Raw genomic sequence first — 72,089 nt, 5'->3', positions numbered from 1 at the left:
GGTGGAATGTGCTTTCGGACGTCTCAAGGGGAGATGGCGGAGCTTACTGACTCACTCGGACATCAGCGAAAAGAATATCCCCGTAGTTATTGCTGCTTGCTGTGTGCTCCACAATGTCTGTGAGAGCAAGGGCGAGACCTTTTTGGCCGGATGGGAGGTTGAGGCAAAACGCCTGGCTGCTGTTTACACTCAGCCAGACACCCGTGCCGAAAAACTATCCCAGCGGGAAGCGCTGTGTATCCGGGAGGCTTTGAAAGCAAGTTTCCTCGGAGAGCAGGGTAACCGATGATTCTACACTTGATTTTAAGAGAAGCTGATCCTGGGCCTGTGTCTCTATGTGTTGAGTGAGATCTGCGGTTACATACCCCGTTCTCCAAGTTTCCCCCACTTCCAAAACACGTTTTTAAACAAATTAAATGGAACAGTTATTTTTAATAAATCTTTCCTTTACTTTGCATTTCTGTTCAGGGTTTGAAACATGGACGCATACTGTGCTGGGTACGGTGTGCACTGATGTACAGACCGCTTGTACAATACAGGACGGACAGCCTCCTGCTCCTACATAGGTCTCTGGGGTGGGGGACGGTTTCAAGTGGTTGTGCATGTAGGGGTGGGTTTGCAGGAAGGGGCGAGTGGTGCCGTCTTTGCATAGGGATTTGGATGCAGGCTCTGGGCTGTGGGTTTGGGCGTAGGAAGGGGTGAGGGGTGTGGGGGAAGAGTGAGTATCTGTCCGTGGATGAGGGCTCTTGTTGGGGCTCAGGGCAGCGGAGAGGATCGCGCCTACGGTGGAAGTGCATGGTAAGGGCAGCATGCCTTAACATTAGGGGGTGGCAGGCGCTAGGACCGTGGACAAGCGTACACATCACAGAATGACCCGGGGCAGCATACACCACACAGAGGGACCCTGGTGACTACTGAATGCAGTCTGTGTGTGCCCTGCAGTTGATCCTGCCCCCGATAGTCTGTACCCTGCTAATGTAGGCTATCCCGTGCAATTATAAATCCCCTGCCCCCACCCCCCCTACATACACAGTCTTCTGACACGAAAGATGTGACGGAAAGAGTGAACAACAGCAAACAGCTTTTATTAATCTACTACATAGTGGGGTGATGAAACTTGGATTTGGGACTGGGTGATCCTATAAGGGAAGCGCTTCTAAACAGTTATAGCGTCAGAGGTGTGTGGAACATTAGCGCTCAGCTGTGGTGCAGTGACAGTTCTCACGGCCCCTACCGCCCCTCCGTCTTGTAATTTTCGGTGAGGGGGGGACAGGACTTCTTGGCGTTGGAGGGTGGTTGCAGATACAGTGCAGGGGGGCTCTCTCCTCCTGCCTGCGGTCCTGCAGCACATCAACAAGGTGCCGGAGCGTGTCCGTTTGCTTCCTCATTAGCCCAAGCAGCGTTTGAGTCGCCTGATGGTCTTCCTGCCGCCACCTATCCTCCCGTTCGATGTGTGTGCGATGCTGTTGACATAGGCTCTCCCTCCACTGTCTCTGCTCTGCCGCCTCGGCTCTGGAACAGGCCATCAGTTCCGCGAACATCTCTTCCCGAGTCTTTTTCTTTCGCCGCCTAATCTGAGCCAGCCTCTGCGAGGGGGATGCCGGGGCAGTCCGGGAAAGAGCAGAAGCTGTGTGATGGGAAACAGTAAATGATTTCCTTGAACAGATACATGTTTGCGAACAGTGAACACAGTCTAGTCAGTTTCTCTGAACAAGACCATACAGGGCACCAAGTCTCACGAGATCTCAGGAAAAGTTCGAGATTTCGGAATACGCTCTCATTGGCGGCGCCATTGCACAGGAGAGCGGACAAGCGGGGAGATACAGCATAATCCGTCTTGCAGACAGTCCTGGTAAGCCTTAAAGTAGATCATGCTTATCAGTTAGTGGATAGCTGTGCTCTCCTGCTAAAGGCAATCTGGAAAGCAGAAAGGCTGAGCCTTTTCCAGCCCCTCCCGCCAGTGCACGGGAAAGATCAATGTCTGCTTGTTCTCTGTGGCCTCCAGCACGTGGCTGTTAAGCGAGGGTCGTTGTTATGCAACCTAATTGTAAACCGTTAACAATAGTAACAATACACTAATTGCCCGACTTAGATGCAGCCTGTCCAGACCAACATCACCCTGAGGCAGGTCACTCGCAGTCAGAGAGAGTGGATGCTACTGGAAGCCCTGCACAGACCAGGACCATATGCAGCAATGCTGGTGGAGGCGATGATTCCTCTCTACATTAGGATCTCCTGGTGCGGAAGAGTGTGCTTCCATGGAGCGCCGAATAAGGCACCTCTCCCCAGGAACCTCCTGCGGAGGCTTTTCGAGCTGCTCTCTGAGAGCTTTGTTGAACTGTCCCAAGAGGATTATTGTTCAATCCCTATATGTGTGGACCTACTATTTATATAGTTTGACATGTAAAATTTTGTATATAGTATTTCTATTTTTTCTATACCCGTTTTTTAAAAAATAAAAGTTTCCATGTTTATAGCACTTACCGCCTGATCCTTCCCCTGATTCTGAGTCCGGGTTAACGGGCGGGGAGGGTTGGTAGGGGATCTCTGTGAGGGTGATGAAGAGATCCTGGCTGTCAGGGCAAGCGGTATTGTGTTCGCTGTCGCCTGCGCCGTCCTCCACAAACCCTTCCTCATCTTCCCCATCGGCGAACATCGCTGAGGAACTGTCCAGGTTCACTATGCCATCCTCAGAGTCCACGGTCACTGGTGGGGCAGTGGTGGCAGACCCACCGAGAATGGCATGCAGTGCCTCGTAGAAGCGGCATGTCTGGGGCTGTGCTCCGGAGCGTCCGTTTGCCGCTCTGACTTTTTGGTAACCTTGTCTCAGGTCCTTGACTTTCACGCGGCACTGCATCGCATCCCGGCTGTATCCTTTCTCTATCATTGCTTTAGAGACCTTCTCGAAGGTCTTTGCATTCCGCTTGTTGGAGCGCAGCTCCGAGAGCACAGACTCCTCGCCCCACACAGCAATCAGATCCAGGACTTCCCGGTCTGTCCATGCTGGGGACCTCTTTCTATTCTTGGATTGGCCGGACTCCTCTGCTGGAGAGCTCTGCATCGTTGCAGGTGCTGCGGAGCTCGCCCCGATGTCCAGCCAGGACGTCAGATTCAAAGTGCCCAGACAGGAAAAGGAATTCAAATTTTCCCGGGTCATTTCCTGTGTGGCTGGTCAGAGAATCCAAGCTCGGACTGCTGTCCAGAGCGTCAACAGAGTGGTGCACTGTGGGATAGCTCCCGGAGCTACTAAGTTCGATTTGCATCCACACCTAGCCTAATTCGAGCTAGCCATGTCGAATTTAGCGTTACTCCACCTGCCGGGGTGGAGTACCAAATTCGAACTAAAGAGCCCTCTAGTTCGAATTAAATGGCTTCCTGGTGTGGACGGTTGAGCGGTTAGTTCGAATTAACGCTGCTAAATTCGAATTAAAGTCCTAGTGTAGACCTGGCCTAAGATTAAGTTTTGATCAACTAACTTCTTCCCTGGCTGGAAGAAGGAAGGAGGTGTGGTCAGCATGCTCAGCAATGGAAGTGATATAGGCCACAATACAGCAAAGCACTAAGCATACGAATAATTCCATCTGTGTTCAGTAAAGCACTTAAATATGTGCTTAACATCCACTGACCTATCAACCCTAATGGAAAAAAAAATCAGGTCATTTGGTGAACCTTTCAGAGTTCTCAGGTTCTGATTTGTTTTAAATTGGGTACAGGTTATCTGTTTTGCCTTACACTGCAAAGTGGTAAGAAACATCATTGCTCAAAAACGTGTTTTTTTTTAAATAAAACTAATGCTCCCCATGAAATGCAACCAAGAAAAATGTTGCAATATATACAAGAAGCAGACAACACAAACAGTTTGGGCTATGTAGCTTTCTCTGAGGCATAAACCACGGGGATTAGTAAACAAAATTAGCTTTCTTGATATTGAATCTTCAAAGCTGTAGAAACTGAAACTAGGCTTGCTATGTATGCTATGGAACACAGTTAGCAAACATTAGCCAATAGTAGTATTACAAAGTGACATCACACTTGTTGCCTGAGTCTCCTTACTCTCTTGATTTACAGTATGTAAGAAAAACAAGTATCCTAATTGGTAATGGATTTAGTGACTATAGTGAAATTGCTGCCATCCAATTATTTTCAATATATAAATAATGATAATAAAAAGAATTTTAAAAACCAACCAAAAGCTTAACCATGCAAAACTAAAAATGAATGAAAAATCAGACATTCACCAAGCTATCTATAAAAAACACAGTTCATGGCAAATGGGGTTACCTGCAGTCTGTGGGCCAGATTTTAAATCCCTTGCCTACATTGGTACAAACTTACTCACAAACTTACTCACTTGAGTAGTTTAATCGTAGCTAATGACACTACTCCCATGAATAACTGATCATTGTTTGAGAAAATCTGGCCTTAGATCTGAGTCCAGTTCTGATCCTCTTACTCATGCTGAGTACCTTACTCTGTAGCTAGCCCCATATAAGTGAATAGGGCTATTTACAAAATAAGGTACTAAATTTCATGAGTAAGGATGCAGAATCTGACCTTATATTTTCTGAGGTATATTGGAAGGCCTGATTATTTTACCCTTATTTATCATGAAGAGCATCTTACTCCTTGAGTAGTCCCATTGGTTTCATTGAGACTACTTGCAAGTACTGTATTACTCAAAATGAATCTGACCCCTCAATTATTGGTAACTGACCCCTGGTATAGGTGCAGATGTTTCAGGATAGTTTAAATAGCCTCATAAGAAAGGCTTATAAACATAAGAAACAAAGGAACAAACACTTCTCTGTTGATTCCCACAGCTCCAGTAATGACTTATTGTATAGATCAGGGATTGGCAACCTTTCAGAAGTGGTGTGCCGTGTCTTCATTTATTCACTCTAATTTAAGGTTTCGCATGCTGGTAATACTTCTTAACCTTTTTAGAAGGTCTCTTTCTATAAGTCTATAATATATAACTAAACTATTGTATGTAAAATAAATAAGGTTTTTAAAATGTTTTAAGAAGCTTCATTTAAAATTAAATTAAAATGCAGAGCCCCCTGGACCGGTGGCCAGGACCCAGGCAGTGTGAGTGCCACTGAAAATCAGCTCGCATGCCACCTTCGGCACGTGTGCCATAGGTTGCCTACCCCTCATATAGAGAGATGTAGAGCACTAGTGAAGAACATTCTAAAATTAATTATACTGGTCATTCATTTATTGGGCCTCAATAAAACAATGGCAAATTGTGTCTGGAGACACCATTATTTTGGTTTTTTTCTGACAATCTGTAACAACACAACATGCAATGGAGGGTTTCTTATGGTAAATGACTGCTCCTGAAGTTTAAAAACATCTAACTTTGTTTTAGATACCTTTTATCCCTTTGGATTTCCTTTCATTTTTGTATTTATTTTTGGTACAAGTGGGGATGCAAACCCTTTCTGTTGTGGGTATTTTACCATATTTAACGTTATTTTTACTATGCAGCATGTAAGAATATGATTTAGAATATCTAATTTTTAAAAGGCCTCAACAATATGGCTGAGTCTACATTAGAAAATACTGCTACGTTTCACAAATAGTATCAAATATGGCTGTTTCTACCTACTCAGACAGTGGTGAAAACAGTTTTCCTGTTGATGTAGACAGGATAAACTGAGTTCAACTCCTGTTTTGACAAAACATTTCTATTAGGTTAACCATGATTTCTTACAGTGGATGTTGAACTTGATTGATTCTTTTCTCACCAGTAATACAATTACAGTTCTGTCAACATTAATTGAAGGGGACTAGGACGTGAATAATGGGGAGTCATGTTTCACACCCATTACCAAATATGGTTAGATTTTGTAGTATAGACGCAGCCTTGAAATGTATCTTCCTTTCTTTTCTCATCATCATACCAAAATAAAAAAGGAACTTCTAAGATCTTGTTAAGATTGGGAGCAACACTATTCTAGCCTCAAACATATTTAAATGCAATTATTGCTAGGAGGGTATTAGCACAATTTCCCTGAAAAAAAACATTCCACCAGAAATTTTGTTCTGAGAACTGTTCTAGCCCAACTATAACATAGGCTACCTCCTTCTAAGTACTCTGTAGCATGATTTTATGAAATATTCTTACACAGTTAATCACCAAAATAGCCTTGGGAACACTGTTCAAAGAAACCACCTAGAATCCTTCAAGAACATGTGTGCTAACGCTGACATGATATTCTTAAAATTGACACTAAAAATACTATCAAAAGCAGGGCTAGATTTCCAGTTAGGCACAGTAAGCATGTGCCTAGGGGCACTGGCATTCTAGGGGCGCCTAAAAGTTAAAAGTAGGTTAAAAGTTAAAAAGTTAATACATATGCAGTTAAAAGTGACTTTTCCCTAGGAAAGAGATGCTCCCTTCATCTTGCTATGTCCCTTCATCCTGCCTTATAGTGGGGCACAGCTCCCCTGTGGGTGGCCAGGCTCCTGGTATGGGTTGGTGGCTGCCCAGCGTGTGGGGCTGGAGCAGGGTAAGCATCCGAGTCAGCCCGCCTGGGGGCACTGTGAGTCGCAGCCAGGTGGGGTGGCTGCTGAAGGTGCTAGGAGCGGCCCAGCCCTTTCCCAATCTCAGCCGCCCCGCTGCCTCCGCCCTGTGCTGGGGAGGTAGAGGGAGGGGCGTAGGCAGTGCACCATTCACTTGAAGAGGCAGAGCCGGAGCGCGGCTGCCGCCCCGGGCTTCAGGAGGGACAGAAGACACCTGTGGACCGCTCACCGTGGGGAGAGGTACAGTCTCCCCCTTGCACCTTGCCTAGGGCAGGAGGGTTGCACTCAGGCTGGGAGCACCGTATGTGGAAAAGGGTCTTGTGCCTTCCTGGGGAGGCTGTGCTCTGGCCACCCCGGCTGCCCTGGGGCTGCTCCGCCCGTGGAGAGGGGGGGCTAGGGGTGGGTATCCCTGCTTTGAGGGGCTGCTGCGGGGAGGAACAGAGCCAGTTCTGGAGCTGTTGGGGGGGGGAGGCAGAGACAGGGGAGAGTTTAATTTTTGATGGAAAACACAAAGGTTGCTGTAGGCCGGTTGGGTGCTGAAGATGCTGTGCCTAGGGGCGCGTAAGGTGTAAATCCGGCCCTGATCATAAGGTTGTATATTTCTAGTCCTTTAATGAGCCTATGTCAGTTTTGCTCACTTTACAAGCCAAATCACTTTTTGCTGACTGCCAGATCTGGAAGCTCTACCTGCAAACTTGGAAGTATCTTGAAAGTCAAGATGTAGTCTTGCTTGCTTGTGCATCATAACTACAGTACTAATAAAGATTCTTCAATTCTGTTGATGCAAGGGTGACAACAGTATCTAGCTCAGACTTTCGTAGCTGTTTAGGCTCTGCAAGACTAACCAAGCAAGTAGCAGGGCAAGCTTATTTTTGCCAGTGAAATAGGAAGACATAATTCAGAATACTCACCATGAGCCATTCTGCTGCATAAGATGTCGATTGTCTGATCATAGACAAACTGTAAACATGGTTGCTACTAATATGAGTCTGCTCCCAGTATGGACAGAGAGGGGTTTATTTTTTATATATCGGAGACAGCCAAAAGCAAAGAGTCATGCACCCTTTTGCTGTGCTGGGAGCATTCCAGCAGCATCTCTGTTTATTCACTGACAGTAACTTTATACATGAGCAACAAACAGTATATTTGCTATGAGCAATCACAGGGTGGCAGCATAAAGGTAAAAGCATTTAATGAATTTGAATGAAAATTTGAGGTCTTAAGTGGTACATAGTGGGGTGAATTTTACCCTTTGTAAGAACACGACAGAGAGGATTCTAGTTATCTTTGTGTTCATTATTTGTTGCATTGTTGCTCTAAACGTGAGCACTTTGAACATGACCATACTGAATGAGGTCCTGAGGATCCCCCACTGTTTTACCACCCACAACTCCTTTAAACCATATGCCTCCTCTGTGACTGCTGCTATAGCTATTCCCAGATCAACCAGTAGCATTTCAGCATTGCGCATGTGCATTCTTCTTGGAAAAATCAGCAAATGTCACATAAATATCAGCTATGAAAGTCAAAGCTGACCCAATGCAGCTCTGACTTATGCAATTTTCAAATTTGTACCATAACAGTAGCAACAGATACGCCTTACTTTCTCACAATTTGGGGAGGAACCTTAGGCCAGGGTTATATTGTATTATTTTTTTTTCAGTTATTAATAAAGGCCAATCTCAGGAAACAGGCGTGCTTGGACACTAATTCAGAGTCTCTGTTTTTTGTTGCGGATGGGATAGACAGGGTAATCTGCTGGCGGGCCGTGAGACGTTTTGTTTATATTGACTGTCCGCAGGCATGGCCCCCCGTGATTCGCCGTTCCCAGCCAATGGGAGCTGCGGGAAGAGGCGCGGGCTGCAGGACGTGCTGGCCGCCGCTTCCCACAGCTCCCATTGGAGCTATTCTATGAGTCTATGGGGATATACTGGGGATATTCTATGACACCCTGATGGGCCACGTGCCGAAGGTTGCTGACCCCTGGGATAGAGTATCAGCTCATTCACAACTAGTTTCCTAGCATTGGAAAAAGAAAGATTTACTTTAAAAAATGAATTAATTGTGGGACAATATTGAGTCCGGTGGTGTTATGTCAAGATTGGGGAAGACACAAGGTTTTGTGGGTTTTCCAGCTTTTAAATTTAGGAGTGGAGCATAATTGAGGGAGGTTGTGCAAGGGGCTATGTGTACCACTGTGTCTCATTCTCCATGCTGTAATGATGTATCTTTAGTTGCTGTGATGTCTCAGGACTCAAAATGGCATATTATTTTACTATTGCTCCACTGAAAGTGGCAGGGTCTAGCAATGAATTTCAAACCCTGTTTACTATTGTACTTCTATGTACATACAGCCTTATTAATTCATACTTGTGATTGGGGAACTCTATGAATTAGAGATATTTGTGAACAATCAAGTGACAGGGTAGGAATTGCAGGCCAAGGAGATAAGAGAGTAGCATTAGGTCTGTGCAGCTGAGGAGGTGATCAGGGAAGACAGAACTTCTGTCTTCTCCCTTGCAAGTCTGAGCAGCTTGTTGGAAAGCTTAAGGAACTTAGTAGAGCAACGGATGTGTATTCACCTATGTCAGCTATTTTGCTTATCTTGTTTGGCTCCGGGGGCCAAGTATATGTTGGCTCCCCAAGTATATACAGCTGTATTCCCATGTATGTCTCCAAGATATTTAGTACAAAGGGTCAACAGATGTACCTTGTTTCCCCTTCAGAATGACAAATGTATCCTCAACAGCTGTATGTATCTTGTAGCCCCCACAAAATGATATATGTATCCTGCGTACCCAATTATCCCCTAATAGATACATGTACAGGGTCTATAGGTCAGCCAAATGACGGAAAAAGACGTAAGCAAATTTGTTTGTTACCGGCTATAAAGGTAGGCCACTTGGCCATGAAAGGTGTGTCTCTTTCTCTGGCACTAGCCGAGAGGAGCACCCGCTCAGCTGATCGATCAATAAAGAGAGTGGTACTCATCTTCCTGTCTCCGTGCCTCCTTGGTGTAATTAGGTAAGCTCCGGGGGGAAACAAGCCCTATTTGGCTAACAAGCTGACACAGAAGGAACTCCATGTACAGAACAAAGAGCTCCACATAGGGTCCATAAGGATACCACATGACAGCCTGCAAAATTGCAGAGGTAGGGAGAAGAACTAATAGCCATTTTGGGACATCCCAATTGGCCAGGCTTATCTGTTACCTGTTACAACATTGCTAAAGGAATAAAAATATAATGGCATGCAGATACCTTCTGTCTCAACAAACACACACATGAATTCTGAGCACAGTGTCATTAAAACTTTGCTATTTAAATATTCTGTGAAATTTACTGGAGAGAAGATTGCATGAGGAATAAAGTGAAAAGAAAATTCTCTTCACATGTAGTTTTTCTCAGTTTGCATGATTAAGGGTATCATCAACTTCTTCTTCTTCTTCTTCTTCTTCGCCACTTCCCTATTTGGGGTCTGGGACTTTTATAGCCTTCTTCCAAAATTCACAATTTGAGTCTAGCTGTCCTGCATGTAGCATATGCAGCAAAATGTAACATAAACCTTGCATATTATTTTTTAGGCTCTTGCCACCTAAGGAAGCAATCACATTTGAAATTCCAGGCTGCACATAATTGATCATCTGTTTAAAGTATACAATTTTTTATACAATAGCAATGATAATGTCCAATGTACTAGATTCTCCTCAGCCAGCAGTTCTGACAAGGTCTTGAGCCCTTTTCTCACCTTCGCCTGGCTGCTAACGTTCCTATGTTGGCTGTCTTGAAACTCTAGCTGTTCTTGTTGCTTTTTTTTCTGCTTCTTCATGATATTACAGATTGCCTAATTACCAATAAGCTTTGTTAATAAAGTATTTTTCTCACAGACTAGAGAGAGCAGAATAAGAAAGAGAAAATAATTGTGACATCAGGACAAATTTAGGACTGAGACTTTATTGTAAATGTAGGTGAAATTATCTTTTGAGTGATATATGGCATGATTTACAACTCATAGTCTAGAAGCAGTTATGTTCCTGTATTTGGAATGTCCAGATTATATGCAATTATACACACATACATACACAAAGCTATGTTAAAAGAACATTATTAAGGCTACAAAGTCAAGTACTCAAAAATTAAGAAATGCCAGAGTTAAGGTTGCCTGTGCAACCTTACTTTGCTCCTCCCTTGCACACGTGTATTATGATACAGTCTTTAATTACATTATTACATATTGTTTTTTTTCCCTACAAATCACTACCTCATTCAGTGTGCAGAGTGGAGAGTGCTCACTTAATGATCAGCAGTCCAATATTTTGTTTTCTCCTAATTGGGCAGTATGTGGCCCAGTGCCTTATTTATTGTTCAAATGCTGCTCTGAAGACAGAATTATTAATTTACTTTATGGGCTTTGCTGTGATGCTCAGCACTATAGTATCTGATTGCTTTACAAATATTAATGCATTCATTTTCACAATGCCCCTGCAAGATTAGGGGAACTGAGATAGAGAAAGATTAAGGTCAAAAGTATCCACCTAATATTAGGTGCCCAATCTGAGATGTATAGGACCTGATTTTTCAGAGGATTTAGCATTAGTCCTTTATATGTTCAATCCACAGCTTCTGTTTACTTCACTTACAGCTGTGAACGCTCAGCCACTCCTGCCAATCAGACCCCAGTGTATCTTAGTCACGCCCCCAGGAAAATCAGGAATATTCAGTTAGTGACCACCTGTGAAAAGTTTGGATTAAGTGACTTTACTTGCATCATATAAGAAATCTGCCCTAGATTCTCTATTTAGGTGTTTAACTTCCATTGATTTCAGTTGAGTCAGATGCCTGTATACTTTTGAAGATCTGGGCCTTTGGAATTTTAGTTCAGAGTGAGTTATGATCAGAAAACTAATGGGGATTTCTAAAGAGTCCAATCACAGTCACTAAAGACAAGCAACTATGGAAATAAATATATTAAGATGAGATTCAGTTTTTTAAAAAATAGTCTGAATTTCAGTAAAATTTGATCACACATCCTCCCTACTCTCCAATGTATGCACACATACTAAGCATTTCTAATTTTAAATATTTTGGAATAAATATTCTATTGGCTTCATCAACATTTGTTTTAGAAAGACAAAATGCACATGGCACTGTGTAAATATTTAGCTGTATATACATGTTTTCTTGTAAACTAATAATAAAAAGGAAGGTGTTTTATTTTCAAAAGTTCCAGCAAAAGAACAGATTCCTGCTTTGCTGGTGTTGTGAAATATTCCTGGCTTTAAGACTGCATTTGAATCTATTTCCATTGTTCCTTTGATTTCAGTGATCACAAACTACACATTCTGTCTGGAGATCTCAGGCACATACAGAGTCAAACAGATCCCCAGAAGTTCTCCCCTATTGCAAATAATTGAGATTGCAGAGGAATAATACAAACAGCTGTAGATTAGCAAGGGAATTTATTCAGTCTTCTTTTGGGAACATATCCCTGCACCAAGGTTAATTTGTGAGTTGTAAAAATTTTGTATGTATTTTGATGGAATTAAACAATAACGGATGTTTCTAAATCCAAGACAAACTACTAAGGCCTGGTCTACACTAGGACTTTAATTCGAATTTAGCAGCGTTAATTCGAACTAACCGCTCAACCGTCCACACCAGGAAGCCATTTAATTCGAACTAGAGGGCTCTTTAGTTCGAATTTGGTACTCCACCTCGACAGGTGGAGTAGCGCTAAATTCGACATGGCTAGCTCGAATTAGGCTAGGTGTGGATGCTAATCGAACTTAGTAGCTCCGGGAGCTATCCCACAGTGCACCACTCTGTTGACGCTCTGGACAGCAGTCCGAGCTTGGATTCTCTGACCAGCCACACAGGAAATGACCCGGGAAAATTTGAATTCCTTTTCCTGTCTGGGCACTTTGAATCTGACGTCCTGGCTGGACATCGGGGCGAGCTCCGCAGCACCTGCAACGATGCAGAGCTCTCCAGCAGAGGAGTCCGGCCAATCCAAGAATAGAAAGAGGTCCCCAGCATGGACAGACCGGGAAGTCCTGGATCTGATCGGTGTGTGGGGCGAGGATTCTGTGCTCTCGGAGCTGCGCTCCAACAAGCGGAATGCAAAGACCTTCGAGAAGGTCTCTAAAGCAATGATAGAGAAAAGATACAGCCGGGATGCGATGCAGTGCCGCGTGAAAGTCAAGGACCTGAGACAAGGTTACCAAAAAGTCAGAGCGGCAAACGGATGCTCCGGAGCACAGCCCCAGACATGCCGCTTCTACGAGGCACTGCATGCCATTCTCGGTGGGTCTGCCACCACTGCCCCACCAGTGACCGTGGACTCTGAGGATGGCATAGTGTACCTGGACAGTTCCTCGGCGATGTTCACTGATGGGGAAGATGAGGAAGGGTTTGTGGAGGACGGCGCAGGCGACAGCGAACACAATACCGCTTGCCCTGACAGCCAGGATCTCTTCATCACCCTCACAGAGATCCCCTACCAACCCTCCCCGCCCGTTAACCCGGACTCAGAATCAGGGGAAGGATCAGGCGGTAAGTGCTATAAACATGGAAACTTTTATTTTTTAAAAAACGGGTATAGAAAAAATAGAAATACTATATACAAAATTTTACATGTCAAACTATATAAATAGTAGGTCCACACATATAGGGATTGAACAATAATCCTCTTGGGACAGTTCAACAAAGCTCTCAGAGAGCAGCTCGAAAAGCCTCCGCAGGAGGTTCCTGGGGAGAGGTGCCTTATTCTGTGCTCCATGGAAGCACACTCTTCCGCGCCAGGAGATCCTAATGTAGAGAGGAATCATCGCCTCCACCAGCATTGCTGCATATGGTCCTGGTCTGTGCAGGGCTTCCAGTAGCATCCGCTCTCTCTGACTGCGAGTGACCCGCCTCAGGGTGATGTCGGTCTGGACAGGCTGCATCTAAGTCAGGCAATTAGTGTATTGTTACTATTGTTAACGGTTTACAATTAGGTTGCATAACAACGACCCTCGCTTAACAGCCACGTGCTGGAGGCCACAGAGAACAAGCAGACATTGATCTTTCCCGTGCACTGGCGGGAGGGGCTGGAAAAGGCTCAGCCTTTCTGCTTTCCAGATTGCCTTTAGCAGGAGAGCACAGCTATCCACTAACTGATAAGCATGATCTACTTTAAGGCTTACCAGGACTGTCTGCAAGACGGATTATGCTGTATCTCCCCGCTTGTCCGCTCTCCTGTGCAATGGCGCCGCCAATGAGAGCGTATTCCGAAATCTCGAACTTTTCCTGAGATCTCGTGAGACTTGGTGCCCTGTATGGTCTTGTTCAGAGAAACTGACTAGACTGTGTTCACTGTTCGCAAACATGTATCTGTTCAAGGAAATCATTTACTGTTTCCCATCACACAGCTTCTGCTCTTTCCCGGACTGCCCTGGCATCCCCCTCGCAGAGGCTGGCTCAGATTAGGCGGCGAAAGAAAAAGACTCGGGAAGAGATGTTCGCGGAACTGATGGCCTGTTCCAGAGCCGAGGCGGCAGAGCAGAGACAGTGGAGGGAGAGCCTATGTCAACAGCATCGCACACACATCGAACGGGAGGATAGGTGGCGGCAGGAAGACCATCAGGCGACTCAAACGCTGCTTGGGCTAATGAGGGAGCAAACGGACACGCTCCGGCGCCTTGTTGATGTTCTGCAGGACCGCAGGCAGGAGGTGAGAGCCCCCCTGCACTGTATCTGCAACCACCCTCCAACGCCAAGAAGTCCTGTCCCCCCCTCACCGAAAATTACAAGACGGAGGGGCGGTAGGGGCCGTGAGAACTGTCACTGCACCACAGCTGAGCGCTAATGTTCCACACACCTCTGACGCTATAACTGTTTAGAAGCGCTTCCCTTATAGGATCACCCAGTCCCAAATCCAAGTTTCATCACCCCACTATGTAGTAGATTAATAAAAGCTGTTTGCTGTTGTTCACTCTTTCCGTCACGTCTTTCGTGTCAGAAGACTGTGTATGTAGGGGGGGGGCAGGGGATTTATAATTGCACGGGATAGCCTACATTAGCAGGGTACAGACTATCGGGGGCAGGATCAACTGCAGGGCACACACAGACTGCATTCAGTAGTCACCAGGGTCCCTCTGTGTGGTGTATGCTGCCCCGTGTCATTCTGTGATGTGTATGCTTGTCCACGGTCCTAGCGCCTGCCACCCCCTAATGTTAAGGCATGCTGCCCTTACCATGCACTTCCACCGTAGGCGCGATCCTCTCTGCTGCCCTGAGCCCCAACAAGAGCCCTCATCCACGGACAGATACTCACTCTTCCCCCACACCCCTCACCCCTTCCTACGCCCAAACCCACAGCCCAGAGCCTGCATCCAAATCCCTATGCAAAGACGGCACCACTCGCCCCTTCCTGCAAACCCACCCCTACATGCACAACCACTTGAAACCGTCCCCCACCCCAGAGACCTATGTAGGAGCAGGAGGCTGTCCGTCCTGTATTGTACAAGCGGTCTGTACATCAGTGCACACCGTACCCAGCACAGTATGCGTCCATGTTTCAAACCCTGAACAGAAATGCAAAGTAAAGGAAAGATTTATTAAAAATAACTGTTCCATTTAATTTGTTTAAAAACGTGTTTTGGAAGTGGGGGAAACTTGGAGAACGGGGTATGTAACCGCAGATCTCACTCAACACATAGAGACACAGGCCCAGGATCAGCTTCTCTTAAAATCAAGTGTAGAGTCATAGGTTACCCTGCTCTCCGAGGAAACTTGCTTTCAAAGCCTCCCGGATACACAGCACTTCCCGCTGGGATAGTTTTTCGGTACGGGTGTCTGGCTGAGCGTAAACAGCAGCCAGGCGATTTGCCTCAACCGCCCATCCGGCCAAAAAGGTCTCGCCCTTGCTCTCACAGACATTGTGGAGCACACAGCAAGCAGCAATAACTACGGGGATATTCTTTTCGCTGATGTCCGAGCGAGTCAGTAAGCTCCGCCACCTCCCCTGTATGGGGAGCTTAAATGTGTTTATCCTCACAACACCTCATGAGGTAGTAAAGTACTATTATTCCCATTTTCCTGACTGGAAACTAAGAGACTAAGTGATTTGCCCAAGTTACAAAGGAAGTCCATGACAGAGCCAGTTGAACCTGGGCCTCTTAAATTCTGAGCTAGCACTCTGTTGGATCATAAGAGCTACACATACGTGCTCCAAAAAGTATCATTCATGTGTATCTGCACAGTCCTTCCCCACCATCCAGCAGTGGCACCTTCTTACACAAAGTGAAATTCCAGGGATAAATTTCTAATTCCTTTCTTTTCTCCATTCATTGCATCTTTCTTTTAATTTTGCTCTTTGGGCCTGAATCTGTATTTGGATACACAGAGCTACTCCTTTTGTATCCCGGAGAGGAGTTCAGTAGCTGGAGGGGAATGGCCCAGCATGTTCGGGATGCTGAAAAGCATCCCATCCAGTTTAGTAATGGCATCAGCACTGCCAAAGTTTTGATCTGGCATCTGAATCCTGCAAAATCCTGGGACAAACCCCCGAAATTGTACCATCAAAATAGAAATAAGAGTTACTTCTCTTATTACATTAAAAAAAATCTGGTCTGGAACACATCTGATATACAAAATCTCTAATCTGGCACCAATATGCTTCTGAATCTATATAATTTTTGTATATATACCATCCATTTTTACCATCTAAAGTTAGTATATATGTAACTTCTCCCTGTCCACCAAAATAGTCTAGATACCACTGTATCATGGCGCAACAGTACCACAAAAACACATATCCAGCAACTGTATCCAGCTTGGCCCATCTGGGTTTTGGCACTGAACACCAAAATCATGCTGTTACTATACAATCATATGGGACTTAAAGTTGAAAAAGTGGGCACATGCTTATATTCTTTGCTGTATTGGGGCAAGAGTGCTCAAAACTTTGAAGAATTGATTAAAGAAAAAATGAGAACTCAACTCATAGCTGAAAGGCCTAATTTTGCAGCCTTTTCCCTAGAAAAAAACCTCTCATTGGCTTTAATGGAGGTTTTGCCTGAGCAAGAGCTGCAGGATTCCAAACCTTAGTTTGCATTGTATTCCAAAAAGAGGAACCTACAGTATATCACAAGGTACTGAGGAAAATCCTGCAAATTACACATACTCTATTTGTAAACATCTCAGTCAGGGCTGGTGAAAGGATGTTTCGCGCCCTAGGCGAAACTTCCACCTTGCGCCCTCCCCCGTCCTCAAGCCCCCGCCTTGAGGCGCTCTGCGCGGCAGCTCCCCCCCTCCGCCCTGAGGTGCCCCCCTTGCGGCAGCTCCCCCCCGAGCACGCCGTCGCTGCTTCACTTCTCCCGCTTCCCAGGCTTGCGGCGCCAATCAGCTTAGGTGCCGCAAGCCTGGGAGGCAGGAGAAGTGAAGCGGCCACGGCGTGCTCAGGGAGGAGGCGGGGCAGGGGTGAGCTGGGGCAGGGAGTTCCCCTGCGTGCCGCCCCCCCCCTTACTTGCTGCAGGCGGCCCTCCCCACACGCCCCTGCCCCAGCTCCCTCCGCCTAAAGGCCGGCGGCGACCAGGGCGGCCAAAGAGCCGGCCGCCGTGGTCGCTGCCGAAGAAAATGCTGACCCCCAAATCCTAGCGCCCTAGGTGACCGCCTAGGTCGCCTAAATGGTTGCACCGGCCCTGATCTCAGTATAAAGATACAATCTGTGCTTTTGGATTTTGCATGTAAATCCATTGTAATTTAGTAAAACAGAAAATGCAATATCATTGCTCTTCTGCAATGTCATTTTTAATATAGACTCAGACCAGAGAAACAACACATAAACTGATAGAAAAGGGCTGCAATGGAATTATTTGCTACATTTGTATCACTTTCCACATAAGCTAGTCTACTTTTTCCTAGTCTTTGTGCTGTCAACCCACAGAGAATGCTTAGACCAACAGAAGAAAACTACTGGATGTTTTCCATAGACTGCATTAAAGTAAGTGCTTGTGGGTTTGATATTACATTCACTAGTAAATGGCACTACTATTGAAAATAAATAATCAATATACTCTTATAGCAGCTTTTTGATTATTTCTTCTCCATTTCAGCTGTAGTTCTAACGTGCCTTATGTAGACTAATCAGAGGCATTATGTTAGGATATTGGATGTTATAGAGCTATTAGTCAGTTATCATGCTTTCACTTTTTTTCCTGGACAAAAGTCCCTACAGCAAAATGTGATCATGTAAGTACTGCAAGGGATACTGTTTTGCTCCCTGAGTCATGGTCTTCTTTGATATTTGGAAGGAGGCCAGCCCTCAGGCTATAGGAGTGCCTTTTCTTTGTCCCATGAAATTCCATTCTGCTTTTGCTGAGATATTAACCATTACAAATTTCAATTTTACCTTCCCTGTACTTGCCTTTTTCAGGAAAATGTTGGCAGCACCCAAATGTTCTAAGGCCGAACTCACAATACTGCTAAAGAAGCAGCAGCAGACACTGTCGTGAGAACACATGGGAACTACGAAAGCAGCTGTAGCAGTAAGGTAGGAAAGACACCTGGCATAGGTTCCCCATCCCCAAGCCATTGCACCTGGTCCCATTGAACCCTACCTTCAGGAGGCCCTGAATGAGACAGAAACCAGGCCAGGCTCTCTCCCATCTCCAAATCCTCCCCAGAACCGTTATCTGAACCCAGTAACCATTCCTCCCCCATGGGGTGTCATGACATCAAGCTTGCCATGAAGCTGTAGATGTGTAGAACCATAGTTACCCCAACTCTACTGTACAGAAGTGAAATGTGGGCACAGAGGAGGTCTGAAGAACATCAGATGGATGATTCTTGTCCTATTCATCAGCTGCTCCATATCAAGTGGCAGGACAGGATTAGAAATTAGGATATTCAAAACCGAACCCAGCAACTGCCTTCATGAGCACTGGTTTGGTTTTAGCCGTTTTCTTGGGATGGACATATTATTAGAATAACAGATCAGTGAATTTCAAAGCATGTGTACCAAGGAATGTGCCTACATGGTTGGCAATCATGTGGGTGTCAAAAGCTTTGGTGGTGTGAGAAAATTGCCAGTGATGGATATAAACTGAATATACAACTAGACCACCTTAAGCACTTTGCCAGAGATCAATCAAGGTGGTGCTCAATTTGCAAGGAGGCCACAACACTGAGATTTGCCCCTGAAGGTGATAAAACACGGGTCTTGTGGCAAAGCTGCCATAATTCACCCCCTGACCTCTTAGATTGTCCTTTTTTTTGAGTGTAGGAAAATTGTCTTTCTGTGTCTAATGTGAAGCATATGGCACATTTCTCAGTGCTATAAATAATTAATAAAAGGACACTACCAAACTTTTTAAAACAGGTCTTCTTGTTATTATTTTCCCATTTATTTTAGGGGATTTTTTTTATTGTGAGAAGAGCTACTTGCTTTTTACCAGTGGAAAAAATGCATATACAAAGAGTACATGATTCACAAAATGTACTGCTAGGAGACAGCTACTTCTGTCTGTTCTTGCATTTGGATGCTTCAAAAACAGAACCAAGCAGTATCCACTTCTGCATTTAATGCTTAATCCACATTTATATAGAAACTGAGTACTCCCTCACCCTGCCATTTCAAAAGATCCCAATTACTGGGACTTGAGTCTGGTGGTGCCTGCAGCCCTCCTCCCCAATTCCACTATTTCAACAGGGCCAATTTACAGGAACTTGGTTGATTGCGGTTTAATCTTTGCAATTCTTCCTCCCTCCATCTAACAATCAATTGTCCCTGTGTTTTTTCCCAAATAACAGAAGGCGAATAATTCTTTCTGCCTGTTTATTCAAATAACTGGCAGATCTCTTTTTTTTTTAAATTAATCCTCCTTCAAAAAGACCTTGAAGAATCAGATGGTGAAACCAAGGCTCTTTAAAGAAAAATAAGGGGGCGGAGAGGCGCCCGCCCGCTTTACTTCACACCCGTTCGTAGGGACGAGGACGGGAAATTGGACGTCACTGAATGGTTCGGTTGCTGCGCCCGCCCACCTCGCCGTGCTGCGTTGGGAGGGACGAGGGAGTCGGCCATCTTGGGTTCGCCCGGACTGTGAGCGAGCGAGCGGGGGAGGGACTGGCTGGTTGCGGAAGTGGCCGCGTTCGCTCGCCCGTAGTAGAGAGAGAGCGGCGAGAAGGAGAGTCCAGGGGCCCCCCCCGTTCCCCGGCCAGCACCGTCTCTAGCGAGGAGGATGGCAGGGCGGCTGCCGGCGTGCGTGGTGGACTGCGGCACGGGGTGAGCGCGGGGGCGGCGAGCCGGCGATGAATGGGCAGCGGGGAGGCAGCTGACAGTTTGGTACCAGGCACCGGGGCGCCCCCCTCCCGCGTGGGTGCCTCAGGCCGGTGCGGGGTGGGGCGGCTGCAGGGACGTGTCTTGCCCCACAATAGCCCCCCCCCCGGGGCGGTGGTGTCAGCGGGGAGAGGAGGCTGGAAAGCGGGGGGAGGGTTGAAGTGAGCACCCCTCCCCCGCTCCCCCCATTTCTCCCCACCACCCCCTCCCAGCGCAGCTCCTTCCCTCCTCCGCATACGGCTTTGTGGGGGCGGGCTCCCGCCCCAAGAGCACCCCCTCCCCCAGATCTGGGTGGGCGCGGGCTCCCACCCCGGCCTCAGCACCCGCTCCCCGTGGGAGCGGGCCTCTCCCCAAGTGGCACCATCTTCCACCACCCAGTTCATATTTGGCTGACTGTGCAAGATCTGCTCTAATCCTCCAAAATCAGTCTGACTCAAGGGGCAGGGGCACACCCTAAGGTGAGGATTCTCCCCTCGCCCTCTTGGGTTTTTTTTTGTAGGGTCTCCTCTCCACCCTAATCTCATTCATTCCGTTTGCTGCTCTAGAAATCTTCCTGACTCGGTCATTCAGGAAGCAGTGTTCCCAACCCTTGCCTGTGAATCTCCAAGACCAATCTTGCTGCCTGTGTCTTGCAGGAAGCAGGCTCCTGCTCAGGGGCTGGTGAGGTTAGGGTGGACCCTACTCATAATCCAGATAGGATAGCAAAATGATAAAAATATTATTTATATTGTTCAGTCGTGTAATTGTGTGCATTAAATATTCTGAGCTCACAGGTTATTGCTAAATACCATGATTTTTTTAATGTATAGATCAAATCATTTATTCAGTATTACTTCTCTATAGGGGAAACCCTCCCCCCTCTTCTAGTGAGCAAGCGCAGCGGAACTTCCTTAGTTTTGTCAAAGCCTCTTCCTGCTTTCAGGCTTTCATACCTTATAAGGCAGTTTTCAGTGTCAAACCTGAACCAAATCCTTTTTATAAACTATTTTGTATTTAGCAACTAGCCGATGAGGAGTAGAGAGAAAGTACCAGTGATAGCTAATGCAAATAGAAGGAAGGGACAGAGGTTCAGAATTCCTTTCAGTTGTTGCCTGTGTTTGCTGCTCCTAGTCTTGCCACTGTGTGCAAGACCCTGTAGGTAACAGTAGGAAGTAAAGACTGAGTTTGAACTTGGAAGGATTACGTTGTATCCTTAATGGAAATGCAGGATTTTTTTCCGTCCTGTGAGTTACTGATTAGAATGTGATTTTTACAGATGGAATGATTTATTTTTAAACATTCCAGAAGGCTTTATTGTAGAATCTATCAAGTTTTTTTGGTTGTGGTTCTAGCTCCTCCCTCTTTTCTACGGAAAGTAAATGTGTTAAGTGACTGTGCTATCTAAGCTGCTCTTATTTGTTTCACTTCCCATCCATTTTTTTATGTTTATAGAAAGTTTTGTTTTAAACTAAAATTATGAAAAATTCAATATTTGGCATATTGCAAACTCAGAGTAGATGCATATTTAACTTTTGGGGGGACTTGATCTTTCAGAATTTAAATTACATTTAAAAGTGCCAGTTTGGACTAACAGAGCATCAATAAATATTCACTTTTATAAACTGCACACTTGTATGTGTATAAAATGGTGGTGCAGTAATGGTAACTTAAGTAAGGCTGCATTTAGAGTTAGTGGGAATAAAAACCTTGAATTTATATGAAGTGTGAAGGTACTCTTTCCTTTTGTATTATCACATTTTATGTATTAGATAGGGAGTGCTTTGTCATATTCATTATTTTTTATCATGAAGTGTTTCAGTAAAGCACCTACTACAGGTGAGTACATGGCCCCTGCCCTGAAGGGTTTACAAGCCCAGAACCTGTAAAAAGAATTACTTATACTTGCAATGAATTTCCATTGTTTACAGTGGTCTTCGTACAGGAATAAAGGATCCCTTTTATTATTGGGGCTTACATTCAAATAGGGGAGTAAGAGACTATATAGAACAAGGATTACAGTAATGTGGTTACTCAGCAAAGACATGTACAGGTCTTGAGGGTTCTGTTTCTCTCTCTCTCTCTTTTTTTTTTGATACTTTGGTGTTTGTAGGCCCCACTAAAATGTACTTTAAAGAGAGTCTTGTACTGACATTCTAATTGAGACTCTTCCCACCAGTTTTCATTTATACCCACTAAACCAGTGGATCTCAACTTTTCCAGACTATATCATCCCTTTCAAGAGTCTGATTTGTCTTGCTTGCCCCAAGTTTCACCTCACTTAAAAACTACATGCCTACAAAATCAGACATAAAAATACCAAAGTGTCACAGCACGCTATTAATGAAAAATTGCTTACTTTCTGATTTTTACCATATAACTATAAAATAAATCATTTGAAATATAAATATTTTACTGACATTTCAGTGTATAGTATATAGAGTAGTATAAACAAGTCATTGTATGGGATTTTAGTTTGTACTGACTTCGCTAGTGCTTTTTATGGAGCCTGTTGTAAAACTAGACAAATATCTAGATGAGTTGATGTGCCCCCTGAAAGACCTCTGTGTACCCCCAAGGGTACTTGTACCCCTGGTTGAGAACTACTGCAATAAACTATCATAACTAAGTTATTCTAAATAATAATTAATTATAGTATCTTTTTTTAATAGTTAAGGTTACAATGAGACTTTCTTTATAACCCCAGTTTTCATATGCTTTGATATTAAAAATTCTCCTTTTGGGGCTAAATGTTCCGTGTTTAGAAGTGATCTTTTGTGTGGGGAACCGTGAGCAAAATCTCTTGAGCCACTCATTAATGGAAAAGGGAAAAATACCATTTCAGGATTTTAAGGGCTTTTTTTGCTTGCAAGTAACTGTGATGGGGGCAGAGGGGTGCCCTCTATGCTTCACATGTGAATAGGCTCTTTGCTAGATTTGGAGGTGGAGTTGAAAATTTTAAAATTCAAAAGTGATTTTCAATCTTACAACTTTTTAGCATGCACAGTTAGTAGCTGCATGGACTTTTAGAAGAGCCTAGTGAATCCTAGCCCACTTTGTGACATTAAAATGTACAGCTGGAGGAGCTGCTGACACAACTTATAAAAATGTCTCATTGAAATACACATCACGGTTCATCAAAAATAATATAATTTATACTTCTATCTGTCTGCTGCTGCTGCCATCGCAGATGCTTTTTCAGATCTGTAACTGTCATTTAAACCTCCTGTTACAGAAAAGTAATTGGAGAATCAAACTGATTCTAAAAAGAAGTCTGAATCACTTTTATATTGTCCATTGACCAGATGGGAAGCTTGCACAAAGATCAAGGGAGAATATGGCCCTGATAGTAGTAACTCCTCATTTAGTTGAGGCTCCTTGAGAAATATTAATGCAACGAGGGAAAAACTATGCAGGGTACTTTTCAGCTTCTGTTATGTTTTTTGGCCCTTTGCCCATGCTAGTACCTGAGTTGCCCACATCACACAGGTAATGTGGTAAATGTGCAGATGAGGTGCACATTTGGGCACGAAAATTAGTTGAAAATTTGGCTTTTAGGAGCACAGAACCAGTGGTCTTTCTAGTGCAGGGGTCAGCAACCTTTCAGAAGTGCTGTGCCGAGTCTTCATTTATTCACTCTAATTTAAGGTTTCGGGTGCCAGTAATACATTTTAATGTTTTTAGAAGGTCTTTCTATAAGTCTATAATATATAACTAAACTATTGTTGTATGTAAAGTAAATAAGGTTTTTAAAATGTTTAAGAAGCTTCATTTAAAATTTAAATTAAAATACAGAGCCCTCTGGGCTGGCGGTCAGAACCTGGGCAGTGTGAGTGCCACTGAAAATCAGCTCGCATGCTGCCTTTGGCACGCGTGCCATAGGTTGCCTACCCCTGGTCTAGTGCAATATTATGTGGGAAGTAGCTGGATGATTTAGAACAAGATGCAAGAAACCCAGCAATTGGCAGTTATGGACTTTTAACTCATGAGTCTATTTACAGCACCTCATCAATGCATTGGGATTGATAGGGTAGTGGCATGCTGTCAATTCAGAAAGACACTGCTACCTCAGTCCCAAACATGATCTGAATGCAAGTTTTCTTTTTCAGAACCATAAGGGCTAGAACCTAACTTCTTAACAAAATGAAAGCTTGAGAATCTAATCTGTCATGTGGGCTGGATCAATAGTTAGGTGGGACTGTGGGTCACCTGTCTGACACCACTGATTTAGTGTATGAGCAGTTTCCTTTTTATCAAAAGTAAAGAAAAAAAATCAAATGTAAAATTACCAGAATATATGAATGCCATACTAAGGCTACTTATTTAATCAAAAAAGGTCTGGGAATTCAAAAGTTATCTTTGGACAAGCTACCTTTTATAAACATTCCTAGTCTGAAAGTAGGCCTTGGCATGTGTACCAGATCAGGAATCTTTATGTAAACTACCAGGTGAAGCAAGTACTACTAGAATTTTAGGTGATATGCATGACATCTTGCCTAGATTGATTGATTGTTTTTGAGAAATAATTCAATAAGTCAAAGAAGATAATACCTCTAAATTGAAAATGTTATTGAACCAATTTCTGAACCTTTTTTTTATGCTGGAACACCATTCTATTTTTCTCTCATCTGAACATAGGTTCTCCATTTTGTTTGATTCTAAACTAGTGTTCAGGTGTGGGAAGTGTCTTATTCTGACACCTTTCTTGTGAGGCTCGTCATTGCATGGTCTTAGAACTTTACAACTGTGTAAAGTGGACTAACTGAGGCTTTGGCTACACTTACACTTCAAAGCGCTGCCGCAGCAGCGCTTTGAAGCGCTAAGTGTAGTCAAAGCGCCAGCGCTGGGAGAGAGCTCTCCCAGCGCTGTCCGTACTCCACCTCCCTGTGGGGAATAACGGACAGCGCTGGGAGCCGCGCTCCCAGCGCTGGGGCTTTGACCACACTGGCGCTTTGCAGCGCCGCAATTTGCAGCGCTGGAGAGGGTGTGTTTTCACACCCTGCTGCAGCGCTGCAAATTTGTAAGTGTAGCCAAGCCCTCAGACTGTGAGGAGTGAGACACAGTGCATGCTGTCACTGGACTTATTCGAGTTTTAATTCTTTGGATGATGCAATATCTCTGATTTATCTCAGGGGGAGGGGGGAGGGATAGCTCAGTGGTTTGAGCATTGGCCTGCTAAACCGAGGGTTGTGAGTTCAATACTTGAGGGGGCCATTTAGGGAACTGGGGTAAAAATCTGTCTGGGGATTGGTCCTGCTTTGAGCAGGGGGTTGGACTAGATGACCTTCTGAGGTCCCTTCCAACCCTAATCATCTATGATTCTATGATTTTTTTTCTGAGTATGTTGCATACGTACTAACATTGGGTTTTTTGTCATGAGTTGCCTTAGATTTATCTCCATGTTGTTCAGCATCTGCAAGAGATTTCAGAAATTTCACTGCTCTTGTATATTTACTGTAAGATTTGAGCCTATGTGGTTTAAAAAAAACTTAAATGAGACTAGCTTTTATTAAGACAAGATTTAATGGCATGTTTTTGTCTACAGTTCAGTAGGATACTTTTTCAGAAGACAACTGCTTCTAATTTAAACATTGTCCTGAAGTAGAAACATGTTGCAACATAACTATATAAACTGGTATTTTAATGCAAGTCTGCTCTTGACAGACAAACACCACTTGTTTATCTCCTTAAATTAATATGTTAAGAGGTTAAACTAACACAAATGTATATGATGCTCTGGACACTTTTATTCACTGTGCAGAATGTCTGCATCACATCTATATAGAATAAATGCTGTTAAACTGCTGTATATTTTACATACTTCCCCAAAAGATTGGGGAAAATCTATAGCAAGTCATGATTGATATGGGAAAAGTTTCTTAATTTCCCTTTGTGTACTGTTATGAAAGCAGAAGTCAGTGGGGGTGGTCTTGTGTGTTGTGGGGCCAACAGCAGAGTTTTCTTCAAGTAGAAGACTTGACTTTTTGGAAGTTGCTGTTTCTATCGGCCCAGCAGACTCCTAGCTAGTTGATTTCAGAGCTTAATAGATGATAAATCTTTTCTCTCAGGCTTCTTCTGATGGATGTCTGAAAGCTGTTGGCCTATTCTAGGGGATGGGCCTGATTTGTTGACTTTGTGTAGTGGTATGTTTGTATTTTTTCTTGATGATAGGAAATTTTATGCATACCTGTATACTAAAATCTCTTCCAAAATTCTAAGGCATTTTGTTTTATCCTTTAGTTGGACACACTTTCACATGTATTAGCTATAATATAAAGTGCAGTTTAATGTTTTTCTTTAGGGTAAATAGATTATGTGGAAGAATTTGAAAGTAATGACCAATTAGCAATGCAGCATATGTCCAGCTCAGTCTTGTGAGTTGAAATACAGAGGCATACTGTTAGGACACTCAAAAATGAATGTGCAGGTCCCAGAGGATGTGGTAGGAGAAAGGGAGCATTCTGTCAATGCCAACACAAATTACATTTGTAATACAAACATAACATTCAAAGCCATGTACCATTTCTTATTTTTGAGAACTGCATTCAAATAAAATACACCTTTTTATTTTTGGCATTGTTTAAATAATTACTTTAAATGAGTTTCACAAGTAGAAAGCAAATAGATTCAGAATTACAAGTTAGATCAGAGAGGTATGGTAATGTATAAGTGCTTGTATTAATGCTTGTATTTGGCTTTGTTAATCTGCTATGGTATAACATTTACAGATATAATCTTCTTTATATAGTGTACACTTCATAGATGGCTAAACCAGTGATTCTCAAACTTCTGTACTGGTGACCCCTTTCACACAGCAAGCCTCTGAGTGTGAACCCCCCCCTTATAACTTAAAACTTTTAAATATATTTAACACCATTATAAATGCTGAAGGCAAAGTGGGGTTTGGGGTGCAGGCTGACAGCTCGTGACCCCCCCATGTAATAACCTCACAACCCCCTGAGGGGTCCCAACCCCCAGTTTGAGAACCCCTGGGCTAAACAATAAATTGAGGAGATTGAGTAAGTTCCCATTTTGAGCAATGGTATATTTTTAAAGGGCATGTTATCATCAGATCTAACTTTTAAATATAACGATACAATTTCTAAAGAGTCAAGTCACTAGTGCAGTTATTTTACGAACCTTGAATACCTGTGAATTTAACTTAGTAGCAAATTATATTTTGGTACCCAAGCCAGTTTGAACATTTAGTAGACACCTTTCTGTATGCTTTCTAGTAGCTGCCATAGTGCTGGTGGCTGCTTGACGTGATCTTAAGGTAGGTGCTGAGGTGACATAGCATGAAAAACTTGATTTTAATTGGGCTTTCATTTGTATATCTTTATCCTAAATCTGAGTAAAAACTGATATAGCAATTGTGATCCTTTCATTGTTTGTGTTTTGTTCTTTCTCCCCCTTCTGGACAGATATTAAAATCTGTATTAGCAGCCATCACAACAGCAATATAACATAACATTCTTCTCAAACGGAACGACATTAGAAACTGTAAGCACATGGCTTCCTCCAATATTTCTGCTGAACTTCTTTAAGCACCAGAGAATTAAAACACCACATCTAGTTTGCTTTATCAAAATTGGCAGTTTTGTAGTATACCTTAATATTTGAAATATAAAATTAAGGAAATAACTAATTTTACCCAAACAGGATAAAAATGATTATCTTCCCCAAAAGCATATCCTGATTGACAGAGACACCCAAAGAATTGGATAGGTACAGTTTGTATGCACACAAATATCTACTTCAAAATATAGGTATCTTAATAGAGCTCTATCTTTCTTTCTCCTCCCCCCCCCCCCCCTGTTGCTAGAAAGGACTTTTCTAACTCCAAAGCCTCCTGGTTGCTTCAGGAGGAACAGGTCTCTCTTCTAGCCTCCATTTTTGTGTTGTCATCACCCACCAATAACCCCAGTGTGTGGCTCCTGCTGCTCTGGTTTTTCTATGCTGCACCATGAAATTGACATGATTCTTGAAATTTTTATTGCTACCTAGAGGGTTCTGAATGCAGCAGTGAAACTGACCAGTATGTTGTTAATTTCACTCTGCTGCTGCTTGACAAAGATATAAGTAGTACTACACATAAAACCTGTCTGCTGACTCAAAGATAAGTGTGATTGTTTTTTCCCAGTAAGAAACTTATTTTACCAACCATGACAGCCTGACATATTTGATAAGTTTTAATTTACTGAAAACTTAAGTATAGTAGACACTGATTAGCATTACTTTTCCCAAGAAAAACTTCCCTTTGGCCACTGGCAAATGAATTCCCAAAGCATTGTATTCCACCCACCTGTGGTATTCTGGTAACAGTTTTTAGATGTGTGTAGTGCTGCTAAATATGATATATTCTACAAGAAGAAAAGGTCAAACAGTGAATCACCATGACAATGAGGATTCCAACCGCAACGGCATAGACCAGGTGTGACCAAACTCACTGACCCTCTGAGCCACGTATGACAATCTGCACAAGTTTGAGAGCTGGGGTGCACCTACCAGGACTCCAGTGTAATAGCTGAAGCCCTGAGACACCCCCCTCTACACTGGGCAGAAGCCCCTAGCCCCACCACCCTGGTGCAAGGCAGAAGCCCCACGCTCTTCCCCCCCCTTTCCCAGTGTGCTAGACAGAGAATGCAGGGGGGCCCTCTGTGAGCTGCACTTCAACTGTGAAAGAGCCACATGCAATTCATGAGCCACAATTTGGCCACCCTTGGCATAGACTGTATTAGAGATCACGCCGTGTTTTGTCTTTTGGGAGAGTGTTATACCACCAAAACCAGTGTCAAGTGAGAAAAAACATTGTGGTATCTTAATTTTGTTCAGATCCTGTGGGCTGGATTTGTATTTGTTTGGACTTCATAGTGCCATAATGCATCCTCCACAGACTCCAGTCTCAAAACTCCCATCCTCTTCTGATATCATAGAGCTCCACAATTGTGGTCAGGACACTGTTCAATATCTGAATTTATTATAAAAAGGTTGGGCCTGGACAGGTTTATCATGCTGTTGTGGGTGCCAAGCAGCCTTAATAGTAACTATTCATAAGCTAGCTGCCAAACATAACTTGGTAGCAATAGACTCATTAGCTATGATTACTCTGGGAAAATTTGACCCAAAAGTCCCACAGGTTCTGCTGAATGTTTAAACTGGGAGCTGCAGTATAGACAAGGATCTGGTGGCCTGTGCTATTTTTAAAAAAAATTGCCATTTTTATTGAAAGTGTGATAAGATAGCTTTGGCCCCAGGAGATTTGCTTGCACTGCTGCTTGTAATGGTTTTAACAGTGGTTCAGTTGGTTCCCCTGGTTCAGCCGGTGTTGGTAGAATGAATGGGAATATTTTCTTGAACTTCCCCATATAGCGAATGCCTTAGAGTAGTTAGGAAGTTTCTGAATTTTGGATTTGTTTTGTGTTAAGAACCTATTTCATTTTTTACAGGTTTACTCAGATTCGGGAAAGAAAGACACAGACAACAGTAGAATTTGGATAAATCATAGTTCTGTTTATTAAATACAGGAAAAACAATAATATTTTGAAATATAAATCAGCGTTTTAGAAGTTTTTTTCCTTTCTTCTCCAAGATACCTAGACAGTTACTGTCAAAATAAATGGTAGCTTCCTTTGTCTTTACACAGCTGTAACTCCCTGGTTTTACTTTACATTTTATCATGATCTCATTTAATATTAATGTCTTAACGTGGGTAAGTATGTATTGTCACAGTGAAAATATTCACTGAAGTGAATTTACTCTTTAGGGGAGGAATTTTTTTTTTTTTAAGCTCCTACATCTGTTGACTAGCCTCTGTTCAACAGCATCCTCTCAAATATCCAGTGTTGCAGTAGTTGCCTGGTCCAGTGATCTGGTTTGCACTGCCCATAATATTCCATGTGTCTAAAAACACTTTTAGACTACCAACTCTGTTTTTCTAGTCTGCATCCTCACAGAGTATTTTGTCTGGGATAATTTGAAATTGCGTGTTTCTCCTTCAATTGCAATGTTACGTTTCTTTTTTTGACTAGTAGTAATTCAGTCCTGTTAGTTTAAAGTTATTTAAAGCCCAACGTTTATGATTAAAGTAGTTGCGAACAAAAAAAAATAATTCTTAAGATAAAGACCAGTCCCATACTAGCTAATAATTAGAATTTCACTAATACAGAAGTTTGGGACACTGGATTGAAGAAACAGTGCTCACTGAAAGTTTTCTTGTCAGCAAATAGTAATTTTAGTTTGCTGATCTCAGTTCTTGCCTAGACTTGTCATCCCATGTCTGATTCTTAAGAGCATTTGAGAAGATATATTAGACTAACTAATTTCTTCTATGCACAGCCCTTTCTTCCCATGTCGTTTCCCAGTAATTCAAGTATTGAAGGGATTCCAGAGGCTTCACTGCTTCCTGACCAACTTTTATCTGCTCCAGCTGTAGCACAAAATCTGTTCTACGGGAGAGGATTTTCAATTTCTTTTCCTTTTTTCTCCGTTTCAGGAGAAATGAAAAATACACTCTTCTTGGGCTCCCCAATTGTCCTGATCCTCCATATTGATTCAAATACAGCAACAATATAAAAGACTGAAATTAGTCCTCAACAGTCCCACAGCTTTGTCCACACTTCTTGTGGTCACTTCAACATACATATGCAAAGACTAAATATGTTCTCATTTTTTAGCAGTGATGTGCCAAGAGTTTTTGTGATGCTTTAAAAACAGCTGATCCCTGTGCACATCGTGCTTGCACTGTTGTAAATGTCCTCCTTAACTGTGGAAAGAACTCTGATATTGTTTTGAGTGCAGTATGAAAACCCTAATTGGAATACCACCAGGCACAACTAATGAAAAATTAGTACAAAATTTTCTACTGTAGATAAGACGTTACTGGACTGCAGATTTTCCAAGGTCTCCTTGCTGGAAGGGACCAGACATGGGCCATTTTTTGGATGACTTAATCCATCAAATCTTGTTGGTCATTGAACATCTTTGTAAACATTGAAACAAATGAAATGGTACATTAGCATATGTATTTTGTGCTGTTTAGTGTTGTAAAATCTGCTACTGAGAATGTACTTGAAAGGAAGTAAAAAGAAGCAGCATTAATCTGTGTGGACTAGATGAAATTTATTTGAGCATAATTGTTTCAGTTGTCGAATGCTCTTGTTTCATCCAGGGTGTGGTGATTCTGCCGTTTAATGATGAAAGACTGTAGAAATGTATAGTAGATTTTATTCACTGATTAATTGTGCATCACATGTTTTGTATATTTGCTATGTGGAAAAAGTAACAATGTAGAGCAATAAAGGAGTTAGTTTATAAACTTCCAGTTGGCTTGAATGTCATTACTAATTTTATCCATTTTACTTGTATACCCAGTCGTTGAGTGATTACGTAGATGTCCTTGTCTTAACATTTTGTACCTACCATCATTCTATGTAACACGTAAGTTTTCATTAATTAAAAGATTACAGGGGGGAAAAAAATTCTCTCTATTTTGTTTTGTGTATGAAAGCACTTTGTGAATAGTCAGTTTTATTATTTACTCTGCTACAGGTAATTATCTTATTTGTCTGGGTGTGTCAAACAGCAGCAAGGGAGATGTACATAAAGAAGGTACAATTTGGAAGGGGCATTCAGGTAGAGTAGTACTTGAAATTACTTTTACCTCATTTAAAAAAAATAATTATAGATAAAAATAATAAATTTTATTCTAGATATTATGGAATAAGTGAGTTTTGAAAAGGGATTTTAAATAGTGGATGTAATGGTCTGCATAATGTAATATTGACTCAGGACCTACAATTTATTTAAATAAAACAAACAAAACCCAAAACCTGTAATGAGGGGAGAAAGCAGCAATCCAAATAACTATGAAATATCTGAGTACTGCAGCATCACAAAAGGTGTTGCCCCACAGTTACATCCTACTCCACAGCTAGTGTGTGTGTGTGTGTGTGTGTGTGTAAGATACAAGAGGGAAAGTTTAGAAGACAGCAGCCAGGGCATATCAGTCAATGGCATATATATCAACAACATAAGATATGCCAGTGACCTACTTTACCCATCTCTTTCACAAGAGAAGAACTTGAGAACATGCTTATTGCTTATTCTTCTGCCAGCAAGAAAAAAGGAATGATGATGAACGTTAGAAAGACAAAAAGTATGCGAAGTAAACAGTAACACACAAGGTAGGCAACACCAATACCTCAATGCTCAAGTTAAGAACATAACATAAAAATGGCCCTACTGGGTCAGGCCAGTGGTCCATCTAGCACAGCATCTTTTCTTCTGACTGTGTCTGGTGCCAGATGCTTCGGAGGGAATAAAACAGAACAGAGCAATTATTAAGCGATCCATCCTGTCACCCAGTCCCAGTTTCTGGCAGTCACAGGCTTAGGGGCACCCAGAACATGAGGTTGCATCCCTGACCATCTTGGCTAAAGTTATTGATGGACCTTATCCTCCATGAAGTTATTTAATTCTTTTTTGTTTGCAGTTATACTTCTGGCCATCACATCATTGCCTGGCAACAAATTCCATGAGTTGACCGTATGAAGAAGTACTTCCTCAAGTCTGTTTTAAACCTGCTGCCTATTCATTTCATTAGGTGATCCCTGGTTTTTGGGGTTAAATAAATCTTCCTTACTTGCTTTCTTCATGCTAGTCATGATTTTATAGACCTCTCTCGTATTCTTCACCCCTCCTCCCCTCCTTAGTTGTCTCTTGTCCAAGATGAACAGTCTCATTCTTCTTAATATCTTGAATGGAAGCTTTTCCATACCCCAGCCACTTTCATTGCTTTTCTCTGTACCTTTTCCAATTCGAATGCATCTTTTTTTGAGATGGAGCGACCAGAACTGTACACACACCCACATCTTGAATACTATCATGGCTTTATATAGTAGCATTATGGTATTTTCTGTCTTATCTATCCCTTTACTAATGGTTTCTAACATTGTTAGCACTTTTTTTTCCTGCTGTTGCTGCACACTGAGTAAATGTTTTCAGAAGACTCCAAGATTATTCTTGAGTGCTAACCACTAACTGGACCGCATCATTTAGTATGTATAGTTTGGATTATGTTTTCCAGTCTTCATTTCTTTGCATTTATTAACATGGAATTTCGTCTATCATTTTGTTTCCCAGTCACCCAGTTTTGTGAGATCTTTTGTAATTGTCAGTCAATTTTGGACTTACCTATCTTGTGTAATTTTGTATCGTGCAAACTTTGCCACCTCACTGTTTACCCCTTTTTCCAGATTGTTTATGATTATGTTGAACAGTACTGGTCCAAGTACAGAACCTTGGGGGATCCTGCTATTTACCTCTCTCCACAATGAAAACTGTTTATTCCTAGCTTTCGTTTCCTGTCTTTTAATCAGTTACTGATCCATAAGACCTTCCCTCTTATCCTATGACTGCTTACTTTGCTTAAGAGCCTTTAGTGAGGGGCCTTGTCAGAGACTTTCTGAAAGCCCAAGTACACTATATTAACTGAAACACTCTTGTCCACATATTTGTTGACACCCTCAAAGAATTTTAATAGATTGGTTAAACATGATTTTTCTTCACAATAGCCATGTTGACTCTTCCCCAATGTATTGTTTCATGTGTGTGTCTGATAATTGTTTCAATCAGTTTGCCTGGTACTGAAGATATGCTTTTTGGCCTGCAATTGGATTGTCTCTAGAGTCTTTTTAAAAATTCAGCATCATATTAGCTATCTGCCAATCATCTGACAGAGACTGATTTAAGTCATAGGTTATATACAACAGTTAGTACTTTCTGTAATTTCAAATATGAGTTCCTTCAGAACTCTTGGGTGAATACCATCTGATCCCAGTGACTTATTACTGTTTAATTTATCAGTTTGTTCCAAAACCACCTCTGTTGACATCTCAATCCAGAACAGTTCCTCAGATTTGTTATCTAAAAAGAATGGCTCAAGTGTGGGAATCTCCCTCACATCATGTGCATTGAAGACCAATGCTAAGAATTCATTTAGCTTGTCTGCAGTGGCCTTGTCTTCCTTGAGTGCTCCTTTAGCACCACTATCATCCAGTAGCCCCACTGATTGTTTGGCAGGCTTCGTGCTTCGTTATTCTTGCTAGTTGCTCTTCAGATTCTTTTTTGGCCTGCTAATGACTTTTTTTGCATTTGATGTGCCAGAGTTTATGCTCATTTCTATTTTCCTCAGTAGGATATGACTTCTAAAAGATGCCTTTAGCTTCTAACTGCCTCTTTTACTGTGCTGTTTAGCCATGGAGACGTATTTTTGGTCCTCTGACTCTTTGGGGTATACATTTAGTTTGAGCCTCTATTATATGGTGGTTTTCAAATAGTTTCCATGCAGTGTGAAGGCATTTCATTCTTCTGATAGTTAAACGAAAGTTAAAAGGAACAAATTTCATCTTTTTTTGTAGGTCCCCTTTTTGAAGTTAAATGCTACTGTGGGGGTTTCTTTGGTATTTTCACTATTTACAAGGATGTTAAATGTAATTATATTATGACTGCTGTTATTGAGTGGTTCAGCTATATTCACCTCTTGGACCAGATCCTGTGCTCCACTTAGAACTAAATCAAGAATTGCGTCTCCTCTTTTGAGTTCCAGGACAAGCTGCTCCAAGAAGCAGCCATTAATATTGTCTAGAAATTCTCTGCATCCCATCCTGAGGTGACATGTACCCAGCCAATATGGGATCGTTGAAATCTTCATTAGTATTTGCTTTTCTGTTTTTGTAGCCTCTTTAATCTCCGTGAGCATTTCATAATCACAGTCTTCCTCATGGTCAGCTGGTTGGTAGTATATTCCTACTACTTATACCCTTATTCAGACACGGAATTTTTATCCATTGAAATTCTGATACAGTTTGAGATTTTTACTATATTTGACTTTCTGCTTTCTTTCACATAAATGCCACTTCTCCAGCAGCATGAGCTACTTTGTCATTCCTGTATATTTCGTTCATCTGGTATTATGTCCCGTTGGTTATCAATATCATCATTCCATCAAGTCTCTGTGATGCCTGTTATATCAATATCCTCATTTAATACCAAGTTCACTCATCATAGTACTTAGAATTCTAGCATTTGTATACAAGCACTTATAAAATTTGTCAGTATTTACTTGTCTGCTTTCATATGATGTAATTGAATGGCACTTTTTTTTTTCATTTTACTGTTTCTCTTCAGTTCCTACTTTGTTGTGGAACAAGTGAGTAGTTTCCCCTTCTTGGGGAGTCTAATAACATCAGACAGAAGATGTGATTAATATATATATATTTTCAGTAACATACAAGGACTTCTGTGTAGTCAAAAGTTAAAACTGCATATCCGCACTAGATTGCTGATGTGCTACATATGGTCACCCCTGCTGTACGGACGTGGAAGCTGGGCTCTTAAAAGACACAGATGCAACTCGGAGGTTTTGAGTTGCGGTGTTACAGAAGAACGTTAAAAATTAGTTGGGTCATCAAAATGACACATGATGAGAAGGATGAATTTAAAAAGAGCACAATTATTAGAGACCCCGTGTAAAAAGAATATTATCTTTTTGGACATATTGCTCGCTTATCACAGAGTGACTCAATTTCAGTACTCCTACTATCAGACAAGATTGCAGGCAAACCAGGAAGAGGAAGAAAGAGAACCGCCTACATTGGAAATGTTGCTAGGTGGACTGGTATCCAAAGGAGAGTGGAAGCTGTACAGCTGTGTCGTGACTGAGAAAAATGGAAGGTGGAAATTGATAACCTCTGTATTAGAGACATCACTTGAAGGGAAGAGAGAATGTTCTGCAGACCACAGTAATGAAGACAGTTCATGTGTAGGAGGCAGCAAGTTACACAGTATTATTCACCTTTCAGTGTTTCATGCAATTGTGAGGCATTGCTTCAGTTTTATTCTCTGTTCCTTTCCCTCCCGCGCTTAAATTTAATTATTCACTTACTGCATCACTTATGAGCAATTGGCTGTGTTGTGGTAAAACCTTGTGATTGCTAAGAGAAGTAAGTGGTGAAGGTTTGGGGTTTGTTATTCAGAGCAGGGCTTTGGAGTGGAGCCCGGAGCTTTAGCATGGAGCAGCTCCGGAGCAGTGGGGCCTGCAGGTTTTTGCCTGGAGCTGGAGCAGAGCCGGAGCACAGCTCCAAAGCCCTGATGTGAGACCTCTAGCATGCTTAATACCATGGCATTAATACCATTGAAAATCTTTTGAATATTTTAATAAAGATACAGACAAGAAGGAAAAACAGTTAAAGCATTTGAAATGTTAAGTTTGGTTGTCATTTTAACACCATCATTTTGTTCCCTTTCGCTCTAGCTGGAGAAAGCTTTTTAGAAAGAATCCCCTTGTTTGACGGCCTTAGATGATAACTGTCCTTTTTGGAGAAAAAGTTAGGTGAGATGGGCTGGAGCAGTTATTACTGCCATTTTAAAGTCCGATCCCATTTCCTGGATATGACATACGTAAGGGGAGAGAGTAGGGTGACCAGATATCCCGATTTTACAGGGACAGTCCTGATTTTTTTGGTCTTTTTCTTATATAGGCTCCTATTACCCCCTACCTCCCTCTCGATTTTTCACATTTGCTCTCTGGTCACCCTAGGGGAGAGAAGAACTACACATTAAAAAATGCACTTCTGTCTCTGGAGTTGACTTTCACTTGCAACCTCACTGTTGAAGAAATGCGGATGTGGCACATGGTCATATCTGCCACCCTGAGACCTGACAAACATTGCAGCATTTGGCTAAGAGTTTTGCTTTTAGATGATTCTTTGGTCACAGGCTTACAGCAGTGTTGCAGAATATACAGTCTTGGCTGGCTAAGCCAGACTTTTTTTTTTCCCCTTTAAAAAAAAAAAAAAGAGGAAGAAGAAATAAGGTGGAAAGGAAAAGACCCTGGATGAGGAAAACAGGACAAGACGACAGTCTCACATTCCAGACGAAGTTCAGGATTTAGCTAGAGCGAGTGGAGGTTGAAATGTCCTCTGGATCCCTCTTCTTGGACCAGTCTGACCAGGATGACACAGTCATAGTGGTGTCACAGTTGATCGCAGCGTCCCTGGAGATGGTGGAGGTGGCAGCCATTTTGCTGAAGCTCACTCCTCCTCCTTTTGCTCAGGCAGCATTGTGGTTTTCAGCTTCTTGTTCCTGATTTTCCCCAAAAGTCTTGTTCTTTTAAGGACTGTTTACCAGGCATGACCTTAGCAGTACTTAAGTTATATCAGCACGCCTTTTTGGTTTAGACTAATTCAGACTTTTTCTGTTTTCCTATTGCACCATTTCCCACCAACATTTATCATTATATGGAATTGGAACATTTAATAAACTATCTACTTTCTCACAGCTTGAGTTGCTAGTAAAGAGGCTATCACCAGTACTTGTCTTTGGGTGGAATTTTTCAATACTCTCTCTTCCATTTAGTCTGCAGAAGAGAAGAATGAGGGGGGATTTGATAGCTGCTTTCAACTATCTGAAAAGGGGTTCCAAAGAGGATGGATCTAGACTGTTCTCAGTGGTACCAGATGACAGAACAAGTTGTAATGGTCTCAAGCTGCAGTGGGGGAAGTTTAGGTTGGATATTGGGAAAAACTTTTTCACTAGAAGGGTGGTGAAGCACTGGAATGGGTTACCTAGGGAGGTGGTGGAATCTCCTTCCTTAGAGGTTTTTAAGGTCAGGCTTGACAAAGCCCTGGCTGGGATGATTTAGTTGGGGATTGGTCCTGCTTTGAGCAGGGGGTTGGACTAGATGACCTCCTGAGGTTCCTTCCAACCCCGATATTCTGATTCTTCTCTCTTGAGTTAAAGAAAAAGAACAGATCCAACTTGTATTCTTTTCAGAAACTCAGTGGCTCTTGGGACCCAATCTGATTTCAGTTTTTCTTCCAGAGTGTCTCCCCTCATCCATTCCCTCCTCTGATTGAAACTCCTTTTCTCAAAGCCTCCCTGGTTATGTCTTCACTACAGAGTTAGGTCAGGCTTTAGCCGAACCCTGTTTCCATCCATGCAGGAAAAACCTCGAGCTGGGGCTTGAGGGAGTCTCAAGCCCAGGCTAGCAAGCACAGTTAAGAGCATTGACTTGAGCTCAGTTTTTGCTTCAACCCAGGCTGGCAGCCCACCTATTCTGCAGTGAGAATGAAGAGGTAGGCTAATGAAACCCAGGTGCTGTTAGTCCTGCAATTGTAGTCTACAGTTCCACCGGAGCTGCACTTTGTCTGTCTCCCTTATTCTACACTGGAAATCATCTATGCTGCCTCAGCATTTAACCCAAGATTTGCCTGCTCCATTTCTGCTGTGCTTCCACAGCATTTGCACAGAGATGCCATAAATAGCTTCCAGGTAGCACGAGAATTTAACACAAATCATCTGCCGGTGTGATATCAGTAAGGCCAAACTTTTTCTGGGGAATACACCTAAAAGAACATTTTTTATGCTTAGTGGACAGGAAAGAAACTGAAAGGTAGATAAGTCAGTCGGGTGTGCCATAAATCACTTGGCTTGGAGACTGAAATCCTTAATGACATTCTCATTAAAAGTTCTTGTTGCCAAATGCTGTTTACTTTTATCTTTAGAATTGTCTGCATTAATAATGAGTAACTCCATTTGGAAGTCATGTACATGAAGTATTGTTCTCATGTCACTGCCGCAGACAGGAGCGCCATGCTAGGTGTGAGAGAGCACCCTGCAAATGAATTCACAGAGCAGCCCAGTTTCTTGCACCACTAAGAACTATCGGATATCCCATAGAAATCCATCCCTGCATACAGACTAGTACAGCACCATGCGATGCAGTTATGTAAGTCTGGCACAGGTAGGGGTTTTGCAGTGGGGATATTCCACCCAGACTATATTAGCTTGAGTTAACTGCAGTGGAGACAACACTCCCTGTTAGCGCAATAAAACACCTGCGGCTGCCCTGTGTCTGCTGGTTCAGGCTTGCAGAGCTGCATAGACATTTTGGCTTAGGCTGGAGACCAGGCTCTAAAAGTCTGCATTACAATTTTTAGCCCCATAGGCTCGAGTCAGCTGACATGGGCCAGCAGTGGGTGTTCTGTTGCATCGTAGACATACTTCCCAGTTTGCCTGAGCCCAGTTACCATTTGCTCAATGGCTTCTGTTACAGGGCCTAGCTGTGAAGTCTTCCTTTTGCCTTACTGGTTTTTTTTTTTCTTTTTTTCCCACTTGGCTAGTCAGGCCATTTGAGAGACTGCTGCTGTGATGTTTGCTTACTTATTTGGTAGTTAGATCCATTCAGCCTTCATGGTTTGCAATTACAAGTCTTGTGACTGAGGGGACATGTGCTAAAATTCTATGCTCTCCTTGACATTCCCATAATATCAGAAATCTTACACATAAAACATTTGGGGGGACAGATCAGTATTTATTACTAAGCACTCGCACATTGGTCATGGCATATAATAATGGTAACTTGTTTAGTAATTGTTAATGATTTTAAGTGTTGGTTCAGTAGTTCATCGACTAAAAGGAGGATACTGTCTTCCGTTTACTTTCAATTATAGTTTGGAATTGGGTAATACTTTGGAGTGAAATCTATATTAATGGCATGGGGATTTATTTCTGATAATACCTTAGAAGATCAAATATTTGATCTGTAGTTACTCATGTTAGTATCTGCACCCTGCGGCTTTGCTTAATATTTGTATATAGTATGCCAAGAACATTTTTACTCCATTTGCCTGGCCAGATTTACATAATCATACCCAGGAGTAGTGATGGCTGAATTATTATTTTGTAAATAGTAGCTCCCTACTGAATTTGGGTAATGTTAACTGTTTTAAGTAAATGCTAAGATTCTGATTACCTCACAGGAACAATTGTTGTATGCAGTGTTGTTGTAGCCATGTTGGTCCCAGGATATTGGAGAGACAAGATGTGTGAAGTATCTTTTTTTTTTTATTGGGTCAACTTCTCTTGGTGAAAAAGACAAGCTTGCAAGCTCCCCACAGACCAGGATACGCCAACTCAAAGTGGCACAAGACTCCACCAGAACAATACATGAAAAATCTACAAACAAATTTCCACTGCTACAATGATCAGCCCCCTGTATAACACACCTTTCAAGATCCATGGGTCTACACATGTCTGTCACAACATGTAGCATTCCTCATCCAGTGTACTAAATGCCCCAATAGCAACTGGGTGAAACTCAGGTGTGGATTATTCACACCCTAAATGATTAAATTTATTCCAAAGTAAATTCTAGTGTAGACAAGGTCTTCGTTTCCCAGACCTAAAGAAGAGTTTTGTGTAAGTTTTTGGAAACTTGTCTCTCTCACCAACAGAAGTTGGTCCAATGAAAGATACTACCTCACCCATCTTGTCTTTCACAGGAACAATCTTAGTTTTTGACCCCTCTTCTAATGAAGAAAAATAAGTAGTTCAACAAGAACATTTAATAATAGGTAGCTGAATTTGGAGAAAATTCTCTTTGGTCAAGGTTTCAGAGTGGTAGCCGTGTTACTCCGCGTCAGCAAAAAGAACGAGGTGTACTTGTGGCCCCTTAGAGACTAACACGTTTATTTGAGCATAAGCTTTCGTGTGCTAAAACCCATTTCATCAGATGCATGCAGTAGAAAATACAGTAGGAAGACTGTGTGTGTGTGTAATATAAATACAAATACACACACACAAAATGAAAAAATGGGTGTTGCCATACTAACTATAATAGGTGAGCTGTTATCAGCGGGAGAAAAAAACTTTTGTAGTGATCATCAGGATGGCTCATTTCCAACAGTTGACAGAGTCAACAAGTACTCGTTCTTTGGTCAAGCTGTCATTAAGATCATATTATTACTTTACCCTTCTAGAAACTTGAAAACCATTAAGTGTTCTGTAGTTCAGGTCATACAAGGTGATCTACCTTCCTGTTATGTTTTACATTCATTTGTGTGGATTTGATACCGTGGCATCCTAGAAAAATGTTATAGAGCAATATAACTTGATTGGAGCAATCTATAATATACTATTAGTAGTACAGAATTCTGTAAACAGTGATGCTATATCAGTAGTCCCTTCTGCACTCTTTCTTGTATTGGGATCCTTTCAGTAATGGAGAAAGGGACTCAATTACTACTGCAAATAGGATTGAAGATAGGGTGTCTCACATACTTCATTGATTCAAACATTAGTCAGACACATCGTGGTTTACATGAGTGGCACTAGGGAACTTACTTTAGTCTTGTAAAATCCAGTTTGCTTAAGGCGTCACTTTTTCAGTGAGTAAAATCTTTCTATTTTAACATCAGCATTGGATGAGTAGATCTGGTTGGTAAATTTGAAAAATAGTTATACAAAGCTAGAGGGTGCTATTAATTAGTTATATAAAAAGTAATTGTTAAAATTATTCATTATGACTTGTTCCCCTTGTTTTTTTCACTTTTCTACTTCACTTCTATCCCCTCCCTTTTGATGTCTCAATTTTTGACCACTCCATGTTAACTTACCGAATAGTATGTGGAAGTGTAGTCTAGTTGGTCAAACGTGAATCCTCACTTTGAGAGAGTGCATTGGTAGAACAACTTATAACACGCTGTCTCAGTATTCAGGCCTGGTTTACACTTTTGAGTGCAATAGTCAGGTCAGCCTAACCCCAGAGTAGATGATGTGATTAGGTCAACACATTTTTCCATCTACCTACCTACTGCCTCTTGGAGAGACGGATTTACTAAATCAATGGAAAAACCCTTTCCATAGATGTAGGCAGCATGTACGCTACCGTGCTGCAGCAGCACAACTGCAGCTCTGTAGCTGTAGCAGCTGTAGTGTAGACATGCCCTTAGAGACCAAAGCTGAATGAATGTTTCTATTCTAACAATTAAAAAAACCAAAAAACCCTACCACTTTATTTTTATTTTCAGAAGTCAGTCTGCTGTGTTCTTGCTGAATAAGCAGTATGTATTTTTATATCTGCTGATCTCTGTGCTTTGAATGCAACATTTTTATTGAAGATACATCTTTCATCTGGCTATTTTTCTCTGAGTTTTCTCTGTGTGTGTGTGTATACTGGACTGTTTCCTACACCACAAAACTACTAAGCAGCGTATTGCTATCTGCAACAACCTAGTTTTTGTTAGAATCTGCTGAGTTTGATATAAAATTATTTAACTTTTTGTATGCTAGGACACTTGGCTTTTTTCTGTGTCGGATGTTGCACTTGATGAGGGTTTAGGTTTTCAAGATGGAGTATAATTTTCTAGAACTTACTGACACTCTTCCCAGAAGTACAACTATTCAGTACTTCTTCTAGTGATCTCAGAGTGCTTTAGAAACACTAATATTCTTCACTTTAGTGAGGTAAATATTTTCCTTGTTCTACAAATGGGGAGCTGGCCATAGCGGGAGTCTGTGCCAGAACTGGAAATAGTAACAAGTTCTCCTGAGTGCCAGTTTGCTGCATTAAGCAGAAGTCCATTTTTTACTCCTATGTAAAAGTGAGCTGGATTCTGTTCTGGCTTGCACATTACTAACAGACTAGTTAGTAAATTGCAATTGCAGGAGCAACTTCTGCCCAATGTTCATACAGATAAAATGGAGGGTAGATGTGGGCCCTGCAGACATGTCGTTTTTAAAAAAAACTTAAAATCAGAGACTTGATTTACCGTTTCAGGGTTGTGTGTGTGTTTGGTAGTTAGAAGAATCTTCCTTGTACCCAGTCTTGAAATTCCAGTATTGTTTTTTCTGATACCAGCATAAATAGGAAGCCAGTCTAGATCCCAGGAACTGAGCCCACTGCTCTAATTAGTAGACACATTGCCTCTTCTGTCTACTTGTTTGAGTTGTCTGTCAGGTCTCACTTCCTGATGAGACATTCTCTAGGAGTGCCTGATGTAAGAAGGCGTGTGCGGTGCAAAAAATTGCTGACACATTGCATTTGCAAATTTATTAGGTACCTGCCTTTAGATGCTCTGTAACAATCTAAAGACTTGTGCTTATGAAGTGTTGTACATTCTCCATTCCCTTTGAAGTTAATAGGAACGGAAGGTACTCTACACCTGTCAGGGTCAGTCCCTGGCCTAAGGGTATGATCTTAACTCCCATAGACCTGAATGGACATTTTGCCAAAGAAGTAAAATGGGAGCAAAATAATGCTTTTCGTGAGCAAAACCTAACCTAGGCCAAGTTGGAAATGTTGTACAGAGATACAAAATATTGAAAACAATATTTAAAGGAATAAATGAGAAAAAAAATCCATTATGCCTCTTAATTTTTCCTGAAATGCTGCCAAGAACCTCTGACTACATTTTAAATAAGTTAATATTCATCCTCAGTTAAGGTGTTTTCTGTAGATGCTCATTTAGTTGATTTTTTTAACCTCTTGTAATTATGAAAGCTTCCGAAAGTAATTCAAAGTGCATTATAAAATTCTGAAACCTATCATCCTTGATTTGAAAAGTTAAACATGAGCAACAAGTAGTCTTTAAGTAAAATGAGCTAATTGTAGGGTTCAGTCCTGAATGCCCCCCCAAAAGCAAAGGTAAAATAGGCATTCTGTGTAGAAGTAATTTGTAAAAACTTAAAAGAAAACAGAGTGCTGGATATTGTTGTTATACTTGTTGTTTTGAGCATTAACGCATAACCCTACAATTTTCACATTCCTTAGAAAATACTAGCAGTTAACTTTAAAGTGTTAATCAGGTTTTCTAATCATACATATAACTAATACTCCCCCCCTTTTTTTTGAGTGACCATTACTAAAAGACAGGTTTCAGAGTAGCAGCCATGTTAGTCTGTATCCGCAATAAAAACAGGAGTACTTGTGGCACCTTAGAGACTAACAAAAAACCTTTTTTGTTAGTCTCTAAGGTGCCACAAGTACTTCTGTTCTTATTGCTAAAAAAATGTCCAGCGGTAGGTTTAGCTAGCCATGGTCAGACAGATAATGTGCAAACTTCCTTGCACTACTTTTCTAGTGCTGTTCCATCAGCAACACCCATGCTAACCTGGATTTGGACATGTCTTAAGGATAGTTTTTCTGGTCATGCCAGATGGAGTGAGGACTCTGATGCTAATAAATGGAGACTAGGAAAAGATAAATCCTCTTTTATGACCTGAATGGATCTCCAGAACTGAAAGGCCAATATAATTGTACTATTTGTACATTTTAAAAATGTTTTATTAAACAATTCTAAGAATACAGTTTTCAGAGTGGGAGCCATGTTAGTCTGTATCAGCAAAAACAACGAGGAGTCCTTGTGGCACCTTAGAGACTCAGGGCTTGGCTACACTTGCAGGTGTGCAGCGCTCGGAGTTACAGCTGTCTTCGTACAGCTGTGTAGGGAAAGCGCTGGAGTGTGGCCAGACTGACAGCTACCAGCGCTGCAGTGTGGCCACATTTGCAGCATTTGCAGTGGTTTTGGGAGTGGTGCATTATGTGCAGCTATCCCAGCATTCAAGTGGCTGCAATGTGCTTCTCAAAAGAGGGGGATCGGGTGGAGTGTGACAGGGAGCGTGGGGGAGAGAGAGAGAGTGGATTTTTGGAGCCGACACTGTCAGCTCCCTGCCTTGCAAATTCTGACCACTTCCCCGACCCCTCATTCACTCCTAAATGCAAATAGCCTGCAGACCAGATAAGCAGCTGCTCCGACGGACTCCCTTCCCCCCCTGCCCCCACCCCCACCGTGCTGTTTCTCTCCTCAAGCAAACACTAGGCTGTAGACATTCATCCCCCCGCCTGCCTCATTCACAGCAAACAGGAGCTGTGTTTGTTTTTTAGATAAGCAGCTCCGGGAGCCCCAAGTTCACAACAAAACAAAGAACGTTCTTTAGTTAAAAGCATTATGGGAAAATTCTGGAGGTCAGTTACAGCGTAGTAAGATTAATCACTGTTTACACTGGCACTCCAGCGCTGCAGCACCAGCGCTGCAGTCGTTATTCCCCAGGCAGAGGTGGAGTACAGCCAGCGCTGTAGCCAGGGAGATATAGCGCTGTATGTGCCTTGCAAGTGTGGACGGTGAGTGAGTTGCAGTGCTGTAAAGCCACCACCAGCGCTTCAACTCTCCAGTGTAGCCAAGCCCTAACAAATTAATTTGGGCATAAGCTTTTGTGGGCTAAAATCCACTTCATCAGGTGCATGGAATAGGTTTTAGCCCACAAAAGCTTTTGCACAAATACATTTGTTAATCTCTAAGGTGCCACAAGGACTCCTCGTTTTTGCTGATACAGACTAACAGTGTTCAGCATGTGAAATTTGCTTCTTTGAGCAGCAAAGTTATTTTTATAGGCCAAAATTGGTGTTCTGTTTTATATATTTTCTCTTTAAAGCTTAGCTTGGATGTAATTAAATATAACTATGTGAAAATAGTGTTGGGTTCAAGACTCAAAGCACTCCCCCACCCCCCAAAAAACCCACAATGTATCACAGTGAATATCAACCTATCTGGGTACTACAGCAATTTTGGATACTATTAAGCCTGTGCTTCTCTTGTAACAGCATTGTTTTAATTCCAGAAAATGCCAGTGGTACGACGATAAGTGCGGTCATAACCGATCCTTCACTGCTGCTGTGGGTCTTTCGGATGGGAACTGGGAAGGAGATATAAAATGATTGGGAGAGAGAGAAATGATATAGTCCTAGTAATGGGCCTTTACTTATCATTTGTGTTACAGCTAGGTCTTACAGTGAGGTTATCATTTGGTCCAATACGTCAAAAGTAAGAATATCGTAATTTTCTTAGTGGTAGCAAATCGTTTGCATGCTTTTAAACCAAGATGTTTATTGAGTTTCACGAATTCAGTAGAATCAGATAATATTTTCAGGCATTTTGATATCTGATATATCTGAAGTTCACCATATTGCAATAACAATAAGCGATGTATGGTACAGTGAATAACATTAATATCCAAAAGACACTATAGGGATTGATTGAATCTGGAAAGTATGGATGCATAGTTTTCCTCATCTATGTAAAGTAAAAAAAAAGTGGATATATAAAGTAAAAAATATTTTAAAATTTGCATATTCCATATGTGACTCTGAATATCTGTATTGTTTCCCATCAACTGCCTTTGGGAAACAACTTCTGCCTATTACAAGACACTCCAGCACTTTTGATTACATAATCACCATTGACTGTTGCTCAAGAATGAGTCAGCAAAAGTGAGGCTTGTAGGCAAGGGGAGTGTAGTCTTTTCTTTCTTTTTTTTTTTTTTTATTTCCCTATAGCTAGGACTCCTAGGCTATGGCTTCATTAGAGAGTTTACAGCGATGCAGCTGCAAGCTCTATAATGTAGCTGCTTTATGCTGACGGGAGACAGTTTCCCCCATGGGTTTAATTACTCCAGTCCCCACGAATGGCGATAGCTATGTTGGGGGGAGATGTTCTCCTGCCCACATAGTGCTGTCCGAACCGGTGCTTAGGTCTGTGTAATTTGTGCCACTAAGGGTAGCTTTTTCACCCGCTGAGCGAAATAACTTATACCACATAAATGGTAGTGTAGACATAGGCCTAAAAACTTGTTTTTTTACTCCATAAAAAAGGTTCTTATGGAACTGGTGAATGTTGGGCAGAGAAGAGCAAATTTGCAGTAACTTGCTGTGACAGGCTGCTCCATTCCTCAACAGTGATAAGTATAATTTGACACTCCTAGCCTCTGTTTGCCAGAAGCTGGGAATGGGTGACAGGATGGATCACTTGATGATGATTACCTGTTCTGTTCATTCCCTCTGGGGCACCTGGCATTGGCCACTGTCAGAAGGCAGGATACTGGACTAGATGGACCTTTGGTCTGACCCAGGGTATGGCCATTCTTGTGAGATGTAACCAGCAAAACATAAGAATAGGAGGTGGGTTATCATGAATAATACTTAGCAGACCTCCAAAAAACAAACCACAAAGGAAATGTTAAAATTTAAGAAATTGTATTTTCTCTTGCTTAATGTTCATAGGAGGGTGGGGTTTAATATTACACATTCCTTTCATGCACAGAGTTATGCCTTTGTAAATATTTTTTATTTTCATGAAGATGTTTTTCTCTGAGGTATACAAATAAGGTTAGGGTTGTGCTTTAAAAATAAGATACTTTAGAAAAACATCAGTTTCAGGCTTGATTTAATTGATTCATCTCCATTGGAAGTTTGTGCCTTTATGACTACTCATAAGAAATGTATTTAACCAATATTTCTGTGACATTAATCATCACATAGTATCTTAAACTCAGTATGGATAGGAATATTAGTAGCATAACCTGTTTACCTTTTGTTTTGCAGGTATACAAAACTGGGATATGCTGGAAATACAGAACCACAGTTCATCATTCCTTCATGTAAGCATTTGTTTACACATGCACTAAAGTTCATGGTCTATTTATTTTTAAAATTAAAAAGGTAGCAGGAATACATGGCAAAATTACTGTGCACAGGGCTGGAAGTGGAATATAAGCATTTGTCCCTGGGCATTAGCTAATTTTCCTGAAGATGTAGCCTCAGTTTATGCAGAATGTAAGCTTCATTTAAAAAATAAAAATAAAAAAATCTAGCCTTCGAAGTTGAAAGGCTGGTAAAGGAGGCTGGCTTTAAAGTAATAGTAGCACAGGTATGGTTCACCTTTTCTAGTAGGCTTAGTAAAAGACCATGTAAATATATGAACATATATAACTGAAGAAAACACTCTAATTTACAACTTTGGGGTATGTTATCATATCTTCAGTTCTTTTGACCTGATGTATTTTCCCCAGACTTTCATTGTTTCTATTAACAGTTTCCCAACTTAAGTTTTGCAAATGGTACTTGTAGAAACTGATTTTTTTAACTTTTTTTCATGTAAAACTTGCATATTTATTCCATCCGCTTCATGAAAGGGTTCCCGGTGATTGGTGCCAAACTAGAGTAGAACGTAGAATTCAATTAATTTCCTTTTGGAAATCCTTCTTTTAACCTTCTGGATGATTTGGTGCCAAGTCATTGATCACCTAGTCCAAGAAGCAGTAGTGCTTAAAAACTGTTGTTGCAAAGTAAATATTGTGGATTGTTGGGGCTGTCTTACTTTTTTGGCAACAATACTTTGGGAAACTAAGGTTTATGCATTTAATATTTCTTATTGTTCCCCTGTTTTTACTCCAGTACTATAGAACCATTGCTTTTCTCTGTAGGTTTTTAATTTGGAACTATCCACATTTTTTGTTTTGGATCATTTTTGCCTTTTTAAAATACATTTACTTGATGGATATCTCCAGTGTGCTATCCTCAGTTTTGCTTTTTCCCTTAAACCCGCACTTTCGATGTTGCCTTGTCGGCACTGCATATTTCACCAAAAACTGGTAACTGCTAGCCCATTACTTCACTTGATAATTTTAATTTTAAATGTGTTGTGGAAATTGCTGTTTCTTAACAGGACGTTGAGAACAGTATTTAGGAGCTAATGTTGGATTTACAGAAAATGTTGCCGAACAAATGCCTTTAACTGAATAATCCACTTGTCATTCTTTCTGCATTATAATATTAAAGCTGGAATTTTCACTTCAAATATGGGCATAAATCTACTTACAAGTTTTAAATATTCTAATCCGTGTATTTGTACACTCATGGATATTCAGATGTTTCTTCTGTTTATTCTTCCTACATCTCTTCTTCCTTGCTAGTAATTCTAACTTGATCATAGTGGTCTGCTTTAGAGATTAAATATTGGAGTGGGAATTACCTAAGAGATAGGCAGGGAAATTATCTAACAGGCCATCAAGAAAAGAGGATAGTGGCACATATACCGGGTATATGTTAAATCTTTGAGGAAATAAATGGATTTTAAATATCCATGAGTAAATTCCGTTACTTGTATATAAAAACAAAGAAATTGCCATCCTGTGGAAATAGCTGCAGTCTAAATGGGACTGCTAATGAAAGGATCATAGTCTGCTATTTCCTCCTCTGTCCTTTAGGCCAAACTATATAATAATTACACTAATTGCATGAGTTTAAACTAATCCACCACCCAAAATGGGGTAAAATAGAATTGGTAATCCACATTAGATAAATTGCAGCAGTACTTGCACATAATTTCATACTGAAATAAATGAGGCTCTTTTAAAAGCTTCTATATTTTTAGTTTCTTTCACTCTACCTTTGCTATTGTATTTTTTTTCTTTTGACTTTAAATATTGGCTGTTGCACTCTATTTGATTCTTTAGGGGAAAAAAATGCTTATTATATAACCAGTTCGAGCAGCAGTCCTTCCCTCTTGATCAGTTGCTTCTCTTTCCTGATTTTCTCTCCCACTGTTCCTTTATATAGATTTCCTGCTTAATTCTGAATATGCATCTGTACTGCACAAGGAAACTTGCTAGAAAAATAAAGTAAAAGTGAAATATTGGGCCAGTTGCATTGGCCAGGAAGACTGTTTTTGAACCCCATTGAAGTTCACTGGTTCATTTTCTTTCTCTGCTGTCTCCCAGCTATTTGTTAATGTCCAGCTAAGCATTCCTTTCTTCCCTTTGATTTTTACTGTGTGATATATGTTCAAAATATCAACTAATTGATATCCTCCAGTGCAAGCACTCCTATTTTCTTGTGTCCATATCAAAATATTTTTGTGTGAAAACAAATTTTAAATACTCATTCTCTTATTTTTCCAGTTGTTACACTTAAAACAAATGGCCCCATCAGTTTTTGAGCACAAAAGTCAGTCTGATACAAATACCTCCTTTCTTTTAAAAACTTTTTCAATCTTGTGCTGAACAAACCAAAGCCAACTACTCTGATATTGCTGGAGAAGTTTCCATCTTCAAACACCATTGTAACCTGGTTCTTTGACTACCCAGATTTAATTTCCAGTTTGTATTGTCACAATGTACTGCTTTTTGTGACAATACAAAAAGCTTCTTTTTTTATTTTTAAATATAGCCCAAAATGTAGGCTAGTTTCATTCAGCAATAAATATGGAGTCATCCTTTTTTTAGGGTAGAGCAGGCGCAGGCAAACTTTTTGGCCTGAGGGCCACATCAGGTTTCCGAAATTTTATGAAGGGCCAGTTAGGGGAGGCTGTGCCTCCCCAAACAGCCAGGCATGGCCCAGCCCCTGCCCCCATCCAACCTCCCCCCCCCCACCGCTTCTCACCACCAACAGCCCCTCCCCCTGGGACTCCTGCCCCATCCAACCCTTGTCCCCGCCCCAAGTGCTCCCCGCCACCCCCATCCAACCCCTCCTCTCCTTCTTGACTGCTCCCCCAGTATCCCTGCCCCATCCAACCACCCCTTCTCCCTGACTTCCCCTAGAACTCCTGCCCCTGACTTCCCCCCCAACCCCATCCAATCCCCCCTCTCCTCCTTGACTGCCCCAGGACCCCTGCTTCCATTCAACCCCTCAGTTCCATTCCCTCTGACCGCCCCCTAGCCACACCCCTGCCCCTGACCACCACCCCAAATTCTGTCCCCTCTCCAACTCCTCCTGCTCCCTGCCCCCTTACCGCGCTGCCTGGAGCACCAGTGGCCGGCAGTGCTACTGCCGTGCTGCCCGGAGCACCAGGATGGGCAGCCGTGCTGCCCGGCTGGAGCCAGCCATGCCACCGCGCACCACAGAGCACCGGGTCAGGGTACGGCTCTGCAGCTGCGATGCCCGGCAAGAGCTTGGAGCCCCGCCACCCAGAAGCTGGGGGGGAGGGGGAACAGCAGGGGAAGGGCCAGGAGCTCAGGGGCCAGGCAGGAGCATCCCACAGACTGTAGTTTGCCCACCTTTGGGTTAGAGCAACGATAAATCACTTTAACCTGAAAAGCTCTGGAGGTTTATAGCAAGTGGTGGTGTCTGTCTCAAAACTGTTTTTAAGATGCCCCTGCTGGGCAGCAAGAGCCTTTTAAACCTAACCTAAAGTATCAAAGAGCTTTATAATAGTGCTCTTAAAAATACTGCATTGACACAACTCTTCCTTTTATACATCGCACATGATCGTCTTGCATCCTCCTATCTGAGCTGGACAAAAATTTCTTCAGAGAGTAAATCTGCCAAAATATATGCATTTTTCAGGGCATGGAAACAATTGTAGTTTGGGCTAGGAAGAAAACACCTGGATTTTTATTTATTTATTTATTGGAAATAGCACTTTTTAAATAAAATGTTTGCTCTTGAAACAAAATTTGGAGCCTTTCATTCAACCTGCAAAAACAATAATATATATATAATTATAATTTATTTTTATTTGGCAAGAAAACGAATAAAAATCAGTTTTGGATCTGAAACAAACTGAATATTTTAAAGATGTTTTTTCCCAGTTCAGCCATAGAAGAGGAAAAGGAATTATTTGCTCAGTTCTACTCCTGTTGGATCTTTTCTCCCTGTACCCCTTACCATCTATGTGTAAGCTACTATAATTTATAAATATATAATACCATTCGTATTTTTCTGTCTCACTCTTCGTTTCAGTCTTGGCTCTTCTATGGTTCATGCTTTCTCTGGTGATATTTGACTTGTCTTCTTTCACTGCTTTGAGGCACAAAGTAGGCTTCAGTAGTAAATCCTTAGGATTTTTATGATGAGCAGTGCTCAGTTAAGATCCTTTGTTCATTAGCAAAAGTCACTATCCCCAAGTGATTGGATTAGGATTTTTCACACGTTGCTTCAGCATCCTTCACAGGTCTAGGTATTGACCAATAACTGAACACCTTTTGACTTACATATGGAAGTTTATATGACACCTGACTTCAGGAAAAGGTTTAATTTTAAAGGTGATCTGCAGGGTTGAAAATTTACCAGACACTCGCTAACCAGCAAGCTAACCCAACTAGTCAAATGAAGCTGCAAAAGATTGGAGGGGACGGTCAGGTGCATCATACCCTTACTGGATCAGGCCAATGATCTATCTACCAAGTATCCTATTTTTGATATTGGCCAGTACCTCACGCTTCAGTGTGCAAAACCCCCATAATAAATAAAGAAGGTGCCTGTAAAGGGAAGTGTCTTCCCAAATTTCATTCTTGTGTCATGATAGAAGGTAAATAAGAATACTTGACTTCTCTTTTCAATAGTATTCATTATTTTGTATATCTCCCTCATATTCCATCTCTCTAAAAAATAAAGAATCTTAATGTTCCTATTTGTCTCTTTGTGGAAATATTTTTCCCCTGACTTTAATTCTGTTTTTGAATCCCTTCTTGGTCTGTTAATCTCTTTATGATGAGGTGTCTAGAACTAAACTCAGAGTTCAGAGTGAAACATCCATTTATATAATGGCATGGTACTGAAAATATCTTTATCCCATTCTTAATACACTTTAGTATCTTGTCTTCTTTTGAATGTGGGTGCACATTGCGCAGCAGTTTCCTTTTTTCTCCTGTCTTTCTGGCTGCTGAGTGGTTGTTAGTTGAATGTGGAGGTAAAGTAGTCCATTCCCTGTTGAGGCAAGTCTTCAACAGGTGGAATGAACAGCCAGTTTGACTGTGCTAAAATATTAACTGCTTCTTTGAGTAGTATCCCTATGAGTGCTCTACTTCAGGTGCTCGTGCATCCCTTGAGCTCTTGATCAGAGATTTTTCAGTGTAGCAGTATCCGTTCGACCTGTGCATGCACCCTTTGGCCCCTCATGCCAGACACCAAAGCTACATAGGGGTGTGTGGGGTAAATCACCTTCAGTTCCGTCTCACCTGCCTCAGCCTGAGACCGAGCCCTAGTATGTCCAACTTGAGCATGCCTTGGCTTTCTATCATTCTAATATTTTGTATAAGAGCCCACAATCAGCTTCGGCAACCATGACCTTAGCTACTGCTTCAGTACTGATCCCCTATTTGGTACTGCAGGAGTTCAGATATACTAAGGACTTCTTGATAACAGATTAACCAGAGTGTCTGCTCTTCATGGGTACTGAGCGTCTCTTGGTACCAAGACTCTGATCTCTGGACTACCATCTTCCAGTACCACAGGACTCTCCACTGAGGGTGCTCCTCTTTTGGATGAGATTGCCGGAGGATGAAGACAACTTCAATCGGTCTCCTTTATCTTTGTCCAAGCTTCTCCAATATATCCATTCAGGAACCCATTCTCTGAAAATCATGGGGAAAATTGGGCTTATTAACAATGGTGATGGAACCAACCCTGGATGCTACCTTTACTTCCTTATGCTCCCTGCCACCCCCGGCTGCCAATTGACAATTTACCAGACCACTGGTACCGTCTCATGGGGGGGCCAGAGTTGTGCAGCTTTCTCCTCCCCAGCCAGCCCCCCGACAGGAGGAAACATTTGAGTAACAGGAGGCTAGGGCAGATAAGGAGGCCACCTCTCAAACTCCGACTTCATCCTCATCTCTGGACAAGGTGGTTATGGTTCCGCCACCATCCAAGGCCGATGACTTTTTCAGTAATTTCATGATCACAGAAAGAATGACTGACACTTTTCAAATTCCTCTAGGAGGCATCAAGAATTCACAGCACAAACTTTTGGATATCCTGCAGTCAGTAAAACCCCCAGAATAGTTACCCATCGATGAGGTACTCTTGGATCCAGCTATACCGCTGTGGCAGATACCTGACATTATTCTGCCCACATGTAAACAGGCAGATAAAAGTATTATTTTCTTTTTGTTTTCCCACCTCCCCCACCTAATTCTCTGGTGGTGGATGTGGTAAATGAGCAGGGTAGACAGTATTTCAGTAAGTCTACCCCATATAAGGACCAGAAAAGGCTGGATATCTTTGGGCCAAGGGCCTACTCTTCAGCATCCCTGCAGTTCGAGGTTGTGATTGTCCGGCAGTCATGCCGACATATAATTTAGCAAATTATAACAAGCTTTTATTGAGCATCTCAAGCACCACAAAAACATAGGGAGCAATTCCAGTTCATCATCTCAGAACGGCAGTTGGTGGCCGAACCACGCTTCAAACATCCTTTGATGCTTCACACACTGCTACAAGTTGCATCTCTATGGTGGTGGTTATGCACAAGGCATCATGGTCATTTCTTGTGGTTTCTAAGAGAAGTACAGACCACCATGGAGGACCTCCTCTTCAACAGAGCTGTTCTTGTAAACCACAGATGGGTTCTTGAACACTCTAACAAACTTGAGGGCTACTTTACAATCCCATGGCACATATACACCTACAAATAAGAAAAGGTTTAGTAGGTCACAGACTATCCAGAGACTGCATCCTGCTCTGTTTTCCAGGTCCCATAGATCCACCAAACACCCCAGAAAGAGACATAAGTTTTAAAGAGAAAGGGCTGCCCAACTGCCTTCCATGACGACCTAGCCATCTTCAAAACAACAGTGTTGATGGATTGGTCAAGGGCTTGAATCTTCCTGCACTTCTGTATTCACAGCTGTTCCTACTAGCCCACCTCCCTGCACTTTGGAGACTGCCCTGCCTACTTCCAACATGCCTAGAGGTGGATCACTACAGATAAATAGGTCGAACATTAGGTTATACCATACATTTTATATCAGACCCTCCCTTCTCCATCCTTCGGAAGTCACCTCAAGTGAAGCATCCACAGGGACACTACTTGATGAAAATTACTCATTCTGCACAGTAATTGTGGTTCTTTGAGATGTGTCCCCCTATACGGGCACCACTACCCACCCTCCTTCCCCTCTGGTTTGGACTGTTCCTTCAGAGTGTTTGGGTAGAGAAGGAACTGAGGGCAGCTTGCCCACACACCCCTCTATAGCATGAGGAGGCATAGGACACGTGCATGGGCTGAATGGATGCTAACTGAAAATCTTCAGTCAAGGGCTCAAGTGGCACATGTGTTTCTGAAGTAGAGCACCCACAGGGATACACATCTTGAAGAACCACAGTTACTGCACAAGGTAAGTAACCGCTTTTTCTGCATTGTATGCTTAGCATTGCAGCATGTTCACATTTTGTTTTCATGACTGTGTTGTATTATTCAATCCTAATAGTGTTTCATTATAGGTGGCCTTTCAAATGAGATTTTAAGTGTTGTAGCAGACTCATTATACCGGCACTGAAGCTAGGAATGGTAAACTCTTTCCAGGTGGCAATGTTGTAATCTTTGAATTCAGAATATAAAGCTTCATGTATCCTGAAACTTCTGTCATACTTCAGTCTACAATGTCATTTGTATATTTGTTGCTTATTAAAGGTATTGCAATCAAGGAATCGGCAAAAGTTGTTGATCAAGCACAAAGGAGGGTTACGAAAGGTGTGGATGATTTAGACTTCTTTATTGGGGATGAAGCAATAGAAAAACCGACTTATGCAACAAAGGTATTAAAGAATAGTTCTTTTCTATTAATTTAATACTTCTAAAAAATCCACTGTAAAATGGTTTCTCATTGATGCTTAACTGTAAAGAATTCTTTATTTTTCCATTTTTAACATACTTTTTAAAAGAAAATGATATTAAAATGTGATTTAATATTCAACTAGTTTCTGGTAACTTTCAAGACATTTTGTCTTCATTTGGAAAAAAGTTGATTATTTTCTTTGAAGTAAATTAGAGAGTGAAGCACAGTTGTTTACTGCCTATTTTCCTGCATAGATGAGTGCTTATAAAGACTTCAGAATTTCAAATTAATAATCATTCTGGGGTAGGAAGAACTTATAGCGCAGTATTCTTACTATGTAGTTTGCCTCCACTTTTAGTGACTTTTTTTCCCCTGCAGTTACAATCAGTCAATCAGACTTCTTATTTTAAACTTTCGAAATACATACTGATGCATCTGTTTTAACAGTGGCCTATCCGCCATGGTATAGTTGAAGACTGGGACTTGATGGAGAGGTTTATGGAGCAAGTTATCTTTAAATATCTAAGAGCAGAACCGGAAGATCATTACTTTCTTTTAGTGAGTATAAATTACTTCCTGTTTATGAAAGAATATGTAAGAATTTTGTGTTTATTACACACACAACCTTTTATGTAAATAAACCTTTAAGCTGCACCACCTATGTAGGAGGTTAAAGGTCATGTGCATTGGTTGAAGCCAAGCTGGTCTGGCTGCTTCTCTGTAAGTTGCTTCTTTATTTTTTATGAGCTTTAAAACCAAAGGAGTGTCTGATCTACAAACTCCTGTTCTTCCTTTATTTCTATTGCCCCAAACTTTCTCTGTTGCAACAGCTCTCCATTGAAGTGAATAGTGATGTGATGGAAACTACATTTTAGGTAAGTATTTCTCCAGTGATGCAGTAGCAGTCTGTGCGCTGTGTGTTAATAGCAGTTGTATTAAAACGGAACAATTACTGTATCATTTGGATGCAGTTGCTAAAGTGTCATTTCAGTTGCCATACTTTTTACAGAGCCTGTGGAAACACGGAGTGTAAATCTATTCAGTGGGATTTGTTTTGCAGCTTTGTGTGGTTCTAGACATTTTATGATTGGATTTGGGGCAAGGTCTGAGCCTTTTTAATTCCTCACAACTGTTGCTCTAAGCTTTTTTTCTTGGCTTTTGATAATTGAATGTGCAACACAATTTAGCTACAATTAACTTGTGGGCAACTTGACAACTTCAGTCTTTTGTACAAGACTCTTTTTTTTTTAATACACATACAGAAGTTAAAAACATAGGACTGGAATGAACTTTCTGGATCATTAAGATCAGTTCACTGCTGTCACAGGCCGCCTTGTTGTTTAATCCTATTCATGAATTCATCAAGCTCCATCTTAAACCTAGCTAAGCAATTGTTCCCACTCCTCCTATTGGGAGGCAGTTCCAGAATCTCATTCCTCTGATGGTTAGAAACTCTTCTAATTTCCAGCCTAAATTTATTCATGACCAATTTATAACTCTTCTTTAAAATTTCCCTACTTTTATATATAAAAAAGGTAAACGCAGAAAAGGGCTCTAGTATCACAACCATAGTTTGTTCCATGAATATAGTGTGTGTATCTCCATCCACTAACAAACCACATTGAATCTCATTGAAATCAGTGCAACTTCAATGAGGGTTGCAGGTTGAAGTCCATATTCCTCCTCTACTGGAACTGTAGCATATGCCTACACGGAAGCAACTGATAGCAACAAATATTATGTTTTTCTTTAAATATTCCTCACTCAGAGAACATTCAGAATGCATACTTTCAAAGAACAAACACAGTTTGATAGTAGCACATCATATGTATTCTGTCCCAGTCTCCTTTTTTAATATAATTTATTCAGATCATATCAGACTATCTTCTGATATTGCCTTTGAGAAGAAAATAGATCATCATAATCCATGTTCAGTTAGGTGAATGGCTGAGAAAAAATAGGTTCTTTCTTTGTAATTGGGGCTATCAAAATACTTGGAATATACAAAAGTTTTTTTTTTGGATGATAGTGCTATATTCTGTCAGTGGATACAATGTTGCAGTGAAATAACTGCCCATGATAAGAGGATACCAATATATCTTGGTAAATTGCGGCAGGAATTGAGTTTCACATCACTTTGTTTTTCTGCATTATGACACACACTGATATATCCCTATAGTGCAGTTTGCATTAGATTTCTAGCCTTCATGGGAATTGATAGGTTTACTAAATTAAACAGTTTGCTGATTGCTTTTTAAAGAACAGTGTGAATTCCTGCTGTTTGTACCCTGGGTAAATTATTAATATCACAACCGGAAAACTTTTCTTGGTGTGTTTTTAAAATCTGAATAAATGCAAGTATTGGATTAGAATTGATTTTAAAAATCACTTCTGTCACACAGACTGAACCTCCACTAAATACTCCGGAAAATAGGGAATATACTGCTGAGATAATGTTTGAGTCTTTCAACGTTCCAGGACTGTACATTGCTGTTCAGGTGAGAGTGCAACTGTTAAGTGGAGGGAAGGAAGGATGATTTTTCTCAACTTTAATTTAAATAATCTTTAAACCCAGTGAGAGAATTGTGCATTATTCCACTGGTTTGAAGATGTTTTGGAGATTGGTATTTGGGTCAGAGGTTTTCATTGGGTGACTGGCTCAAATCCAGCATAGTGGTCAAAAATACTTACTCCAGCTAGCAGCCAAATGATATTATGTAAAATTAACTGGTGGTTTCAACTCAGTTCGTGAAGGACAGGTTTCCCATGAGAAAACACACCATAATAAGTGGCAATACGCCAAGAACAGGATAGGCCATGAACAGTGGAACCATGCCAGCTTACAACAGCGGATCTAGCCCAGTGGTTTTCAACCTGGGGTCCGCAGACTATGTCTAAGAGGTCTGTGAAAGATAGTAGTTGTTATAGAACAGTGGTTTTCAATCTGAGGTCCGCGGACCCCTAGGTTGAAAACCACTGGGCTAGATCCGCTGTTTGAGATTTTTTTAGGGGTCCACAAATGAAAAAAAGGTTGAAAACCACTGATCTACCCTTTAGTTTATAAGTGTATTTGCCTATAAAAGGAAACTAACTAAATGCCAAACACTAATAATTCTACTGCTTTTGTTTAAAATGCAATAGATCTTCAATTCCCTTTTCAGTACACGGTAATTTGTGCTACAGTACTGTCAAAATCAGATGTACTTGTTACAAAGTCATATTTTTTCTCATTTTTATACTGAATTTAACTTTTCTCTGACCAAGAAATTTTGTAAGTTTCATTCTTTGATTCAATATAAGGGAAAAATGAAAAGTATTCAAACATTGAGGGCTTAGGTTATTTTGATTCAGTTGTGCTTAAATAGACTTCACTCACTTTGGCTTTTTTTGTACCTTCATTCAAAGGGTATAAAACATCTGCTGTAGAGGAATCTCAGTATAGGCTTTATGCATCAATGTAAAACTAAAGGTTCAAATTCTGCTTTCTCTTTTGCAAGGCTGTCCTTGCCTTAGCTGCATCTTGGACATCGAGACAGGTAGGAGAACGGACATTGACTGGCACAGTTATAGACAGTGGAGATGGTGTTACTCATGTTATTCCTGTGGTAAGTATACTTCAAAATATCAAAGCCGCATAATGTAATATTATCACGCATTGTAACTTTGCTGAAGAGAACACTGATATGGGAGATGGCTTTTGTTGTAGTTAAAACATGTAAGTAGAGGAAAAGGAATTGATAGATGAAAATGTAATCTCCACAATGGGACAGACATACATGTGAATATTCATTTTGATCATTTTTAGTTAAAAATACACGTTTTAAGTGTGGGTTTGCTACTTAAATGTTTTAGCTCATTAAAATTTCAGAAATGATGCAGAACTTGGAAAAGTTAAGACATTTCAAATCTTAAATACTGTAAAGAGTAGTGCATATGCTGTACAAACAGTATATCAGATAATAGAATCATTAAGTCTTCTGATTTAAATTTACCAAAATTCAAAAAGGAAGCTTAATCTCCTCTTAAAACGTATGCAATTTACAAATTAATCCTCATGAATACAAATATTCCATCACTTATGATAGACTTAAACACCTGCCTCCCCTTTCCTTCTCTGACATGTGGGGATAGGGAGGTTGGAATGAAAAATTATAAAAATGGTGGACCAATGTGATGTGCTAGATGTCATTTTGATCACTTTGCTGGACTGTTATGTCTCCTCCCGACCTTCAAAACTCTCATCTCTTTTGCCTGTGTAGATTGTAAACTCTTGCATACTTATGCCTACGACTCTTGAGTGCTGTTGAACAGTAATGGGTGAGGGAATGCCTCCCATCATGCAATGGCACTCACTCTATCTGGCTTAAGGAGCAAATATAGAGAGTAAGAAGTTGTTACTTTAAGTGCTGACAGAATGGATATGTCTGGTCTCTGTCGCCTGTAAGAATGGTAACCAAATGCAGGGCCTCAGAAATGGAGAATAAAGAGCTATGAATAATGGGAATGTCCTCCAGGCTCCATCAAGGGGACAAGATTATGAGAGGGATTGTGTGTGTAAGTGTAACTCTGATAAATCTGAATTGTGGTAGTGAAGAAGTGTAAGGATATGAATAAGTATTTTCAGAATTGCACTCTATATGCTTTAATAAATAACTGTAAAGCTGATGGAAGGCATTTCTTTCTCCTTCTCCAAATTAATGTTACTTCCAGGCTGAAGGCTATGTGATTGGCAGCTGTATCAAACATATTCCAATTGCAGGACGAGATATAACATACTTCATTCAGCAACTGCTGAGAGAGCGAGAAGTAGGAATTCCTCCTGAGCAATCCTTGGAAACTGCTAAAGCAGTGAAGGTAAAATGAAAATTCATGAATGGCAAAGTTATACTACAGTATAAATGTATTATTAAAAATGACTCCCTTCTTAAATATCTTTTTCTAAATAAGAATATAAGTGATATTTAAATACCTAAAGTATAACATATTAATATACCAATGTCAGTCTAGAACCATCTTTTCCCCTGAGACGTAACTATTGTAATTCTTAACTGGAAACTCTCCTGGTGCTATCTGTAAAATGAAAAGCCATAATGACTTTATCTTTTTTTTAATTCACACAATGCACAGTCAGCCTGTGGAACTTGTTGCCAGGGGATGTTGTGAAGACCAACACTATAACTGGGTTCAAAAAAGAATTATTTAATTTCTTGGAGGATAGTTCCATCAATGGCTATTAGCCAAGATGGTCAGGGATGCAACCCTGTGCTCTGACTGCCCCTAAGTTTCTGAAGATGGGACTGGATGACAGGGAATGGATCACTCAATGATTTCCCCCTGACGTATCTGGAATTGGCCAATGTCGGAAGACAGGATACTAATCCAGAATGGCCATTCTTATGTCCTTATGATTTCGTCTGCATAGGCAGCTGTCTTTTTCCCTCAGTACAAACCTGTTGTAACTGATCCACTGAAGGATGTTCAGCTATTAAGTACATTATACATTTAGTACTCATTTTTCATTAGTGTCGAAATTTTAGGAAAAATGGAATCAAAACCAACTTAGCCCATCAAAGCATGCTACTTGCTCCTAGTGATGCATAGAAATGATTAAAATTATTTAATTGTACATAATGTCACTTGAACTATTTTTTTTTTGTACTCTACTGTGTAGCTACTTATCAGCTTCCAACTCTTTCCAAGAGCCTGAACCATTTTTAAAAAGGAGCCTTATTTGTACTATATTTAATTGGGCTCAAACAGCTCCATATTGTAAGTACATACCATTTTTTTCTACTTTGTTGGAGAAGATTTCTACAAATGTGTATATTTAATTTTCAGGAGCGCTTTAGTTATGTCTGCCCTGATTTAGTAAAAGAATTTAACAAGTATGACACAGATGGTACAAAATGGATTAAACAATATACTGGAATCAATGCAATTTCAAAGAAAGAATTCACCATTGATGTTGGCTATGAGAGATTCCTGGGGCCGGAGATCTTCTTTCATCCTGAGGTAAGTTGGTGTGAATTATAGTGGTCTTCAGATTTTTTTCAATTTAAGATGTAGAACAGCAGTTTAAAATTGATACACTAAAATCTAAATACATAGGCAAGTTTTCATATCTTTCAAATCTCAGTTTACCTTTTAAAGTAGATAATTGCTGTTTTAAAAAGCGAGTGAGTTTTACTTCTTGATATTGGGTAACCTTTCAGTATACAAATTATAGCACTTGAGCAGTCAAACACAGTATAACCCTAGAACGTTTTAAATAATTGGATTGCTAATATGGGTTATTGTTCCTCTCCTTCTTGCTAAGCATTTATCTTTTAAAATTAAATTTCTTCTTACCCATTGTGCATGGTTCTGTCTAGTCATTTAAAATACCAATTTTCATTTCATTAAAAATTTTCCCCTCCCACTTCCAATTCTGTGCCACTAGCCCTGTTTTCAGTGTCATTTTAGAAAAAGCAGATAGGAATAACTGTACCTATTTCTTCCTCAGTCCCTTCTCTCTCTTTATTCTGTTGTCATGGCCACTTCCTCATTCTGAGTTAAACTGTATGCTTCAGTACTGAGTATCTGAGAAGGTTGGGAGGTCTTTGAACTGTTGCAAAAGAATCGTTAAAGTTACAAAAGCAGTACAAGAGAACAATTGGCAAAATGGAAAAAAAAATAATCGCTTGTTTCTTTTTTTTAACCTTTTACTAAATGGCCATTAAAATAAATACTCAGGTTTCTGTTTCTCGTATTAGTTAACAGTTGCACATGTAGTGCAATAAGATGGTTTGCTTCATTTATTTCCCCCCTTCTTCTGTTTTGGTATAAATGGTGCAGCATTTGACTTGACCGTTTTCCATTTGTGAATGTGCAGGAGAGGGGGAAGCGGGGAAACCACTCAGCATATCCTTCCTGTTTACTTCTGCATATACTAACACTGCTTTTTCAATTAAGGACGTGTCTGGGATTAATCTTGAATTTTCCTGTTTCTCTCTTTCTATTGCATGTTGCTCTCAAGTACTCTGACTCCCTATTACTAATGAGCTTTCTTCTTTTTCAAGTTTAATTGAGTTCTTTCTTTTCTCACTTTCCTGGGATCCCCTGAGTAACCTGCATACACATAGTAGGTCAAGAAAAGGAGGTTTGCTTCTAAAAGCCAGAAGATAATTACTGCTGTTTCAAATTGCACTTGGATTCTTGTTCTTTGAATTAAACAGCAAGATTTTTAAAGTATATTGTTTTAAAATTATGGTGTTAGCAACCTAATTACAGCTGTTTTTAATATTCAATTTGACTTCTGATTTTAGTTTGCTAATCCTGACTTCACACAACCCATTTCAGAAGTAGTAGATGAAGTTATTCAGAATTGTCCTATTGATGTTAGACGTCCTCTGTATAAGGTCAGTAAGAGTGAAGTTATTTTAAAATAGTTTTGTTTCAGTGGGGTCCAAACATGCATGTCCTTTACTAGATATAGATGTCATCTTTTTATACTGAAATAGTTATTATAGACTTGGTGGTAGTTTTTAATTAAAAGCAAACTCCATTTTCATTGGGTCTAACATACAGAAGACCACTCAAAGTGAAAACATTTTCACTAACAGCTTAATTTTAACCAAATTGCAGTTTGAACATTTTAATCTATTTTAATGTTTCAGGATTGTAATACTGTTTAAAAAGAGAAGGAGGAAAAGGGTTAAAAATGGAAAAAAAGATGAGGGAAAGAAAAGATGATGGTAGGGATCAAAGGGATTTTAAAACTTTTTTTTTTTTAACAATTTACCTTTCTTCAGAGTAACAGCCCAATTTGGGTGGTATTTTTATCTAGCATTTTAAAATTTGAATGATTTAAAATATTCTGTGTAATAACGTAAAAAGCCATGTCAAATTGGTGACCAGAGGTTGAATATCCATGTCCAGGACTGAATAAATACTGAGGAGCTAATTTTTAGAATGACTGGTAATTCTGGATTCCTCAATTTTGGGTGCCTACATTGATACGCTAAAGAGGTCTGATATTCAGAAATGCTAAGTATCCAACTTCTGAAAATCAATCAATCCCTGGTAACCTCTCTCCAATAGAGTACCCAAAAATGGAGGCACCTGAAATCACTAATCAGTCAAATATTTAGGTCCGAGTCCTTGTAAACAGGAAGCACCCTTAATATAATTATAATAATCAGCCTCTGTCTTCACTCTTATGTCCAAGACTAATAACTAACTTTTGATAGTCTTAATTAATGACCTATTTCTAATGTATATGCATATTCATTATAGAATATTGTCCTCTCTGGAGGTTCGACCATGTTCAGGGACTTTGGTCGCCGTTTACAACGAGATTTGAAAAGAACTGTTGATGCCCGGCTGAAACTCAGTGAGGAACTGAGTGGTGGCAGACTGAAGGTTTGTTTCCTTAGCCAATACATTAAACTAATGTTCATGAGTCATGAATATTTCTTTTTATTCTTGAAATTCTAGGTCTTAAGTAACAAATTACTGCAATGACACTCTTCCGTTTGTTATCATTTTGAACTAAAGTTGATTCTTTTATATAACGATCTTCTAGATTATTTTAACAAGGATTAATGTACTGTAAGGGACTCCTGAGAATAGTCGCCACACAGTACTTCCCTTGCTTCACAGCTGGGCTGCCCATCCCTTGCTGCAGTCATGAGCTGTAGAAATTTCAGTGTATGTCTACACTGCAATTAGACACCCGCAGCTGGCTGGTGCCAGCTGACTTGGGCTCCTGGGGCTCGGGCTCAGGGGGGCTGTTTAATTGCGGAGTAGATGTTAGGACTTGGGCTGCAGACCAAGCTCTGGGACCCTCCCACCTCGCAGGGTCCTACAGCCCAGGCTCCAGCCTGAGCCCAAAGATGTACGCTTTAATTAATAGCCCCTTAGCCCAAGTCAGCTGGCATAGGCCATAGCAGGTTTTTAATTGAAGTGTAGACACACCCTCCCTCTCCCATAGGGGATAGGCCTTACTCGTGTTATGGGGAGAGGGCACTCCAGCCTACTGATGAGATGCTGACCTTGACCTTTTTGTAAACCAAAAAAACAACAAAAAATGTCTGGGGAAAATGTGAGGTAAATTGAATGTCTGTTCTTTGTGGGTGTTTTTTCAAAATTGGGCCCTAAATCTGACTTCAGTGCAGCATTTGTTGGATACGTCTTATATTTCTTTGGGTTACTCTAGCTATATTACTGTCCTTACAAACACTAAGCATCTCTTACACATTCTAATAATGTTTTCAGTATTGGTGCAGCTGTGTTGGGTCCAGGATATTAGAGAAACAAGGTATGTGAGGTAGTATCTTTTATTGGACCAACTTCAGTTGGTGAAGGAGACAAGCTTTTGAACTTACATTGAGCTCTTCTTCAGGACCTATTTCTGAAATTTTAAAATTACACGCGCACACGTATTCCCCTGATTGAAAATAACCTAATGGAGTTTTCGCTAAGACTAGCTGACAGAACTGCTTGAATCAGTCAACTGCTTTCTGTTTGACATTGCATGTCTGAGTCATCTGTAGTGATCTTCATATATCTCTGGGGAGCCAGGGAGGTAGACTAAGGGCAGGTCTACACTTGCCCTCAGAGCAATTGATCCAGCGGTGGTCGATATTATCTCGTCTAGTGAAGACATGATAAATTGAGCACTCTCCCATCGACTCTGGTACTTCACTGGAGCGAGAAGCATAGGTGGAGTCGACAGGGGAGTGTTAGCAGTCGACCTACTGCAGTGAAGACACTGCGGTAAGTAGCTCTAAGTACGTTGACTTCAGCTACACTATTTTCGTAGCTGAAGTTGCGTAACTTAGACTGACTTAGCTCGCCCTCCCTTTCACCAATGTAAACCAGGCCTCAGTAGCAAAGGGCATGAAGGACATAAGCAATGAGAGCCATGGGGACATGACTGAAGGGTTTGTAAAGATGGGAGTTAGCAAGTGTGGTAATCTGAGGAAATAAGGTGGGACTGTGCGAGAGAGGGAGGGAGACATGGGTGGCTGGTGACCCGGCTGTTGAGGGAGGCTAGTCCCCAGCCCCTCCCCTTGTGCCCAAGGCCCTGGCCCCCCTTATGCTCCCTCCTTCCCCCCAGGAGCCCAGAGCACCCCTGGCGTGGCCCCAGCACCAGCCACCCTGACTTCCTGCAGGAGGCACGCCAGCCAGGCAGAGCACTCTAGACTGGGAACTGCAGGAGGGGGCCTGGCCTGGAGGTGGAGTGTGGGTGGGGCCACACTGGGCTATGTAGGAAGGCACAGCCTACTCTTGCCTACGATACCCACTGCCCGTGGAGGGAGAGAGATATTGGAGGGAGGTGCTGTGATTCCGGGAGTGTTTCAAGCAATGATTACATAATTGCAGAGACTCTTAGCTTTTCCAGCGCTGCTGCCTTGACTCTGACACACCATCAGCACTGGTGGAACCACAGATTCTGTGCCAAAGCCCTGCTACAGCTAGGGTTTCCCCATGGCACTGTTGCTTTAATGTCCTAGTGCATCCTTTCAATCATGGATGCCTCAGCACAGAGATATTGGACTCCATCCTAGACCAGCTCCTAGGCCCTTTGTTCTCCCCGACAGTAAATCAATTATTGAAAAAACAAAACACATCAGACTTCCTTATTGCATCATTTTAAATAACACTATTAGTAGTTGCAAACAATAACTTTTCAAAATGATTAAACTTACCTGCAGTGATGGCTTGAAACACTCACAGAACCACAGCACCTCGCTTCCCTCCAATAAATCTCTCCCCCCCCCCCCCACACCTTTATTTCCTCAGGTTACCTACCACACTTGCTAAATTTCAATCAACTACATGCACTCACACCCAACACACACTCACAACAAACCCAAATATACCCATCATTGTCAAACTACATCATACGCACTATTTCCTGCAACACCAATACTCCAGATAGTGAGGAAACATCCGTTTCTAACCACTCGGATGTTTGGCATTACAATTTGTATGTTTTGTGTGAAAAGATGCTTCTTTGTGGGTGATCTAATTTAGAAAAGGAAAAGCTGTGGCTGTAGATTATGATGTGATGACACACATCTCAGATAGGAATTTTCTGGTCTTTATTATGATTATGTTTAGGTGGAATCACCACATGAAATTTGAAAATTAACTTTTAAAATAGTTTTTATTTGGGGGAATAATAGGTGTGTGATAGTTGTGTAAACATAGCATAGTGCACATATACACGCTATGTTTAAGAAACGATTTAATTATGAGCACTAAACTTAGATCTGTAAAGAAAAATGTACACTCTATTTAGTATCATTAGTAATGGCAAGTTTTAATTGTATTCATTTTGTTTTCCTTTGTAGCCCAAACCTATTGATGTACAAGTCATTACGCATCATATGCAAAGATATGCAGTTTGGTTTGGAGGATCAATGCTGGCTTCCACAGTAAGTTGGTTATAAAACTTAACATGGTTCAGTCATTCTAGGTACACTTTTGAATCCTACTTTATCCTTGATGCACATTCATAACACCTACTGATGTATTTGGGGCAGCAAATATAAACCCTGTTGAGTCTAATGAAGACTTTAAAGATTTAAAGGAGCAAATGACAACCAAGTGTCATTAAATGTATTTGTTTATAATAGTTACATTATTCTAATTGAGTATTCAATACTGTATTTGACTTTATGGCAAAATGTGATGTCTGTTGTATGGGTTTGTTTAGCAGTAATTCAAAACCAAATATAGTTTCCAAATTCAGTATACCTTTTCCCAGTTATTATTGAGATTTACATATAGTTGAAATGCAAGCAGAGCATCTGACTTTTTGTTTCCTCTTTTCCAGCCTGAGTTCTACCAAGTATGCCACACCAAAAAAGATTATGAAGAGATTGGTCCTAGCATCTGTCGTCACAACCCAGTGTTTGGAGTCATGTCTTAAAACTGACCTGAGAGGGGTCAGGGCTAGGGAATGGGGGAAAAGGAGGGTCTTTCTGATTACTTGTTTGTCTGGATGGCGGGTATTAAGATAACAAACATGACTTGACAATAAGAAAAAGACCAAACACAATTAAACAGGAATATTTTAATAAGTGTCTCAATATGCGGATATAGTGGAAAGCCAAAATAATTAAAAGTGTTTTTCTTTAGATTGAATATTTGAACCTGTGCGTAACAAAACAAAGAAGTGGGTTTTAGTTCTTTCTGTGCCCTGATATTTTGTATATTAATGAATTATCCAAGATTTGATGGGATTTGACGGTGTGTAGATAGATAATCAGCTCTCTAATGCTTCAATTGTACTCTTACATGTGTACAATGCAAGAACTTGTTTATATTTCATACTTTTTTATACTTTGAGGAGAAATATCAATTAAAGAAAAACTGTAATATTTGAGGAAAAAATACCAGTGACCAACTTAATGGTAAATTAAAAAATATATATATTGGGCACATGAAGCTTACTCATGTGACTCTAGTTATTGCAAATTATGACCAATCTAAATCCTCGGTTCCAACTTTGGAAGTGCTTTTGGAACAAAGAAGCTAGTATCTTGGGTTAACCGATGCCTGCTAGTGCTTTCTGATTACTCGGTGCATTTTCATTCTATTTCTTGCTTAAAAAAACAAAAGTAAAGACAAGACTGTTGGACCAGTATTGCAGTTCCGTAGTGTCATTTCTAATGAAAAAACAAATAATCCCATTATCGAAAGTGGTGTATTTTAAAGCCTAACACCATTCCAATAAAGGCACAACATTTCTTTTTATATTTGTGTGAGGCTTTGTTGATCACATTGCATGAAATCTTCATACACACCTCAGCTAGTTTGCAAGATAGAGATCACTATGTGCATTGTTCAAACTAAAATGAAACTTTTAGAACTGAAATTTGTGTGGCGTCATCTAAATTAATCAGTCTATACATCTCAGTATTTGGTCTTTATTCATCTCCATAGCTTATTGCTACTTTTTTTTCATTTCATTTCAGAGGCAGCATTGCCTTTTTTCAATTTTCATAGCTTATGTGCAAAAGTAAAATGAAGCTCAAGTTTTTATAGTTTCTAGAAAGAAGTTGAGTGTATTTAATGTGATCTGCAATTTCTGTTAATGTTTGAACACAGAAAATACAGGGAAATCTTTCTAAAGAATGTGTAGCAGTAGGATTTTCTGCTGGACTCACAAATTTAGTTAAACCAGTTTACACAGAAGACCACAAGAGGGAGATCTTTTTACTTGATTTTTTTTCTCCACTGAAATGAAAAATGGAGACACTCGAAATCAAGGGTAGAGGAAAGAGATGAACGTTTAGATGTGATATCTTTCAGTCACTTGAAAGAGAAGAGAGAGCATGACAAATGAGAGAGTTCTTTCCAGAAAATGAGGATAAATATGGAAAGGCATTTTTACAACTATTACTAAAACATTTCATGTGCAGCAGCTAAAAATAAACAGAATCTGGAAGCAAAATAAGAAACTGTTAAACAATCATGATATAAAATTATCTTTATCTTTTGAATAAAATGCTAGGTACAATTCCTATTCTCTCCTGACAACTGCTATAATTTCTATGTGCTTTGTTCATTGGTTAATGATATTAGTGCAAAAACATTCAACTTGGCTTCCAGGGTTTACTTCGAGGCCTGAGCATAGTACCTGGAGATGGAAGCTTGAGTTCTATTCCAAGCTCTTACATTAACTCTGTGTTTGTCCTTGGGAAATTCACTTAACTTCTCTGTTTGCCAATCTATACAATTATGGATTATATACATCTCATGTATATTGTAAGGATTAATGTTCTCCAGCACTTTGAGGAAGTAAACTGCCATATGAGTAGGCCCTACCAAAGTCATGGGCATGAAAAATGTGTGTCAGACCATGAAATCTGGTCTGTCCCCATGAAATGTGGTTCTTCTATGTGCTTTTACCCTATACTATAAAGATTTCATGAGGGGAGACCAGTATTTCTCAAACTGGGGGTCTTGACCGAAAAGGGAGTTGCGGGGGGTGTCACAGTATTGCCACTCTTACTTCTGCACTGCTGCTGGCAGGGTGCTGCCTTCTGAGCTATGGGTGCCTGGCCAACAGCCACTGCTCTCCAGCCGCCGAGCTCTGAAGGCAACGCAGAAGTAAGAGTGGCAATACCATACCACGCCACCCTTACTTATGCATTGCTGCTGGTGGCGGCTCTGCCTTCAGAGCTGGGCTCCCGGCCAGCAGCTGCTGCTCTCTGGCCACCCAGCTCTGCCAACAGTGCCTCTGCCAACAGCAGCACAGAAGTAAGGGTAGCAGTACCGCAACCCCCTCTACAATAACTTTGCGACCCCCCCCCCACCTCAGTGTGAAAGTTATGATTTTTAAAATCCTGTGAAATTGACCATAATGGACCTTCAATTCATAAATAGATAAACAGATAAATTTGTGGAGTATAGGTCCATCAATGGCTATTAGCCAGGATGGGTAGGGATTGTGTCCCTAGCCTCTGCCAGAACCTGGGAATGGGTGACAGAGGATTATATCGATGATTACCTGTTCTGTTCATATCCTGTGGGGCATCTGGCATTGGCCACTGTTAGAAGACAGGATACTGGACTAGATGGACCTTTGGTCTGACCCAGTATGGCTGTTCTTATGTGAATTTGGTAGGGCCCTACATGAGAGTGGCAGGTGTTCTAGAATTTTCATTCTCTACTGCAGCCGGGCAATAGCAAGTTGCATGCTTCAATCATTCTAGTCTTCAAGGTAAAGCTGTATGTACAGCCATAGTTGTACTGTTGTCTGGCAGAAAAGTGAAGTTCAGTTGTACCTGTAGCTTTTGAGGCTTTATTTTACTGTATTTTGCAAACAAGAATGATACTTTCCCTATTTCAGCCTGAAACCCATCCAGCCAATAACAGAATACTGTTAAGAGGTATATGCTGCCTGAATTGGGTTCAGGAAATAAACTACCGTTGCTTAAATTAATATCTGTTAACACATCTGCATTGAAAAATAGCAGAAATCCCTCTAGGATTTCTGAGAAAGGGAAGAGGCTAGCCAATAGTGTCATGTAGGGGTGCACAGTCTGCAGGCTGTACATGGCACACCGGAGCAGCATTTCATAAGGCCCGCAGCCTGCTTCAACACAATATACTAACAGCTAATTCATTAGCATTTTGTTAGGCTGTTTACAACATTTTGGTTTACACAAGAGGATAAATCGAAACAAGGTAGGTACAGTATTGTCTATCTACACATGAAGCAAGTTGAACTTAAAATATAAATCAATACAGGTGACTTGAAACTTTATTAAAATAGGTAGAATCGGCTTTGCCTACACACGCTCATTCTTAGGTTTATGTGGCCCTCCTGTGTAAGAAGGTTGGGCACCATTGGTCTAATGTGTTCATCAACAAGTGCCTTACACACTGGCTAATACCCGGTGTTGTGTGTGTGAAATCTAAAATTGCTTTTAAGGTAGGACATGTAGTGCAAAACACATTTAATAAGAACTCCATTTTGTGATAGTCTTTCCTACACCACTGTATCGTTTACCCAGTTGACTTAGGGTATGGTCTTCACTGCAATAGAAGACCCTTGGTACAACCATGGCTGTCCTGAGTCCACTGGTTCAGGTTCATGGGGCTCTAGGTGTGGGGCTGTAAAATTGCAGTATAGATGCTTGGGCTGGAACCCAGGCTCCAGCGCAAACCCAAATGTCTACACTGCTAGTTTTGGTCCTGCAACTCAAGCCTGAGAGGTAGCTGACCCCAGGCTCAGAGACACAGGGCCACAGGTGTTTTATGGCAGGTACTCATACTCCCAGGACAAGCAGGTGAATGAAAGATGGACCCAGATGGTTTAAGTGTCTTTAACTTAGTGTCCCTCTCCATTGTTATCTACCCATATCCCCTCATGTACATTTAATTGGGTCCTGTGTGGTGTTTAAAGGGCTCACACCCTATAACCAATGACTTGGGATTAATCCTCCTGTGCCTAACCCCCACTCAGCTCACTTCTGAGTTCCTTTGCATGCCCCCTCAATGACGTGACTGAGGGAACCAATGGGGACCTCAGTCTGTCAAGATGTTAGGACTCCCCTTCTCTTCATGGTCAAAAGGTTCTCCAGCCATATTCCAGGTCTCATTTATTGCTGAGAGCTGGCCCTTTTAACCTACTTCTATATTGGATACCGGCCACATACTGCAGCAGACTGAACATTCCTCTATTCCTCCAAGCAATAAATTCCTATTCTTACTCCTTTCAACCTGAGCTGCTGTTCTATGGTGCTGTGAGGAAGGCAAAAACCTTTTGGCATCTGGACACTGTGGCCCAATGTGAAACGATTCTTTCTTGGTCCTCAAAATGGGCTATTGGGCAGACCTACAGCATCCTGGACACAGATAAATATTCCCACCTGTGGGGGAGGGGGAAGCAGCAAGATGGCCTTCGGTCTCTTGGCTTTAAATAGATAGGGGGAGGAGGGAAAGGGCTACTCAATCCCTCCCTGGCTGGCCAATGGGAAGCAGAGGAAACAAATACACTGTGAGGCAGAAGGAGAGGCCTCTTCACCAGCATGTCTTAGCATGACCTGTGCCCTCCAAACTGTGGTTCATCCCCCTGTTGGTCTGATCCAACTCTCTCTGCTGAGATGGGGAGAAGCATTTGAATACTAGTGAGAGATCTGGAGCTGATGAGAATGCAAGTGCAGGAAGAAAAGTCAAAATGGTACAGCAGTTCTCCAGGTGTGTGATGGGATATGCCCCTCCCCCCATCCTATTGACGGGCTAATGAGCATTCAGGCAGTGTCAATTGGATGCAGCTGCAGAACATACTTCATCTGGAGAAGGGGAGCTGAACAAGGTGGAGCCCTCACATACAGGAAAGGGGCAAAATTTGCCCAGGATGAAAGGTTTCTAGGGACAGCCAGTGACTTCTAGTAGCAAGAGGAGCCTAGTTCAGGCAGGGACTAGCCTCCCTTTCTTACCCCCTCTTCCCTTTGTTTGGGGGCAGACTGACATTGCAAACCCGATATGGGCAAGAGGCTTGTAAGGCTGTTCCTAGCTAACAGCCTATGGTCAGGCCTGAGGAGCACTGCCAAGGACTAGCGGTAACGACTCAGAAAGGACCCTAGGAG

The 72,089-nt window shown here is 41.3% G+C and overlaps 1 protein-coding gene across 1 annotated transcript; it reads left to right on the top strand.

Annotated features, from left to right (window-relative positions):
- The first annotated feature begins 19,459 nt into the window (after window positions 1–19,459).
- ACTR3 (actin related protein 3) lies at window positions 19,460–67,743 on the top strand. Its single transcript, XM_045032873.1, has 12 exons — window positions 19,460–19,791; window positions 47,042–47,097; window positions 54,852–54,976; window positions 55,444–55,554; window positions 57,399–57,494; window positions 58,494–58,601; window positions 59,707–59,850; window positions 60,835–61,008; window positions 62,301–62,393; window positions 63,271–63,396; window positions 66,336–66,419; window positions 66,821–67,743. Exons 1-12 carry the CDS (start codon window positions 19,748–19,750, stop codon window positions 66,914–66,916), a joined length of 1,257 nt encoding a protein of 418 aa, XP_044888808.1. The 5' UTR covers window positions 19,460–19,747; the 3' UTR covers window positions 66,917–67,743.
- The last annotated feature ends 4,346 nt before the right edge of the window (window positions 67,744–72,089 follow it).

The sequence above is a fragment of the Mauremys mutica genome, chromosome 10, assembly GCF_020497125.1.
Source record: "Mauremys mutica isolate MM-2020 ecotype Southern chromosome 10, ASM2049712v1, whole genome shotgun sequence".
Classification (NCBI taxonomy): Eukaryota; Metazoa; Chordata; order Testudines; family Geoemydidae; genus Mauremys; species Mauremys mutica.
The sequence above is the reverse complement of the archived record's forward strand: the minus strand, read 5'-3'. Positions and strand labels throughout refer to the sequence as shown.

What these genes read in the sequence shown, in the direction of transcription:
- ACTR3 (XM_045032873.1), top strand. Translation starts at nt 19,748, where the DNA reads ATGGCAGGGCGGCTGCCGGCGTGCGTGGTGGACTGCGGCACGGG. An exon ending in AAACTGCTAAAGCAGTGAAG is followed by an intron (nt 59,851 to 60,834) that starts GTAAAATGAAAA and finishes TTTAATTTTCAG; the next exon opens with GAGCGCTTTAGTTATGTCTG. An exon ending in AGATCTTCTTTCATCCTGAG is followed by an intron (nt 61,009 to 62,300) that starts GTAAGTTGGTGT and finishes TTCTGATTTTAG; the next exon opens with TTTGCTAATCCTGACTTCAC.